Source organism: Heterodontus francisci, chromosome 4 (genome assembly GCF_036365525.1).
Source record: "Heterodontus francisci isolate sHetFra1 chromosome 4, sHetFra1.hap1, whole genome shotgun sequence".
Lineage (NCBI taxonomy): Eukaryota > Metazoa > Chordata > Chondrichthyes > Heterodontiformes > Heterodontidae > Heterodontus > Heterodontus francisci.
The window spans coordinates 155,167,514-155,239,602 of NC_090374.1; positions in this window are offsets into that span (position 1 = coordinate 155,167,514).

Sequence of the window (72,089 nt, forward strand, 5' to 3'; positions counted from 1 at the left end):
TGGTGGTGGTTCCCTTTAAAAATTTAAGTTAGCTGGCAGACGTTGGCTCCCCTTTAAAAATGGCGCCAGCGTCTGCACACAGGCAGCTGACACCATTGCCGGTGTCGGAAAGCCCGCCCCCTCCATGTGATTGGTGGGGGTGGGGGGGGTGGGGTCAGGCTGACCAGGGTATTTAAATGAGCACCGACTGGAGATCACAGCGGCATGGCGGCTCACGCGTGCGGGTCGCCAATTTAACGCCCGCCGCCACTCTCGGCGGTGGACGCTTAAAATCCAGCCCAAAGTGAAAATGCACATTTAGTAAATGAGCTATTCTGTTAGGTAGATGGATTCGGCTTTTAATTGAACATTGCCTGATACCTATGTTTTACATTTAAAGCAATAAATTGCAAAGAAAATGATGCAAAGTTCCAGCGTGAGAATTTTTCTTAAAATTTATTCTCGGGATGTGGGCATCATTGGTGAGGCTGCCATTTATTGCCCACACCTAGTTGCCCCTAGAAGGTGGTGGTGAACCTTGTTCTTGAACTGATGCAGTCCAAGAGATTTAGAACAACTGAGTGACCTGTTAGACCATTTCAGAGGGCAGTTGAGAGGCAGCTATATTGTGTGTGAATTGGAGTCATATATAGATCAGACTGATAAGGGCACTAGGTTTTCTTCCCTAAAGAATATTAGTGGGCTGGATTTTTGCAACAATCCACAAAAACGTCATGGCCACTTTTACTGATACCAGCTTTTTATTTCCAGCTTTTTTGAAGCCGAATTCAAATTCTCGCACTCAGATTCTCTGGATTATTAGTCCTGTAAGATAACCATTATGCTACCAGCTAATGATTGTCAGTCAAATAGGTAACATCCAAAACATTAACATAATTTCCAGATAGTCCAAACCCACGACCTCAACCACCTAGAAGGACAAGGGCAGTAGTTACATGTGAACTGCATCACCTCCACATTTTTCTCCATATATTGGATATATTTTGCTGTTTTTTCATTGTCGCTGGGTCACAATCCTGGAACTCCATACCCAACAGTATAGTGGAGTACCTTCACCACATGCACTGCAGCAATTCAAGAGGAAGGTGCCCCATAACCTTTTCAAGGGTAATCAGGAAGGGCAATAAATAACAGTCTTGCTAGCAACATTCATAATCCTGAGAATGAATAATAAAATAAGAGGCTGAAAGACCACAGTGCACTTCCAAAAAACTTTCTGTTTTTATTGTTATGTCTATTTTAACCCCTTTCTAATGACAGGGCCCCATTGTTGTGCAGTTAACGGGAGGCAGCCAGGGGGGGTGAGGGGATTTTAATTGCTGCTAACTGTAATTTCCAGTGAATTTGTGGTGTCTTCATTAGCTAGGTGGGAAACTGTGCTGCAGAGCTAAACAGACCAGATGATCCCACATTCTATTCCCCATTTGACCTCAGCCAGGATAACAGTGTTAGCATTGCTTTCCCTGGGCAAGGAAGGACAAAATAAACAGCCACAAAACTCTGCCAGGATCAAACCACCCTGTTGGAATGTGCATGCATGTGGATCTTTGATGACAACAGGATTGGACTCAGTTGTGATACCTTCTGTAATTGAATTGCTGGGTGGCACCCACTAACTAGGTTCACTTATTAAGAGCAACCAGTTATGTGAGGTACATGAAGGCGATGGGTACCTGTTCCTGTTCTTTCTGAGTGCCTCTAATGACGATGCATCTAGATCTGCGGGATTGCTTTGTGAAGCGCGGTGAAAGCAGGGCCGGACTTTGGAAGGATAGCAGTCCAATTGTTCTCGAAATTTTCTTGGGAAATCTACTGACACAGGTGATGCTAACTGAAGAACATGGTTTTGTTTAGTTGGTAGTTGACAGTCTCCGCAAAGCAGTTGAGGTGTGTGAGTGACGGACAGCGCTGCATGGCTGTCAATGAGGGTTGAAATGTACAATTTTAGCAAGCTGGGGCAGTGCAACAACATCCAAATATGTTGAGCCTTGATCTTAATAGATCTGTTGAAATGAGTGATTGAAAGAAATAGGGTGCTATTGGAGTAAAAAGGAGCGATTACAGGTGATTGACCATGAGTCAAAGGTCTATTAAATGTCAGGATGCTGTGTTCAGAAATGGTAGATGTGAGAGTGTAAACAAGGCACGAGTCACAGTGCAGAAGCCAATATGTAGAGATTTATCTATTCTTTTCCATCCCAAAGCCTCCTAACATATCAATTCTGATAAAATAGAGACAAATAGTCGTTTGGTAGTACAGAACTTGAGTATTGCGAAAGCAGGAGCATTTTGTCAAAGCTTTTCATCTTGCACTCATCAGGACAATTCACAAGAATATGAATGTAAGGGAAAGCAACAAATTTAGACTGTATGAGAAGAGAGTGCTGATTGGTTGGCAAGTGGACTCTGATTAGAGGCGTTGCGATAGGGAATGCACCAGTTTATGGTGACTGACAGCTAACTGCCAATCTTTGTTTGAAATTTAAACCAGGCATGTTGACTCTGATTGGCCCTGAGGAATGAACCAGCAGATGGCTGTCACTTAATTTGTTTAGCTGAAAAAAGCGCAATGTGGGAAGTCAGGGACAATTCCAGTGTCCAGTGCGAACACATGTGTGGGAGGTGTCTCCAGCTGCAGCTACTCGAAATCCGTTTCGGAGGCTCGAGACACTGTGGAGCATCCACAAGGCTGAGATCATCGTGGATAGCAAGTACAGGGAGGTGGTCACACTGCAGGTAAAGACAGCTCAGACAGAAAGGGAATGGGTGACCGCCAGGCAGGGTAGAAGAACTAGACAGGTAGTGCAGGAGTCCCCTGGGTCCATCTCCCTCTCTAACAGATGTTCTGCTTTAGATACTGTTGGGGGAGGTAGCTTCTCAGGGGAATACAGTCTGTGGTACCATGGGGGCTCAGCTGCACAGAAGGGGAGAAAAAAGAGTGGGAGAGCTATAGTGAAAGGGGATTCTATCGTAAGGGGTACAGATAGGCATTTCTGTGGCTGCAAACGTGACTCCAGGATGGTATGTTGCCTCCCTGGTGCTAGGATCAAGGATGTTGTGGAGCGGCTGCAGGACATTCAGAAGGGGGAGGGTGAACAGTCAGAGGTCGTGGTACACATTGGTACCAACAACATAGGCAGAAAGAGGGATGAGGTCCTGCATCAGTAATTTAGGGAGCTAGGTAGCAGATTAAAAAGCAGGACCTTAAAGGTTGTAATCTCTGGATTACTCCCTGTGCTACGTGCTCGTAAGTCTAGGAATAGAAGGATAGAGCAGATGAATGCATGGCTGAAGAGATGGTGCAGGAGGGAGGGCTTTAGTTTCCTGGATCACTGGGTCTGTTTCTGGCAAAGGTGGGACCTGTACAAGTTGGATGGGTTGCACCTGAACCAGAACAGAACCAACATCCTTGCTGGGAGGTTTGCTAGTGCTGTTGGGGTGGGGGGGTTTAAACTAATTTGGCAGGGGGATGGGATACAGAGTGGAGGTACAGTAGGGGGTGATGCACAGTCTAATGTAGAAGAGAAACTGAGTCAGTCTGGAAGACAGAGCAAATATAGACCTATTAAGGCACAAGCGAATAATGCAAGGCTGGATTGCATCTATTTTAACACAAGGAGTCTTACTAGTGAGGCAGATGAATTGAGGGCATTGATTAACACATGGGAATATGATATTATTGCTATCACAGAGACATGGTTGAGGGAAGGGCAGGGCTGGCAGCTCAATATTCCAGGGTATAGAATCTTCAGGCATGACAGGGGAGGGTGTAAAAGAGGAGGTGGCATTGCACTGTTGATCAAGGAGTCAATTACTGTAGTAAGGAGGGATGATATCTTAGATGGTTCCTCAAATGAGGCCATTTGGGTAGAAATTAAAAACAAAAAGGGGGCAATCACTTGGCTGGCAGTGTACTACAAGCTTCCAAACAGTCAGGAAGAGATAGAGGAGCAGATATGTAGGAAAATCTCAGAGAGGTGTAAAAATAATAGGATAATGATAGTAGGGGATTTCAACTTCCCCAATATCAACTGGGCTAGTCTTAGTGCAAAAGGCTTAAAGGGGGCGGAATTCTTAAAATGCATACAGGAGAGCTTTTTGAGCCAGCACTTAGAAAATCCTAGAAGAGAAGGGGCAGTACTGGATCTAATCCTGGGGAATGAAGCCGGACAAGTGGTAGAAGTGTCAGTGGGGGAACATTTCGGGGATAGTGACCATAACTCTGTAAGATTTAAGGTAGTTATGGAAAAGGACAAAGATAGACCAGAAATAAAGGTACTGAATTGGGGGAAGGCCGATTTCACTACGATAAAACTTGATCTGGCCAAAGTGGACTGGGAGCAGCTACTTGTAGGAAAGTCTACATCAGACCAGTGGGAGTCATTCAAAAAGGAAATTGTGAGAATTCAGGGCCAACATGTTCCCGTAAAGATGCAGGGTAGGACCAACAAGTTCAGGGAACCCTGGAATTCGAGGGATATAGAAGATATATAAGGAAAAAAAATAGGCTTATGGCAGATTCAAAGCACTGAAAACAGCGGAGGCCCTAGAGGTGTATAGAAAGTGTAGGGGGGTACTTAAAAAAGTAATTAGGAGAGCGACGAGGGGACATGAAAAAACACTGGCGGACAAGATAAAGGAACATTCCAAGGCATTTTATTAGTATATTAAGGGCAAGAGGATAATCAGGGAAAGAGTAGGGCCCATTAGGGACCAAAGTGGCAATCTGTGAGTGGAGCCAAAGGACATAGGTGAAGTTTTAAATGATTACTTTTCATCTGTGTTCACTATGGAGATGGATGATGCAGAATGTAGAGATCAGGGAGGGGGATTGTGATATACTTAAACAAATTAGCAATGAAAGGGAGGAAGTATTAGCTGTTTTAGCAGGCTTAAAAGTGGATAAATCCCCAGGTGCAGATGAGATGTACTCCAGGCTGTTTTGTGAGGCAAGGGAGGAGATAGCAGGGGCTCTGACACAAATTTTCAAATCCTCTCTGGCCACAGGAGAGGTACCAGAGGACTGGAGGACAATGAATGTGGTACCATTATTCAAGAAGGGTTAATTACCAGGTAATTACAGGCCAGTGAGTCTAACATCAATGGTAGGGAAATTATTGGAAAAAATTCTGAGGGACAGGATTAATCTCCACTTACAGAGGCAGGGATTAATCAAGGATAGTCAGCATGGCTTTGTCAGGGGGTGACTAGATGTGTAGATGTGGGTAAAGCAGTTGATGTAGTCTACATGGACTTCAGTAAGACTTTTGATATGGCCCCGCATGGGAGATTGGTCAAGAAGGTAAGAGCCCATGGGATCCAGGGCAATTTGGCAAATTGGATCCAAAATTGACTTAGTGGCAGGAGGCAGAAGGTGATGGTTGAGGGCTGTTTTTGCAAGTGGAAGACTGTGACCAGTGGTGTACCACAGGGACTGGTGCTGGGACCCTTGCTGTTTGTAATGTACATGAATGATTTAGATGTGAATATAGGAGGTATGATCAGTAAGTTTGCAGATGACATGAAAATTGGTGTGCCATAAATAGTGAGGAGGAAAGCCTTAGATTACAGGACAATATAGATGGGCTGGTAAGGCGGGCAGAGCAGTGGCAAATGGAATTTAATCCTGAGAAGTGTGAGGTGATGCATTTTGGGAAGACTAACAAGGCAAGGGAATATGCAATGGATGGTAGGACCCTGGGAAGTACAGAAGGTCAAAGGGATCTTGGTGTACTTGTCCATAGATCACTGAAGGTAGATAAGGTGGTTAGGAAGGCATATGGGATACTTGCTTTTATTAGCCGATAAACAGAATATAAGAGCAGGGAGGTTATCTTGGAGCTGTATAAAATGCTTGTTAGGCCACAGCTGGAGTACTGTGTACAGTTCCAGTCACTACACTATAGGAAGGATGTGATTGTACTGGAGAGGGCGTAGAGGAGATTCACCAGGATGTTGCCTGGGCTGGAGCATTTCAGCTATGAAGAGAGACTGGATAGGCTAGAGTTGTTTTCCTTAGAGCAGAGAAGGCTGAGGGGGGACCTGATTGAGGTATACAAAATTATGAAGGGAATTGATAGGATAGATAGGAAAAAACTTTTTCTCTTAGCGGAGGGACCAATAACCAGGGGGCATAGATTTAAGGTAAGGGGCAGGAAGTTTAGATGGGATTTGAGGGAATTTTCTTTCACCCAGAGGGTGGTTGGAATCTGGAACACACTGCCTGAAAGGGTGGTAGAGGCAGGAACCCTCACAACATTTAAGAAGTATTTAGATGAGCACTTGAAATGCCATAGCATACAAGGCTACGGGCCAAGTGCTGGAAAATTGGATTAGAATAGATAGGTGTTTTAGGTGCTTGATGGCTGGCACAGACGCGATGGGCCACAGGGCCTGTTTCTGTGCTGTATAACTCTATGACTCTATCACTGTATGACAATGTGTGTACATGTTTTTTCTGTCCGCAAAGAACAGGGCCCTGTGTCTTAATATATGTAGCTTCCAGTACATGCAAATGCACTACACAGCGAGCCCGACTGACAATCTTAAATTGGTTGTCAGCATAATTTTTAGCACACTAAGGCTTATTTAGCAAATCTTGTCCAATTGCGGAATCATATCTAATGTTGGACATTGTTTTGGATTTTGCAAGCACGGACTCGTTGGATACCGTCTGTGAACAGCGGGGAGGGGGACATGCTGTTTGGAAGGGTGGTGTGTGACAAATTAGGAGGGAGGGCAGTGGGTGGCATGCCCATCTCCTTCCCACCGCCATGACTTTTTGCCATGCTGCCAGTCTTTGGGACGTACAGCCTATATACCTAGCATCACACTAGCATTGAAACTCATATACCACATTACTCATTTGGCTGATTGGCAGAGTCCACTTGAAACCAATCAACACTCTCTTCTCATCTTCTCATACAGTATAAATTTGTTGCTTTCTCTTACAAAGGTATTCTTGTGAGTTATCCTGATGAGTGCAAGATGAAAAACTTCGACAAAATGTCTCTGATTTCAGCAATTCTCAAAATAGAGACTGTTTGCTTTCGAAAAATGTGTTTTTTTGCAATAAATTGAAGAACACTATCAGAAACAGAACACTTCAATTAACAGATTGTCACCACCCTTTGAGAGTGTATACAGCCAGCTTGCTTTGTGGAATAGGTGGATTGCAAAACCCTTTTGAATCTGTTCTCCTGGCTCTGGCAATGGATGTATCAGTCTTGATTGCTGACAAGTTTAAAACGTCAAACCTATTTTCAAAGGATTTTTTAAAATTAATATTGTCTATAATTTGTATCATGTGTTGAATATACTGACTGCCACAAGCTTGGCGAGCATCGAAATCCTATTGGACAACACGAACCTAGTAACTCTTTGCACATGAGTTTGAGGGCTCCAATCAAAATTAAGGAACACAAGTCAACACTCCTCTGAGTTCTTTTGCTACATTAGGGTTGCTAATTGTCCAGTCCCCTCCTGAATTGTCCAGTAATTCCTACCTGACCTCCTCAGTTCCAGGAACCCTTTTGGGTTGTTAAGGTAATTGATAAATGCTTCCTGATAATGGCTGAAATTTTACAGGACTACTGGCCAAGTGCTGGAAAATGGGATGAGTGTAGATAGGTGCTTGATGGCCGGCATGGACACGATGGGCCGAAAGCCCTGTTTCTGTGCTGTACAACTCTATGACTCTATGACTCTATGAGGGCCCAAGGAGTAGGCTGGGACATGGAGGGGTGGGATGTGAAAAATCAGGAGGGAGGGCAGGGTGTGCCCATCTTCTTCCCAACGCCATGGCATTTGGCTAGCAGTGGGGAAGGTGGCAGATGGGCCTCCTGCCTAGAGGCCAATTGAGGCCCCTAAATGGCCAATTAAAGGCCTCTTTTTTCTGCCAGTTGCATTTTACCTGTGGTGGGCGGGCCATCTGCCACATGGGGAGACCGCCAGGTAAACCCTGGTGGCCTCTCTGCGGGCTTGGGGGTGGGGGCCCTCCTCACCAGGCACTCTGTGGCCAACGGTGACCGCACCCCCCTCCCCGTCCCCCGTCTGCAACATGACTCCACCCTCACCAATCACTCCTCACCAACCTCTTGTCGGGGACTGCCTGACTCGTACCGGTGACCCCGACCCCACTTACCTTGGTCCATGAGTGGCATCCATGCTGCTTTTCTGAGCTGGATGCAGTCTCAACAGCGACACCACAAGTGGAAACTATCAGCTCTCCGATTGGCTGGCAACTCTTGGAGGCGGGATCTCATCCCTTAAAGGGGCGGGAGCCTTGACGGCAGTTTATTAGTTGCCTGATGGACATAAATTTGGGTCGGGACTCCAGAATCGGCTGAGGCTGGGTTTCTCCTGGCTTTCCAGTCCATGGACATGGCCATCCCCGCCATGACAAAATCCCAGTCAATATATTCCAGATTGCCACAAACTCCAGAACCACAAACATGGAGAATGCAGAGACAGCTTGGAATTAACTATTTTGTGCCGAGGGTGGTGAATATGTGGCATATCCTGTCCAGTGGAGGCTTTTATTATGGAAAAACCGAAGGTAGAATTGGATAGATATTTGAAAGCGTAGGTAATTGAAAGGAATTAGTTTTTGGGAACAGACTGCACTTCTTTAAATTCCTATGAAAATAATGTACAATTTTCAAGGAGGCTTTAAAATAACAATAGTAGTTTGAAAGTAGAAATAACTCATGAGGACAAATTCATCAAACCGTCACTCAGAAACAGTGAAAGTAACAGCAGTTCTGAATTTCTGCACATTACAATAATTGTAAGTAAAATCTGATTGGAGTCATGCGCTATTCCACATAAGAACATCAAAATTGCTAAATGAAGAAAGACAAAGTCCATCTAGTTTGCCTTCTACCAGCCTGGTCATCACATGATACAATAATGGAGTTGTTGACAAATCATCGCATCCAATCTCTATCAATTAACATTCACGCCACACAAGTGCCAGGCAATGACCATCAAACAAGAGAGAATCTAATCATCTCTCCCTGATGTTCAATGGCATTACCATTGCTGAATCCCCCACCTTCAACATCCTGGGGGGTACCATTGACCAAAAACTGAACTGGACCAGCAACATAATTACTGTGGCTACAAGAGCAGGTCAGAGGCTGGGAATTTGATGGGGAGTAACTCACCTCCTGACTCCAAAATGCCTGTCCACCATCTACAAGGCACAAGTCAGAAGTGTGATGGAATACTCGCCACTTGCCTGGATGGGTGCAGCTCCAACAACACTCAAGAAGCTCGACACCATCCAGGCCAAAGCAGCCTGCTTGATTGGCACCCATCCACCACCTGAAACATTCACTCCCTCCACCACCGGTGCACAGTGGCAGCAGTGTGTACCATCTACAAAATGCACTGCAGCAATGCACCAAGACTCCTTCGACAGCACCTTCCAAACACCCGACCTCTACCACCTAGAAGGACAAGGGCAGCAGACGCATGGAAACACCACTACCTGCAAGTTCCCGTCCAAGCCACACACCATCCTGACTTGGAACTACATCGCCGTTCCTTCACTGTTGCTGGGTTAATATCCTGGAACTCCCTCCCTAATAGCACTGTTGGTGTACCTATACCAAAGGACTGCAGCAGTTGAAGAAGGCAGCTCACCATCACCTTCTCAAAGGCAATTGGGGATGGGCAATAAATGCTGGCCTAGCCAGCGATGCCCACATCCCATGAACGAATAATAAAAAAAAAAAATTTACAACAGACCTAGACATGAGGCGAGGGAAACTCGAGCGGTGGGGAGCTTTGGGAGCCATTGCCGCAAAAGTTGGCTCCATAGTGCTGCTGGAGCAGGCACTACGGAAATTGAAGGCCCTCAAAATGATGCGTACAGTGTTTTTTGCCACTTCTAGTGCGATCCACGTGTAGCTTCCCTGCTACTTGCAGGATTCAATTTAATCCGACAAGGGTGAGTTATCCGTGACTACAACAACCAACTATGGGTACTGTCATGGGACTGTTTTTTTCTCTGTTTAAAAACTAAGGGCCGTCTATGTGCCTTTAAGACTGAGAGTTGTTTTTTCTCTCTAGGGAACAGAGTCTGTGAGCTGCAGTTGTTCCTAGGCAACAGCAAGAAAGATGGGGTCACATGCTGTATTGTATCAGTTTGGCTATGTGTAAAAAAAACTGGTTAGAACTGGTTTGATCTGGCAGACCAGCGAAGCGTGCTCTCCATGAAGGAAGGATTTGTCTTTCTCAGCAGAAAATCTACACTGGCCTTCAGGCTGTGTTTTGCCTAAAGAGGAAAAGAACCCTGGAAAAGACTCTTTGCATTGTTGGAGGTAGCAAATTCCTTTTTACTGAGAAGTCCTAGCCTCAGGAGTGACGTCTGTTGTCTTTTGTGTTTCTGGAATTCTCAGGAAAGTTTCCACTATTAGACTGCTAATTCAAAATCTAAATAGACTTGTTGCTATATTCCTTGCTGAAAGATCTGTGTGACACCTGCTGTAGTTGAGGTGCCTTGAACAGTTATGCATTACAGACTGTTCATCAAACTCACCTGGAGACTTTGAGTGGCATCTGACTATTCAACTCTGGGATACCTCACCACTCTGGGAAAGTAACCAACCAGGATTTGCAACCCAGTTATTTTATTATTCCTAAGAAACAGGTCTAATTTAAAACATCATTTTAAAACTAGTTAACTGTTGGTTTTTGAATGTGTGTGTGTGTGTGTGCATGAGGGTTCGGAGGAATAAGAAGTTATAAAGTCTTTTCAGACATAGATTTATCTCAGTATTGTTTAAGATTTAGTTTATTAATAAATAGTTAATTTGTTCTTGTTGAAATATACCTGGTTTGGTGTGTTTTATTCTGGGGGTTACTAAAGTGACTAATTTGGCTAGTTTGCCGCTAGGTGGGAAACTTTACTGATAAGCTGCGACCTGTGGAATAGTGGGACTGAATTGACAGTGCATTACTCCCGCCATGGTCAGAACATATTAATTGGGGCTTTCGTTTGGGATCGTATTAATTGGGGGCTCGTCCGGCATCCAAATCCAATGCCAATTACGTGAATTATACAGGGAGTAATAATTTGAAAGAGAAGAAAAAAGGAACCAGGTTTCTTGTATAATAGGGTAAAGATTATCAGAATGGCATTACCAATTGCAGCAGAGTTTCTGGGAAAGGAGAATGTATCCCTAAATGACTTGAAAACTTTAACTAAGATGAAACTAAAAGATCTGGCAGCTCAATTGGCCTTTGAGTTGAAATTTGGTGCTACAAAGCAGAGATATTTGATATAATAGTCCAACATTTAAACATGGAGGAAGAAGAAGATAATAAGTCAGAGAGTGATGCAATGGAATTAGCTAAAATTCAGTTACAGTTGAGGCAACTGGAGCTTCAGCAGGAAACAGAAAAAGCAATAGCAATAAGAAAACTTAAATTGGAAACAGAGAAAAGGGAGAAAGAGAGAGCATGAGGCAAAGTGAAAGAGAATAGAGGGAATTTAGGTTAAAAGAGATGGAACTAAGACAATGGGGTAGTCTTGACTCCAAGGAAAAGTTTGGTCAGGAAGAATCTGAATCTGGCCCAGGACCCAGCAAAAAGCTGTTTAAATTTATATAAGCTGTTCCTAAGTTTGAAAAAAATAGCCAAACAAATGAAGTGGCCAAAGGAAAGCTGGACACTGCTTATGCAAAGCAGTTTGATTGGCAGAGCTCATGAAGTTTATGCCATGCTTTCTGAAGTGGCTTCTGCAGATTATGAGATAGCAAAAAAGGCTATTCTCTCTGTGTATGAGTTAGTCCCTGAAGCTTACCGACAGAAGTTTCAGAACATCCAGAGATTGGTTGGGCCAACATATATAAAATTTGAGAGGGTAAAGCAAATTAATTTTGATCGTTGCCTATGGGCATTAAAGATGGAAACCACATATGAGAACCTTAGAGAATTAATTCTCTTTGAAGAGTTTAAAAATTCAATCCCTTCAGTAGTGAGAACTGGTGTAGAGAACCTGAAAGTTTTAAAAGCTAGGCAAGCAGCAAAAATGGCTGACGATTTTGAGCTTGTGAATAAGCCAAAACCTTTTGTCCATCACCACCATAAACCTGAGAAAATGGGAGAGTGAAAGGAATGCAACTAACCGAGGACAAGGAGGAACAGCTAGGAATGTCCAAGATCACCTCCTCAGGCCAGAAAGGAAGGTGCTGAGGCTAGATGTGAGGCCCTCAAGCCGAAGTGTTATCAATGCCACAAGATAGGATATCTCCGTTCAGAATGCTGGAAGTTGCGAGGTAAACACATAGGATTTGTTGGGGTACACAAGGCTAATGCAGAGAAAAGAGCTCTGACTGAGTGTATAGCAGACCAGGCTGTAGCTTTAACGGCAGCTGTAAAACCAGATACAGAACTAAAGTGAATGCAGAGGTTAAGAATAAGATACCCGAAAGTTAGAATGAATTCTTATCAAAGGGAAAAGTAACTCCATATCCTTTAAGTGAGACAGGAAAACCTATCATTATACTTAGGGATACAGGAGCAACCTTAACACTTTTGTTGGGGAAAGGTATAACGTTTCCACCAGAGAATGCCCTGATGCTAAGGTTTTAGTTAATGGAATTGGGGGGGAGTATATCCCTGTTCCTTTATATAATGTACACCTAGAGTGTGAGCTAATATCTGGGATGGTAACTGAAGGGGTTAAGCAGAATTAAGCAATGTATGCAGAATTAAGAAATGGGAATTAGAAAGGCAGTCCAGCAGAATAAGTCAGGAGGGGAGAAAGACAGACAAGCTGTTACAGGATTAGGGAGTAAAGGTTGATAGCCAGGATCTGTGCAGACTTTACAATAAAAGAATTAAACTATGGAATGTTTGGACTAACGTGAAACAAAGAATAATAGACCCAGGCTAGAGACATCTGGAGTGGGCACTGATAAAGACTAATAATGGTGTATTTATAAGTAGAAACAAGCTGAGAATTAGAAATACATCTCAGTTGAATTTAATGATCTGGTTTAGAATGCAATAGAACAAACAAACTGCTAGGGTGAAGGTGAGGATAAGGGAGCGAAGGATGGAGCCAAGACCTTGAGGCCACTATTTACGTGGAAGGTTGGTATAGTGGGAAACAGAGAGATAAAGACAAACAGTTGGCAACAGTTTGGAACCATCTGGTATGTGTATTGATAAGGCTGAGAAAATGTGCTCATCGGAATGTGTAATCAATCACCATTGTTTTAATTAAAGTTTATGATCGATCATCCGTTGGTTGAACACACTGTATGATAAGAACAGTATATATGTCTATGTTCCTGTATGTAAAGTTAGAGTATTACCTTGGAATACCCGAGGTAGTATCTCTCCCTTTGTACGCTTGAATAAATCGATTGAACCTGTACCTAAGTCTCCAAGTGTGGTGATTGAGTTTGTCCCACAACAGTAACTGTAGGAGTTGTCCATAGTTTGCCAGTAGAGCGAATTGATTTACTCCTAGGAAGTGATTTGGCCAGATCAAAAGTATCAGTGTCACCTATAATTACAGAGAAACCAAGTGAAGTTAAATAAATGGAACAATTACAGGAACAGGTCCCGGGAATATTTCCTGCTTGTGCAGTAACCTGAGCAATAGCTAAACAGGTTCCACTGTCAGAGGTAAAATTGGCACCACAAACAGATTGTCAAGTATCTGAAACCTTATTTGGGAATTTAGATAATCCAAATGAGACGTTTAACAAATCTTCTATAATTGCAGCACAACAAGCTGATCCAGAGTTATACAGAATAGCACAGTCGGCTCCGACAGAAACTGAGGTGAAAGGAGTTCCAGATGGCTCTTATATTGAAGATGGGGTTTTGAGGAGGAAATGGAGACCGCCTCATAGACTAGTGGACAAAGACTGGACAGTTGTTGAACAGATAGTGATACCACCTAAATATCGCCAGAAATTATTAAGGTTGGCGCACATGACATTCCTTTTGCAGGACATGGGGGATTCAGAAGACTAAATCACGTATAAGTCAACATTATTACTGGCCAGGCCTTACAAAGGATGTGAAGCAATTTTGTAGGACATGCCATACATGCCAAATGGTGGAAAACCGCAACCTACCATAAAACTGGCACCACTAATTCCCATACCGGTGATTGAGTAGGGTATCGGTAGACTGTGTAGGACCCTTGCCAAAAACAAAAGTAGACAGATTCTTAGGACAAAGGAATGAATCTTTGATACTAGACTATGTATCTGTGTTCTGGGAAAGGCTCACGAAAGCTTGCGGTGTTGCTCAGGAACACCTCAAAGCATCCCAAGCCAATATGAAAAAGATGGGCAGACAAGAATGGAAAGATCACAATTTTCAACCAGGGGATTAAGTATTAGTATTGTTATTTGTACAGGGTGAACCATTAAAAGCATGGTTCAGTAGCCCATATAACGTGATCAAAAGAGTGAGTAAGGTAGATTACTTAATTGACACTCCTGATCGCTGGAAGAAGAATCGGTTGTGTCATATCAATATGTTAAAGCAACATTATCGCAGGGAGGAGGATAAGCCAGTACAGTTATGTTAGGTAATGGGGACTGTTGAGAAGGAAAAGGATAGTGAGGATGAGGCAGAAGGAGGCCTAGACAATTCTCAGATTGAACCTCCAACTATCTGGTTAGTGACTACAGAATGGCTCGGAAAATTGGACAACATGCTTTTATACTTAGATGCAAAACAACATGAAGTCTTTTCACAACATGTAAAAGAGTCTGTAGGGATAAGCCAGGATGTACAACCTTAGCCACACATGATGTGGATATAGGGGAATCTATTCCTATAAAAGAACATCCTTACCGTTTAAGTCCAGACAAACAGGCCCAGTAAAAGCAGAAATCCAATACATGCCGGAAAACAACTTATTTGAACCTAGTCAAAGCATCTGGAGTTCACCAGCAGTCTTTGTGCCTAAACCTGATGGGTCAACCTGACTTTGCATAGCCTACAGACATGTCAATGCAGTAATGAAGGCAGATTCCTACTCAATTCCTCCTGACTTGCCAAAGCCTGTCCACCATCTACAAGGCACAAGTCAGGAGTGTGATGGAATACTCTCCACTTGCCTGGATGGGTGCAGCTCCAACAACACTCAAGAAGTTCGACACCATCCAGGCCAAAGCAGCCTGCTTGATTGGCACCCATCCACCACCTGAAACATTCACTCCCTCCACCACTGACGCACAGTGGCAGCAGTGTGTACCATCTACAAGATGCACTGCAGCAATGCACCAAGGCTCCTTAAACAGCACCTTCCAAACCTGCGACCTCTACCAACTAGAAGGACAAGGGCAGCAAACGCATTGGGACATCACCACCTGCAAGTTCCCCTCCAAGTCTCACATCATCCTGACTTGGAACTATATCGCCGTTCTTTCACTGTCGCTGGGTCAAAATCCTGGAACTCCCTTCCTAACAAGACTGTGGGTGTACCTACCTCCCATGGACTGCAGCGGTTCAAGAAGGCAGCTTACCACCACCTTCTCAAGGGCAATTAGGGATGGGCAATAAATGCTGGCCTGGCCAGCGATGCCCACATCCCATGAATGAATTAAAAAAAAGTCTGTATTGATCGAGAGGGCTTATAAAAATAGACTTGTTAATGGGATACTGGCAAGTTCCTTTGACTCCTCGAGCTAAAGAAATATCAGCTTTTGTCACACCAGACAGTCTTTATCAGTGCTGGGGATGTCATTCAGGCTAAAAAATGGCCCAGCCACTTTTCAAGATTAATGAATCAGGTAGTAACCAGTGTTCCCAACTGTGTAGTGCATCTTAACGATGTACTAATATACAGTAACACTTGGAAAGAACACTTAAAACAGCTAGAAACTCTTTAAAAAACTGCAAGCAGCGGACCTAGTGGTAAATCTGGCAAAAAGCGAATTCAGAAAAGCAAGAGTAACTTACCTCAGACATATCATTTGGCATGGACAAGTATTGCCAAGAACGGCAAAAGTATAAGTGTCAGTGGAGCTCCCTATCCCTAAAACTAAGCGTGAAATCATGAGGTTTTTTGGAATGTGCAGTTGCTACATGAAGTTTGTACAGAAGTTTTATGCTGTAGCTGCTCCATTAACTGATTTGCACAAAAAAAAACAAAGTAGTATGGTCAGATGAATGCCAGGCAACTTTTAAAAAGCTAAAGACAACCTTAACTAACAAACCAGTGTTGGCTGTTCCAAATTTTACTGAACCCTTCAAGATAGCGATTGATGCTAGTGACCTGGGGGTTGGTGCAGAATTGCAGGATGACGAATCAGGCATAGAAAAAACAGTAGGGTACTTTTCAAGACAACTAAATCTCCACCAAAAAAGTATTCCACTGTGGAAAAAGAAACTTTAGGACTATTCCTGGCTCTTAAACATTTCGAAGTATATGTCCGCCAAGACTACAAAGAAACATGAATAAATACTGGCCATAGCCCACTAACATTTGTGGAAAAATTTTAAAGCCAAAATGGCAGAATATTCAGATGGAGTTTATTGTTACAGTCTTATCATTTGAAGATTTTACATATTTCAGGGAAAGACAATGTTAGCTGTGCTTTGTCATGAATTTAACCTTGTTAAGCTACGTGAATAACGATGGTACAAAGAAAAATTCTGTTGAACACCAGTGGACAGAATGGGGGTATGAATATGAAAATATGTTCAGAGTATTTTTCTCAGTTTCTGTTTTGCATTTTATTGAAATGCATTCAAGAATGACGTTTCATTTCACCAAGGGTGGAGGTGTCATGGGAGTGTTTTATCTTCTCTGTTTATAAACGAAGGGGTCTGTAAGCCTTTAAGACTGAGAGTTATTTTTTCTCTTTGGGGGACAGAGTGTGCAAGCTGCAGCTGTACCTAGGCAACAACAAGAAAGATGGGGTCACATGCTGTATTGTATCAGTTTGACAGTGTGTAAAAAAAAACTGGCTAGAACTGGTTTGATCTGGATGACCAGAGAAGTGTGCTCTCCATGAAGGAAGGATTTGTCTCTCTCAGCAGAAAATCTACATTGGCCTACAGGCTGTGTTTCGCCTAAACAGGAAAAGACACCTGGAAAGGAATCTTTGCATTGTTGGAGGTAGCATATTCCTTTTTACTTCCAGTCTCTGAGAAGTCTCTGCCTCAGGAGTGACTTTCTGTTGCCTTTTGTGTTTCTGGAATTCTCAGGAAAGTTTCCACTATTAGACTACTAATTCAAAATCCAAATAGACTTGTTGCTATACTCCTTATTGAAAGATCTGTATGACACCTGCTGCAGTCGAAGTGCCTTGAAGACCTATGCATTATAGACTGTTCATCAAACTCGCCTGGAGACTTCAAATGGCATCTGACTATTCAACTCTGGGACACCTCACCACTCTGGGAAAGTAACCAACCAGGACTTACAACCCAGTTATTTTATTATCCCAAAGAAACAGCTCTAATTTAAAACATTATTTTAAAACCGGTTAACCATTGGTTTTTGAATGTGTGTGTGCATGAGGGTTAGGAGGAATAAGAGTTATAAAGTCTTTTCAGACATAGATTTATCTCAAAATTGTTTAAGATTTAGTTTATTAATAAATCGTTAATTTGTTGTTATTTAAAGATACCTGGTTTGGTGTGTTTTATTATGGGGGTTAATAAAGTGATTAATTTGGCTAATTTTCCAGTAGGTGGAGTAGTGGGATTGAATTGGCCATGTATTACTCCTGCTTCAGTCATAACAGTGCGGGTTTATAGTGATTATAAATATAGCAGATTTATTAAGAAGTTTACATCCATTAAAAAGAAGTAATACTTAACAATAGTCACAGTCTGTCTCTTGGGACCTTGATGGTAGCCCTCCAAGTGACTGTGGCAGTCTGTCTTTTATTTGCTGTATTCTGTTGACTGAAGATACTCTTCTTTCTTCCTCTGGGTTTTTGTGCTGCTTCTCATGTTCAATAGTTGTTCTTTTATATCCGTTTTCTCCTTTGAGCCTACGTGGCAACTGACAATCGCTTGGATTATCTCACTTATTCTATTTAATCATCATTTTTTTGCCTTTTAACACTAAATTCTATGCTTAATCTTTTGTTTCATTTTGTTCCATTTTCTTACAACTTAGTTGTTCCTTATCTAGGAATTTCATACACACAATAGTTTACTTGAGTTACAGCAATGTCTTTTACTCCAGTGATAACAAATCTCAGAAACTTTAAATGTTCTGTTTTAATTATAACTTAATTAATGTTCTGTCTTTCATTATCTGTTAGTTTCAAACATACCACCACATTCTTTGCAGACTTGTTCAATGTTCTGTTCTTGCTCATTTTGAACATAATACTGCTTCAGCAGATTCTTGGCAGACTTGCTTTTTCTAAACATCAAATTAGTTTAATTTCACCATCATGCTTTGCTTCTTGGTCTAGTATAATGTCTAACTGAGCTTACACATATTATAATTACTTTAACGATATTTAAAGCATTATTACTTATCATAATCACTTCTAATTAAGATTATACATTTTAAGACATTACACCAAGCAGTGAACTCTATTTTACAATCCCTACCTGGAGGGCAAGGAATTTATGCTGTCCCCTCAAATTAAATTCTTGTATACTTTGAACTTCCATATTTACTCATTTCCAAGAGATTTTGTGTTGTGATCATGTTTAATTGTGATCTTGTCTGGTACACCAGGTGCTTCAAGTAACAAGTGTATGGCAGCAAGTATATTAGCACCAATAAGTGAGTTATAATGAATATGTGTTAAATTATTCTAATCCAGGGGGGAATTTCCATGTTTAACCCTATTTTCCACCAATGTGTTGAATCTCCTACCCCTGGAATTTGCTTAGCTATAACTTTATTTCCTTGCTCTAGTGTGTAATAATAGCATTGGGAGGTGTTCACTTGGCTTATTAATGTTGTTAAGGCTATAGGTAGTTCAGGGATGTCATACCCAAATTTTGTGACATAATCCTCTAGGTTTATGTTCAAGCCATCTTTTACTTGTAAGACCTGTTAGTCAGGCGTGGCAATGGTGAGGAGGGTTTCTCCCCCATCACTGTGTTTTTGGTAGGTATAATACAGTAGGTCCCAGGTTTGATTGAACATCTAAGTGACCCGTGATGATAATAGTCTTCTAAGGTGGTAAAACAATACTTCCCTTCTCATACATAGGCCCTTCTAGTTCTCATGTCTGATGGACCTCTAACTTCTATAATACAGTTCAGCCTCTTTTCATTCCAATTGAAACCACATGTGTGTCTTGACTGATCCTATAAATCATATGGGCAAATGAGAGCATCCTTACTTGTTCTGCATCCCTGTAGGTTTGGTTCTATCCAAGTTTTTCTAGCTGGATCAACCATTGGGGTGTTGTCAGGAATCGATTAATGACACTTTCCCTCACAACTCCTCTGTTTTCTACTCTAAACAGAGAACTAGGCATGGTTCGATTCATAAGATTGGGGATCTGTACTACTCATCCCAATAGCTTCTGGTTCCCCACCTTGTGGCATTCGTGCTTGACCAGGTGAACCTCAATCAAACTCCTAATTTTACATAATTCTGCATCATCCTGATAATGGGATGGTCCTGACAAATGTCTACTTGTTACCCAAGTGGGAAGACATCCTCCATTGATAACTTCTAGGTTGTCTCTGAACTGTTCTACCCAGCCAATTCCCATGCATGACACATACATCGTTATGAGCCGGCTGGTCAGAGGCCTTTCTGTCCTCTTGGATCAGGTCATTAATCTTTTTCACACCTCATAGGTGCACGAACATTATCTGATCCTCTCCCAGCTCTTCATGTTCTTTGCTATTCCCTTTACTGAGTATATTTTGCAATTTCTCCTGCACTGTTCATAACTGTATTTGTGAAGCTGCCAAATCCATAGAGTTAATCATTGGGGCAGCCATATTAAAAATAGTGAATCCATCATTTATCAAGCCTCTCTTTCACCTATTTCTTGTTAGATTTGTTTCATTTCTAGTTTTGTTCTCATGGAGGAATGCATTCTGTATGTCCTCTACACTTATGGACAAGGCAGCCTTTCCCCAATACTGGTCGAAAGCCTGCTGTATCATCCCTTGAGTTAACTGTATTATTTTGTTGGGACACCATTTGGGCAATTTAAGTTAAGTTTAAAATGACAGGGACCAATTCTGGTATTACCTGGTAATACTGTGCTTTGTGGGTTATGATAATTACAAGGCCATTTGCAAGTCCTGCCTCTAATTGAGGACATTGCTGTTCTTGTCCCCGATCCCAAGCATCTGAGCTATCCTCTTTCTCATACGGTATGAACATAACACTGTAGAGAAGGGTTGTCCAATGTTTTCACGTGGGGGGCCACATCACAATTTTTATCTTACATGGGGGGGCCGGTAAGACAATTTCGGAAAGATAAATGCATTAAAAATTTATCTTGCTATTAATCAAAACTGCAACAAATGTACATTTTTGTGAAGAAGTTTTAAATGAGAAGACTATTGACTATATTGGACACTGATTTAATGAGAAACCTGGCATTTCTTTGCTGGCACAAAAAGTAGTCAATGTTTGCCCGCTCACTTGTTAGAACTATAGAGCTATAGAAAAGTTATGGCACAGAAAGAGGCCATTCAGCCCACCATGTCTGCGCTGGCTGAAAAAACTAACCGCCCAATCTAATCTCACCTTCCAGCACCTGGTCCATATCCTTGCAGGTTACAGCACTTCAGGTACATGTCCAGATACCTTTTAAATGATTTGAAGGTTTCTGCCTCCACCATTGATCTGGGCAGTGAATTCCAGACACCCACCACCCTCTGGGTGAAAATGTTTTTCCTCATGTCCCCTCTAATCCTTCTACCAATCACCTTAAATCTGTGTCCCCTGGTAATTGACCTCTCTGCTAGAGGAAACAGGTCCTTCCTGTCTACTCTATAAGTTGTAGTGATGTGGAGTATTCTGGATAGATGTCACTCTGTCAGGAGTGACCTTGATCACACTCTCTCCCTCTCTCTTTGCTCCCTCTCTCTCTCTGCCCCTCTCTTTCTGCTCACTCTCTCTCTCTCTCTGTCCTCCTCTCTCTCTGACAGTTGCAGAGGGTGGGAACACTCAGCACATAGTTGATCAGTTTTTTAAAAATATTGCGCTGTCAGCTTCACAGCTGACAGTTGCTGAGATCAGGAACAGCCATTTTCCAACTTCAGGGGTTTTCCGGCGGCCTTTTAAAGAACCCCCGCGTCTATCTGAAGTTGGGAAATGGCTGTTTCCGATGTCAGCAGCTGTCAGCTGTGAAACTGACAGTGCAATGTTTTTAAAAGCCGGTCTGACAATGGGAATTTGTCATCTCCAGTCATGGACCCCTGACGGGGATGAGGAACGGCCCGGGTACAGTTTACACCTGCGGGCTGGATGGAAACCTTTGGCGGGCCAGATCCTGGGCCGTATGTCGGACAACCATGCTGTAGAGGTACCCATTGGTTTTTGTGCATCCGGTTATTGCATCCTCGAACCTTATCTTGACTCTACCTATCACCCCCACCCCCGTCAATTTTAGGGTAATTATATCCTCTCCATCACTTAAAAGTTACTAAAAGTGGCTCGTCATCCCAATTTCTGTTATTGCACCTTACTTTAGTACCAATACAAGAGTACTGCCCTTTGTCTCTCTTCCACCATCGAGGCCAACACAATTGGATGTACCCTTTACTCTCTGATACCACTGGGTCTTGATTTGATTCTTTCACTTGTGCCCAAGTCCCATTCTTTATTAGAAATCTCACACGTTTAGGCCTCCCCTGTCTTTTACCTTGCACCTAATACACACTCCATATCCTTCTTTTAATTCCCACATGGAAACTCTTCCCAGGAGAATACCGCAACCTGTTATGTATGCTGTTGTTACACTATTTCTTTTATTATTTCACATCCAAACTGGGAGATTCCCCCTCTTATGTTTCGGATGAGTCATTGTGGCTCATTGACCTTTTGTGCCCACCAAGAATCTGAGGTTCTGATCCATAAATTGCAAATGGGGCGCATTCACGTCCTTTGTCCAGAGTACAGCGAATAATGGTAGTCCTGAAAGCTATCGTTGTGTTTATTGCATTTACCATCTTTCCAAGTATCAATACCGACATGCGGGTCCACATTTTCACCTGTAGGTAGAGCAAATGTAACATCTTAATCCTTAACACTTTTCATCTGATTAATATGGAACCAGCACAATTTTGGTTCTTTTTTTGGACTGATTAGCACATATAAGTATACAGCTGGGTTTAATTTGGCAGTTATGGTGTGGGGGCCGACCCATTTCACGTCAAAAGAGTGTTTTTAGGGGAGTTGTAATATTACTTTGTCTCCAACAGCCATGAGTGCTTTATTGTTCCTGGTTGGGAAGGCCTCGATCCATTTTGTAAATTGATCCACCACCACAAGAGCATACTCATAGTTTCCCTGAGACTTTGCAAAGGGACCAATAAAATCACCGAATCACAGAATTGTTACAGTGCAGAAGGAGGCCATTCGGCCCATCGTGGCTGCACTGGCTCTCCGAAAGAGCAATTCACTCAGTGCCATTCCCCCATCTTCTCCCCAGAACCCTGCACATTCTTCCTTTTCATATAATAGTTTAATTCCCTTTTGAATGCTTCAATTGAACCTCCCTCCACCATAATCTCCGGCAGCGCATTCCACACCTTAACCACTCACTGCGTGAGAAACCTTTTCCTCATGCTCCTTGTTATGACCAGGTGAGAAAGAGGTCTAGGGGTCCCATTGAGCCTTCACCTGGTCTTACTGTAACAGGGTTTAATTTTAAACACACTGTTTTTAGCTACCCCTTGATGAATCCTTGTTCACTGTTTTCCAACTATAAGGCAAAGAAACCAGCACAAACGGGCTTTCTTAGGTTGAAAGAAGAAAAGCAGGATAGTCATGTGACTAACTGGTCTGACAACGTCTTGGCTCTGTGTATTGTATCATCTTAGCAGAGAATGGAATGCGCTTCCCTGCCTTCAATGTCTGTTAGTATGTACATGTGTTTTTTCCAGCCAAGGTCTGGCAGTCCTTGTATCAGTCCTTCTCTTCTTCCCAGCAACAATTTAATGTCCATGTAGCAAAAGATCTCGATCATTAATATATATCAGGAAAAGCAAGGGTCCCAACACTGATCCCTGCGGAACTCCACTACAAACCTTCCCCTGTCCGAAAAACATCCATTAACCACTGTGCTTTGTTTCCTGTCACTCAGCCAATTTCATATCCATGTTGCTATTGTCCATTTTATTCCATGAGCTATAACTTTGCTCACAAGTCTGTTGTGTGGCACTGTATTAAACACCTTTTGAAAGTCCATGTACACCACATCAACAGCATTGCCATCATCAACCCTCTCTGTTACCTCCTAAAAAACTCCAGCAAGTTAGTCAAACATGATTTTCCCTTAAGAAATTCATGCTGGCATTCTTTAATTAAACCTCATTTGTACATGTGACTAGTAATTTTGTCTCGAATTGTTCTTTCTACCAGTTTCCCCACCACTGAGGTTAAACTGACTGGCCTGTAGTTGCTGCACTTCTCTTTACACCCTTTTTTGAACAAGGGTGTAAAGCTTACAATTCTCCAGTCCTCTGGCACCACCCCTGAGTCTAAGGAAGACAGAAAAATTATGACCAGTGCCTCCATGATTTCCACCCTCACTTCTCTCAGTATCCTTGGATGCATCTCATTCAGTCCTGTGCTTTATCCACTTTAAGTGCAGACAGCCTATCTAATACAGCCTGTCCTTATCAATTTTAAACCCTTCTAGTGTCTGACTTTCCTCCTTTTTCACCATTGCCTGGGTTGCACCTTCTTCCTTGGTAAAGACAAATGCAAGGTATTCATCTAATACCTCAGCTATGCCCTCTGCCTCCATGCATAAATCCCCTTTATGGTCACTAATCAGCCCAACTCCTCCTTTTACCACCCTTTTACTATTTATATGTCTATAGAAAACTTTGCAATTCCTTTTAATGTTAGCTGCCAGTCTCTTTTCATGCTCTCTCTGTGCTTCCCTTATTTGCCTTTTCACCTCCCCTCTGGACCATCTATATTCAACCTGGTTCTCAATAGTATTTTCTACCTGGCATCTGTTATAAGCACATTTTTTCTTCTTCATCTTAATCTCTATCTCTTTTGTCATCCACAAAGCTCTGGATATTTTAATCCTATCTTTCCCCTTTGAGGAACATACCTTGAGAGTGCCCGAACTATCTCCTCTTTAACGGTTTCCTGTCAACCTTTGACTCCAGTTTATTCACCCCCATTGCAGTTGGCTTTGCCCCAGTTAATTATTCTTACTCTGCATTATTCTTTGTCCTTTTCCATAGTCAGCTTAAACCTTATGATACAATGATCACTGTCCCCTAAATGCTCTCCTATTTATACTTGATCCACTTGGCCCACCTCGTTCCCAAAAACCAGGTCCAGCAGTGCCTCCTTTCTCATTGGACTAGAAACATACTGCTGTCGAAAATTTTCCTGAACACAAGCTCGGAATTCTTGCCCCTCACTGCGTTTTACACTACTACTATTCCAATCTATGTTTGGATAATTAAAATCTTCCATTGTAATTACCCTATCATTTTTGCACCTCTCTCTAATTTCCTTTCAAATTTGTTCCTCCACATCCTTCCCACTAGCTGGTGGCCTAAAGATAACATCGAGCAGTGTAACTGCACCTTTTTTTGATCCTTAGCTCTAGCCAAATAGATTCTGTCCTTGATGCCTCTGGGACATCCTTTTTCTCCAGGACTGCAATGCCCTCCTTAATGAATACTGCCACCCATCACCCTTTTTACCCTTTCCTATCTTTCCTGAATGCCTTGTATCCAGGAATATTTAGCACCCAGTCCTGCCCTTCTTTGTGCCAGGTCTCTGTTATAGCCATGACATCATATTTCCACATGTCAATCTGTGCCTGTACCTCACCAGTCTTATTAACAACACTCTGTGCATTCACATACATGCGCATTAACCCTGATTTAGACTTTATTACTTTCTCCCTTACTCTGACCCGACCTAATAACTTACTATTCCCTACTCTAGTGCTATCTGTCTCTCCCAGTATTCTGTGCAGCTTGGTATTCCCCTCTGATATTTCCTCCTGATTCCCACACCCCTGCCAAGTTAGTTTATACCCTCTCCAATAGCACTAGCAAATCACCCTGCAAGGAAATTTGTCCCAGCTCTTTTCAGATGCAACCCGTCTAGCCAGTACAGGTCCCACCTTCTCCAGAACTGGTCCTAGTCTCCCAGGAATCAAAAGCCCTTCCTCCTGCACCATCTTTCCAGCCATGCATTCATCTACATTATCTTTCTATTTCTATACTTACTTGTGCATGGTACTGAGAATAATCCGGAGATTACTACTTTTGAGGTCCTACTTGCTAATGTCCTACCTAGCTCACTAAACTGTTTCTACAGGACCACATCTCTCTTCCTACCTATGTCGTTGGTACCAATCTGGACCATGACTGCTGGCTGTTCACCCTCACCCCTCAGAGTGCTCTGCAGCCGTTCAGTGACATCCTTTACTCTGGCACCAGGGAGGCAACATGCCACCCTGGATTCATGTTTGCGGCCACAGAAATGTCTGTCTGTTCTGCTGACTATTGAATCTCCTATCACTATTGTTCTTCTAGTCTTCCTTATACACCCATGTGCAGCTGAACCACTCATGGTGCCATGGCCTTGGCTCTGGCTGAACTCCCCAGATGAACCATCACATTCCTCAGTATTCAGAACTGAATACCTGTTGGAGAGTGAGATGCGCTCAGGGTCTCCTGCACTACCTGCCTGTTTTTTCTTGACTGTCTGGTGGTCACCCATTCCTTCTCTGCCTGTGTACCCTTAAGCTGTAGGGTGACCCCCATCTATAAACATGATATCCACAAAGCTCTCATCCTTGTGGATGTGCCGCAGTGATGCCAGCTGATGCTCAAATTCTGCAACCCGGAGCTCAAGCTGCTGCAACTGATGGCACTTCCTGCACATATCGTTATCCAGGACCTGAGAAATGTCCTGGAGTTCCCCTATAGCACAGGATGAGCACTCCTGAGGTTGAAGCAGTCCTGCCATTCCTCTATCTATTGGATAATAAACCTTGATATGACAAATAAACCCTGCTATTACTAATACTAATAACCCTACCAATAGTAATAATAACCTTACTACTGCCCATACTAAACTTTACCAATACTAATCTATCTTATCACTATTCATGTACCCTACTGTTACAACCAGGTGAGAAATGTGTCTCGGCATCTTTTGCTGTCTTTACCTGGTCTTATTGTAACAGGGTTTTATTTTAAACACACTGTGTTTTGAGCTCCCTTTTTGTGAATCCTTGTTCACAGCTTTCCAATTATAAGGCAAAGAAATGAGCACAAACAGGCTTTCTTTGGTTTAAAGAAGAAAGATGAAATTTATTAAACCTTAAACTTAAACTCTAATGCAGTTAACGCCTATGGATATACAATGTACCCACACTAGCGTGCACACACACATGATACACACAGGCAAATAGGGACAGAAAAGAGCAGAAGAAAAGATAAGTAGAACAGTTTGAGGCAATACCTTGTTACTCAAACTCGTTGTACCTTGATTAAAGATATGGTCTTTCGTTTCATTGGGGACCAGTATTTGTCTTAAACCTTTTTCACGTAGGAGACTGTTCTGTCTTTGAATTTCCTGTCAACACAAGATTCAGTTCCTTGGGAAAGAGATGGAGGCAGGCAGACGGGAGAGGAGATGTTCTCAGTCCATGAGCACATGGCGTTCTGAGTTCAAATCCTTTGTTGGAAGTTCAAATTCAAAAACTCCAGCCAGATAGTCATGTGACTAAAACTGGTTTGACCACTTCTGTGTATTGGGGAAGCAACTACTGGCTCCCCATTGTTTCAACATTGTCTGGTACTATGCAAATGTCCTTCCAGTCAGGGCTTGCAATTTTATGTTTTTGTTCATGTTGTGAAATAATGTGTGCCTCAGTCTTGGCAGGTGGGGGTGTGCCTGACCCCTACCAATACGAAAATGTGAACAATAGGAGTAATAATCTTACCAATAGTAATAAACATTTTTTTAAATTAAAGGATAAGACTAACCAGCTACCCACTTGTTACTTGTGATGAATACTTAATATTTTTAACGTTTTTAAACTCCTAGTTGTTTAGACTGAGTACCTAAGCAGCAAATACTCATCAGCCAATCAACTCCCCACTTTCCTGTGATGTCACGGTTTGATTTTTTTCCCCTCTCTTTTTGAACTCCAGTGCATTGGGGAAGTAGATTCCTCGCAGTCCGCCACTGCTGCCATCTCTCCACTCTTTCCAGGTAAGTGGAAGTCCCTGATCCTGGGTCTAGATTTAATAATTTATTCCTCAAAAATATACTTTGTTCATAAAATTCTGTAAAGAAATACATTACAAACAGTTCAAAACAGCACCAAGTTGACATTCCAAAAAGTGCAAAGGAAATCAGTTTTCTTCAATACAGGAGTGAGTTGCCTCACAACCCTTCCATTCCATTTTACATACAATGTTCATTTTACAGCAAAACTATATTTAGTGTATACAGCTCGAGGGGTTTCCCATTGGTCCAGCTACTCGGTTCACTATGGCGGGAGGACATTACACAGTGGTCTTCCCCATTGAGCCTTTGCGACGGCTGTCCCAAGCTTTAGTGTGTCCCTCAGCATGTAGTCCTGGACCTTGGAATGTGCCAGTCTTTCACTTGGTTGTGGACAATTCCCAGATAAAGCGGAAAATGGCTCGGGTGACCGCCACGGCACAGCAGTGGGGTATGGGCCGGACCTGCATTGCATACAGCAACACGTGATCTCCTCTGACCAGATGACCAGGTTCTTGGTCTGGATTTATTCTCTCCCTGGTAGGTTCCTCGCAGGTCTGCCACTGTCACCACTGCCCCTGTTTCTCTACAGGTAAGTCAATGGAGAATGTCTCCAAGTTCATGGTGTCAGCTGCTTCTTCCACAATCTCGCTATTATGAGGAGGATCATTACCACCAAGCATCCGGAGTCCATGTTGGGAGGAGGAGGAGGAGGCAGGGAGTAGGCACCTTGCACCCCTTTGCTCTGGATGGTATGTTTGTCAGCCTCTATTGAGACTCTGCTTCCATTAAGATGTCATCCCTTCATCACCAAAGCTCCACAATGCTACACCTTTCCATCCACTGCAACGTCATATCCCAGCATCCTCTTGGTCAAACTCCTGCAATAAAAGGCCTCAACAAAAACTTTTCCATAACAAATTTATCCAACAAAATTATGACTAATACAAAACAAAACTGAACTATTCACCCTTTGTGCCTGTCTTGCAAGTACCTTTTCCAGTCCTAGTGCTCCTATGCAGTGCTACCCCAGTGGCTGCAGCATGGCTCGTGGAAGGATGCAGACTTTCACTGGGGAGACTGCAGATGGCCTCACAGGATGCCCTGAAGCAGCTTTGGGCCTTGAGGGCCTGGTTATGGAATTTGCCACCTCAGCATGGGCAGCAGCAGTCTGAGCTGGCTGGCTGAGAGTCAACAGCAGAGGTACTGGTGAAATGGCAGTGGTGGTGCAACACAAACGCTGCCATCTTGAGATAGGACAACAGATTTGTTCTCCACGGAAGCACTGCCATTCATCTGGGGCAGCACCACAACAATCATAGTAATATGTTGGATGCTGTGAAAGCCTGAAAACCCCTTTGAACACTAAGATCCACAGCCATGATAGTAGTAGGCTGAGCCTGCATGGCCACAAGCCTGGACCTCATGATCGCCATCTGAACTTCCAATGCAGCACTGTGACATTGGGTGTCTTCCGTCTGTGCTGCAATGGAAGTTGAGACACCGGCCACCAGACGCTACACCATGGCTGGGTCCGAAAGTGCTCTCATGGGACTGGCCAGCACTACCACAGTGGAAATAATGGGCTCAAAGTTCTGCTCAAAGCCCTGAGCCACAGTGGAGCAGGATTCCTGAGATCCAAGTAGCAGAACTCTTCTGCGACCTTGTCCTCCCTGGAACTGGTATATGAACTGTCCTTTTCCTCTAGCCTGGCTGCAGCCCACTTGAGCCTGATGATTCTTCACGTGCTAATCCCAACTCTATACTACTCTCTAAGTTACCCGTCGTGCCAGTATCTGAACTGGTGGCTGTGAGTGTCAGATTAGGTGAAAATGCTTCTTCATCAGAGGTCTGAAGCAGCTCTCACCCTTCCTCAAGAGGCTGCACTGCTTGGCCAGGTGACTGTTCTTGGGTGTCTGAAAGCAGCAACTCAGAATCGAGGGTTGGTGTGAGGGAAGAGGGTTGGGGCGCAAAGCAAGAGGTCCATGGTTACACCACCTGCAGTTTGCATTTCATGCCGGATAGCGGGATGAGGGTGTGGTGAGATGTAGGCGTGAGACTGGCCATAAGGTAGGAACATACTGTCATCCTTAATGTTCTCGGCAGCGCCAAATGCAAAGGCCTCTGTGACAGCTCACTCCATGATGCTGAATACATTCTCGACCAGCAGGCTAGAGTGGTGTCTCACAAGGATCTGGGTTGAGGCCTCAACTATTCTCCACATTTATTAACAACGTAGATGGTGGAATGGAAAGCCACATATCTAGATTTGCCTATGGCACAAAGACAGATGGCATTGAAAGTAGTACATATAGAAGTGTAACATTACAAAGCAATGTTGCTTAGATTAAGTAAATGGGCAAAATTATGGCAAATGGATTTCAATGTGTCCACCTTGGGCCTAAAAAGACAGAACAGTGTACTTTCTAAATGCTGAAAAGCTAGAAACACTGGAGGTGAAAAGACACGTGTGGGTGTAGGTACAGAGATCATTAAAATGTCATGAACAGGTACAGAAAATAATCAAAAAGACTAATGGAATGCTGGCCTTTTTATCTAGAGAACTAGAATGCAAACGGGTAGAAGTTATGCTTCAGCTATACAAAGCCCTGGATATACTGCACCTGAGTACGGCAAGTAGTTCTGGGCTCCACACCCTTAGGAGGGTGGCCTAGGAGGGATTGCAGCGTACATTTTCCAGAATGATACTTGGGCTCCAAGGGTTAAATTATGAGGAGAGATTCAACAACTAGGCTTTTATTCCCTGGAATTTAGAAGGTTCAGGGATGAATTGATTGAAGTTTTGAAGCTATTGAGGGGAACATATAGGGTAGATAGAGAGAAACAATTTCTGCTGGTTGGGGAGTCTAAGAATTAGGAGGCATAACCTAAAAATTCAATCCAGCTCTTTCAAAGTGAAGTTATGAAACACTTCTACACACAAAGGGCTGGATTTTGTCGTTCCGCCCCTGGGAGCGGTGGGCGTGGAAATTGGCAACAGTCCCACATGTGATCCACTTACCATAACGATGGTGGCCGCCCCCCGCCCCCCAATCACATGGCGGGGGCGGTATTGGCGACGCCGTGAATGGCGTCACTTGATGCAGCAGAAGGTGCTGGTGCCATCCAAATGCAGAGCTGACCCCTTCCCCTCGGTGGCGCCAGCTTCTCATGGACAGGAAAGTTATGGTGCGTGAGTGTCATACGTCGAGCTCAAAATTGGGGACAGATGGTAAGATCGCCATAAGTTACATGCATAGAGGTACTTAGTATATTTAAAAGTAGGGTCCTGTTGCAGAGGGGCGGAGGTGCCGCCACGGAGCTTCAATGCCCCCAGGAAGATCAGAATAGGCAATCCTGCTGTCGGTTCCATGGCGACCACTGCAGCTCTGATTCTCCAGCATCCCCCCCCACACCCCCACCACAAAATCCAACGACGGGAAGAGAACAAGATCCAGCCCAAAGGGTGGTCAAAGTTTGGAACTCTCTCCTGCAGCAGCAATTGATGCCAGATCAATTGTAATTTTTAAAACTGAGATTGATAAAGTTTTGTTAGCCCAAAGTAATGAGGGATATGCGGCAAAGACACATCTCTGGAGTTCAGTCTCAGATTTTGATCGACAAGGGAGTCAAGGGTAAAGGAGGAAGACAGGAAAGTGGAGTGAGGTCACAATCAGATCAGCCATGATCTTATCGAATGGCAGAGCAGGCTCGAGAGGCCAAATACTTGTGTCCATGTATCCACCATGATCTCATTGAATGGAGGAACAGGATCAAGGGGCTAAAAGGTTGACTCCTATTCCTATGTTCCTATATTCCAGGGGAGCTTCTATGAATTTGCCATCTTCCCCAAAGTGTAGGGAGTTCATTAAATGCACCATTGAGATCCATTTGAGATCCTTCAGCCCAAATCATGCCTCATTTGAACCATAAGATATTTCGTTTTTTAAATTTACAGCTGTCCCTCAGATCTAGTCCATTCTTCTTGTATGTTGGTGCCCGGTTTTCCAGCAACAGCCATGACTTCTATAGTTAGGACACCTAAAAAACTTAGGGATGTGGAGGAAAGCTTGTCTTCTCCATATAGGGTAGGCGGTGGCGTAGTGTTATTATCACTCGACTAGTAACCCAGAGACCCAGGGTATTCCTCTGGGGACATGGGTTCGAATCCCACCACAGCAGAAGGTGGAATTTGAATTTAATTAATCAATCTGGAATTAAAACTAGTCTAATGATGGCCATTAAACGATTGTTGATTGTTGTAAAAACCCATCTGGTTCACTAATGTCCTTGAGGGAAGGAAATCTGCTGTCCTTACCTGGTCTGGCCGACATGTGACTCCAGACCCACAGCAATGTGGTTAACTTTTACATGCCCTCTGAAATGGCCTAGCAAGCCACTCAGTTGTACCTAACCGCTACAAAGTCTATAAAAAGGAATGAAACTGGACGGACCACCCGGCATCGACCTAGGCACTGGAAACGACACCAGCAAACTCAGCCCTGACAACCCTGCAAAATCCTCCTTACTAACATCTGGGGGCTTGTGCCAAAGTTGGGAGAGCTGTCCCACAGACTAGTCAAGCAACAGCCTGACATAGTTATACTCACGGAATCATACCTTACAGAAAATGTCCCAGACATTGCCATCACCATCCCCGGGTACGTCCTGTCCCAACGGCAGGACAGACCCACCAGAGGTGGTGGCACAGTGGTATACAGTAGGGAGGGAGTTGCCTTGGGAGTCCTCAACATCGAATCCGGACCCCATGAAGTCTCATGGCATCAGGTCAAACATGTGCAAGGTAACCTCCTACTGATTACCACCTACCGCCCTCCCTCAGCTGATGACGCAGTACTCCTCCATGTTGAACACCACTTGGAGGAAGCACTGAGGGTGGCAAGGGCACAAACTGTACTCTGGGTGGGGGACTTCAATGTCCATCACCAAGAGTGGCTCAGTAGCACCACTAATGACCGAGCTGGCCGAGTCCTAAAGGACATAGCTGCTAGACTGGGTCTGCGGCAGGTGGTGGGGGAACCAACACGAGGGAAGAACATACTCAACCTCGTCCTCACCAATCTGCCTGCCGCAGATGCATCTGTCCATGACAGTATTGGTAGGAGTGATCACCGCACAGTCCTTGTGGAGACGAAGTCCCGCCTTCACATTGAGGATACCGTCCATTGTGTTGTGTGGCACTACCACCGTGCCAAATGGGGGGATAGATTTTGAACAGATCTAGCAATGCAAAACTGGGCATTCATGAGGCGCTGTGGGCCATCAGCAGCAGCAGAATTGTACTCAACCACAATCTGTAACCTCATGGCCTGGCATATCCCCCACTCTACCATTACCATCAAGCCAGGAGACCAACCCTGGTTCAATGAAGAGTGCAGGAGGGCATGCCAGGAGCAGCACCAGGCATACCTCAAAATGAGGTGTCAACCTGGTGAAGCTACAACCCAGGACTACTTGCATGCCAAACTGCGTAAGCAGCATGCGACAGACAGAGCTAAGCGATCCCATAACCAACGGATCAGATCTAAGCTCTGCAGTCCTGCCACATCCAGCTGAGAATGGTGGTGGACAATTAAACAACTAACTGGAGGAGGTGGCTCCACAAATATCCCCATCCTCAATGATGGGGGAACCCAGCACATCAGTGCGAAAGATAAGGCTGAAGCATTTGCAACAATCTTCAGCCAGAAGTGCCATGTTGATGATCCAGCTCGGCCTCCTCCTGAAGTCCCTAGCATCACAGATGCCAGACTTCAGCCAATTCGATTCACTCCACGTGATATCAAGAAACGACTGAAGGCACTGGATACTGCAAAAGCTATGGGCCCTGACAATATTCCGGCAAAAGTACTGAAAACCTGCGCTCCAGAATTTGCTGCGCTCCTAGCCAAGCTGTTCCAGTACAGCTACAACACTGGCATCTGCCCTGCAATGTGGAAAATTGCCCAGGTATGTCGTGTACACAAAAAGCAGGACAAGTCCAACCCGGCCAATTACCGTCCCATCAGCCTACTCTCAATCATCAGTAAAGTGATGGAAGGTGTCATCAACAGTGCCATCAAGTGGCACTTGCTTAGCAACAACCTGCTCAGTGACGCTCAGTTTGGGTTCCGCCAGGGCCACTCAGCTCCTGACCTCATTACAGCCTTGGTTCAAACATGGATAAAAGAGCTGAACTCCAGAGGTGAGGTGAGAGTGACTGCCTTTGACATCAAGGCAGCATTTGACCGAGTATGACATCAAGGAGCCCTAGCAAAACTAAGGTCAATGGGAATCAGGGGGAAAACCCTCCGCTGGTTGGAGTCATACCTAGCGCAATGGAAGATGGTTGTGGTTGTTGGAGGTCAATCATCTGAGCTCCAGGACATCACCGCAGGAGTTCCTTAGGGTAGTGTCCTGGGCCCAACCATCTTCAGTTGCTTCATCAATGACATTCCTTCAATCATAAGGTCAGAAGTGGGGATGTTCGCTGATGATTGCACAATATTCAGCACCATTCGTGACTCCTCAGATACTGAAGCAGTCCGTGTAGAAATGCAGCAAGACCTGGACAATATCCAGGCTTAGGCTGATAAGTGGCAAGTAACATTCGTGCCTTACAAGTGCCAAGCAATGACCATCTCCAACAAGAGAGAATCTAACCATCTCCCCTTGACATTCAATGGCATTACCATTGCTGAATCCCCCACTATCAACATCCTAGGGGCTACCATTGACCAGAAACTGAACTGGAATAGCCATATAAATACCGTGGCTACAAGAGCAGGTCAGAGGCTAGGAATCCTGAGGCGAGTAACTCACTTCCTGACTCCCCAAAGCCTGTCCACCATCTACAAGGCACAAGTCAGGAGTGTGATGGAATACTCTCCACTTGCCTGGATGGGTGCAGCTCCAACAACACTCAAGAAAATCGACACCATCCAGGACAAAGCAGCCTGCTTGATTGGCACCCCATCTACAAACATTCACTCCCTCCACCACCGACGCACAGTGGCAGCAGTGTGTACCATCTACAAGATGCACTGCAGCAATGCACCAAGGCCATCTTAGACAGCACCTTCCAAACCCGCGACCACTACCAACTAGAAGGACAAGGGCAGCACATACATGGGAACACCACCACCTGCAAGTTCCCCTCCAAATCACACACCATCCTGACTTGGAACTATATCGCCGTTCCTTCACTGTCGCTGGGTCAAAATCCTGGATCTCCCTTCCTAACAGCACTGTGGGTATACCTACCCCATATGGACTGCAGCGATTCAAGAAGGCAGCTCACCACCACCTTGTCAAGGGCAATAAATGCTGGCCTGGCCAGCGACGCTCACATCCCATGAATGAATTAAAAAAAAAATGCCCCAACATCAGAAGGCTTTGTACCGGTCAAAGTACATCCCCAGGAATTGTTTTCAATTCTATCAGAAGATTGTGTCTCTGGCAGTGTGTTGGTAGGAGTTCAATTGGAACTAGCTGTTTGCTACACAGCTCTCTGAATTAGTGGTGGGATTACAGGTGTCAGGCAATAGTTCCGGATCCTTCCAAAGAGTTGCACAGCTAGGCCCTTCATTCAAAGGGAAAACAGAGTCTGCCCAAACCACCTTGTGCTACACCTTTGACCTCATTTCTTCCCATCGCATCCGTTGCCATCTTGTGTTGAGCCCCTGTTATGCTGTACTCAGCACAAAGTTCAAATCGAGGCCTTTTATTTTCATGTTTTATAATGCATGAATGTGGCAGCTTGGGTTGCCATGGTAATGTCCCTAGGTGCTTGAGCCTGGCTTCACATGTGTGACTTTCCCCCACACCACCACCCCCATCACCCACTTTTAACTAACCATTCTGGCTGGCTGCAGGTTGTCACTGAAAGCTTGTTGAGTGTGTTGTGAACTGATATCTCCTTCAATTGCCATGATAATGTCCATTGTGCTTGGCTTCAGGTGTGTGACCTCCTCCCACCACCCACTTTTAACCAGGGATCGGCACCGACATGTGGCACCACAGACAGTTGACAAAATTATTGACAGCCACAGAAGTGGGAGCAATTAATCTGTATATAAAGTGTATAGCCATTCTAATTCCATCAATACACTGTCCAATTTAAAACATATTTCTTCCTATAAATAAAGTAGCTAAGCATACAAACATCAATGGAGAGCAGTGCAACTGTATTAGCTAGCTAGCAAGCAAATTAATATGCACTGCCAATGCAAATTACTTTTATTGACAGAATAGAGCTAGCTACACCATGGCCGGAATTTTATGCCACCCTGACAAGCGGGATGGTGGTGGTGAGGTGGTGTAAAATGGAGCAGGAGGCACCGGGAGAACTTTCCGACCCGCTCCTGCCTCCACCACCACTTTATACAGCCCGCCAGCCCCAGGCCAATCAAGGCCCCTAACGGTCACTTAACGACCTTCGCCTCGACGCGGGTTTTACGTGCGGCAATCAGGCATCCTAGAGCCGGGAGAAGCTGCTTAACAAAACCAGGCAGCTTCTCAGTGTCCCAGGGTGGCCTTCATGATTGGGCACCCTGTGCCCGATGGAGGGCCGCCCCCACTACCCCAACCACCCCAAGACCCAACACACACCTCTTCCCCCCAAACAATTACCCTTGCCTCGCCGGGGCCCAACCGATTACCCCCGGCCAGGCAACCAAAACTTACCTTCCTTCCATGCTGCCAGGCATCCTCTCTTCGTGCTGGGCTGCAGTCCCAGCAGTGGCCACCACTCGTGGTGGCACTGCTGGGACTAAGAGCTGCTGGCCCACTGATTGACCGGCAGCTCTATTAGGCAGGACTTCCTACCTCAAGTGGGTGCAAGTCCCGCCTCACACCAATTGAAGCCCGGAGACTTGCAAAATACGGGTTGGATCCCCAGGCGAGGCGGAAGCGGGTTCGCCATCAGTTGGTGGCCGGCTACCGTCCGCCTAGGGTAAAATTCTGGCCCATGTCACAGGTGATAGATGTAACTTATCAGATGAGCTCCATGGATTCACACTATGTCAGGAGTGCAAATTCATCCAATAAACAATGAAACTCAAGGAGACAATTGTTATTGTGGTTATTCAGGTGAGGCAGTAGAAAAATCAGTAATTGGGAGATGGACCAATTCTCACACTGCTGTTGTCACAAGACAATTTAACCTGTGGTCAATGTTTGTGCAACCTCTCCACCTGCTCGTAATATGTGTCTGAAGACAGGGCAGCCAACAAAAGGGCAGTGATCTCCAAATTAGGAGAATTTTATAGGATGGAGCAGATAGTACTTCAGAAAAGTCATATGAAACAGAAAAGCAGAGTGGGACAGGAAGGGACAAAGAAATTAATGGTAGGTAGCCAAGACTAGTTTATTCATCTTGACAGGCTGTTAAACTAGGTCCTGGGTTTTAAAATACAGAAACAACAGCATCTCTCATGGACAAAATGTCATTTACCCTCCAAAACTAGTGACAAAATTAGATAAACACAATTACAAATAAAGAGCGCCCCTCAGTTCCTCCAATAAAGCGATTTTCTTAAATTCACTTATGTCTATATCTCAGTCTATCACTGTCGATTCCGATTCAGCTCTGACAAGATAATTATGGGCCTGTTTCAGTGCTGTATCTGTCTATGACTCTATTAGAAGCTTTTCTGCAAAAGGTTGAGTGGTTTTTGCTGCATGTATTATTCAGTTACAAAATATTTAGTCACTATCTTTTAGATTGTACTCTAGACTAACCAATTTATGTCCAATCCAAATCTCCTACCTGTTAGCAAAGGTGCACTTTTAATGGAATGTAATTATATGATACTGACAACTTTCAAATGACATTGGCCACTCACGTTATATGCTCTCAAACTGGATAGTAAATGATGAACATTGCAGTGACTGATCATTGACATACTTATATAACTTGTCCTTTAATCAGATTCACAGCAAAGAAAAAAAACAGTTAACGACTGTTTCTAACATGGTCATTGAAACATAATAAATGTTTACTATGTCTTCCCCAACAGCTTTTAAAACTGCAAAAGCAGCATAGATTTTGTTAAGGAATCGTAGACAGTTCATTATAGATTAAGGTTTATTAAAGCTATCTGTTACATTGTGTTTACTAACTCTTGTATATGAGTCAGCAGCATCCTGTTTTTGCCAATATCATTCAGCCCCATTCCAACATACTATTGTGTTCATGAGGAACTTATAGTGCTAACTTCTGGAGATTCCTTCCATTTTCTTGCCTCTTTCCCCCTCAATACAAATTCTTGAACAATGTGACCCCAAATGGATAGCAGCAGAATTGTGACATTTATATAGAAGTAAATGTCCAGCAACTTTCAACATGTCACTGAACTTGCATCCCAAGTGAAAGTATTGCATGTCAGAGCATCGAAATCGAGACATTCTCTAAGTGATTTTTGCCTTTTTAAAATGAGTTGACACAACACAAGCCATTAAACTTGTGTTTTAAAATAACCTAGCTACTGGGTTATTTTAAAACACAAGGCTAAAGGCTTGGAGCAGGGTTGTCCAACCTTTTTGTGTGGGGGGCTACGTTACAATTTTTGTCATACATAGGGGCCCAGTGAGACAATTTAGGAAAGATAAAGGCATTAAAAATTTATCTTACTATTAATCAAAACAAAAACAAATGTGCATTTTTGTGAAGAAGCTTTAAATGAGAAGACTAATTTATTGACTTACAATCTCATCACTGTGTTGGATTTTTTCCTTGCTCAAGTAGTCATTGTCTGCCTGCACACTCCCTGTAGCAATACGATGTATTCCGGATAGATGTCATCTGTCTGGAGTGATCTTGATCGCTCTCTCTTCTTCCTCTCTCTCTCTCTGTCTCTCCCTCTCTGTGTCCCCCGTCTCTGTGTTCCCCCTGTGTGTTGTACCCCCTCTCTGTGTTCTCCCCTTCTCTGTGTCGTTTCCCCCCTCTTTGTACTATTATCTCCCCTCTCTGTGTCAGTCCACCTCTTGGAGTCATCCCTGCTCTGTCTGTCACCCCTCTCTCTCTGTTCTCCCTTCCTTTCTGCCCTCCCTCTCTCTATCCCCTGTCTCTGTCCCCCCCACCTCTCTCTCCCCTCTCTCTCTGTCCCTGCTTCTCTCGCTCTCTCTCCCCCTCTCTCTCTGTCCCCCCTCTCTCCCTGCCCTCTTTCTCTGCCCCCTCTCTCTCTGTACCCTCTATCTCTGTCCTCTCTCTCTCTCTGCCGCCCTCTCTCTCTGCCCCTCTCTCTCCTGCCCCCCTCTCTCTCTGTCCCTCCTCTCTGCCTCCTCTCTCTCCTGCCCCTCTCTCTCTCTGTTCCCCCTCTCTCTCTCTCTCTGTTCCCCCTCTCTCTCTGACCCCTCTCTCTCCGTCCCCTCTCTCTGACCCTCTCTCTCTCTCTTTTCCCCCTCTCTCTCTCTGCCCCCCCCTCTCTCTCTGTGACTGTTGCTGAGAGTGGGAATATTGGTTTCCAAACTTTGGACAGCTTTGTGGTTTTCCGGTAGGCTTTTAAAAACAATTGGAACCTGCTGGAAATCCCTAAATCTGTCTGAAGTTTGGAAACTGCTGTTCTGCTCTCAGTACCTGTCAGCTGTGAAACTATCAGTTGCGACTTCTTTGCAAGCCATAAAGAAGAAGCCAATGGGAAATTTCTCGTCCTTGAAATTGCCAGTTATGAACCTCAAAATTTTTACCACGGACAGCATGGACACATTGCCGACCCCTGCTTTTAACTAACTACTTTGGCTGACTTTAAGTTGTCTCTCTCTCTGTCTCTGTGTCTGTCTCTCTGTCTCTGTCTCTGTGTCTGTCTCTGTCTCTTTCTCCAGGGCAACACTATAAATTCAAACCCTGTCTGCTGGCTGCAAAACATCCAAGTCTGTCATTGCTGCAGACAGAGACTCCGAGGAGAAAACCATCTACATCACTGTCTCCAAGAAAACCCTGAACCAGGTGGCCACCTCTACCAGCCAGAAACTTCAGGACCACGAGCTCAGCTGGAAGATCAGTGAATTACTAGACTCTACAGACTGTATGTTCTTTATTTGTTCTGGACTTTGGTCCAACCAATCTATTTTTCTTCACTTTATAACCAATTTGTGTGTGTGTGATTCTTGTGTGTGTTGTGTTTAGGAGGAAGTTGGAGGGTAGTTTATTATTTTTATTTAGGTTGGGTTTTGACTTTAAATAGTAGAAACTAACGTCTTTCTTGTTTAAATGCAAGAAAAGCTGTCCGATTTGTTCTTTTATGATCATAGCATATGAAGGGTTAAACACTCACTGAAGTAGTAGCACGTCCACTGACTGTTTAACGGAAATTAACCCTGTTGTGGTCAAACAAGATGGCGGACAAGAGGGGAGCCTTTCGACCCCTCCTCACCTGATTGTAACAAAGTTGAATCTAGTAGGGTGCCGCAAGGATCATTGTTTAGGCCTCAGCTTTTTACAATCAATTTCAATGACATAGATGAGGGGATCTAGTTTGATGTCAAAACTAGGTGGAAAAGTAAGTTGTGAGGAGGATGCAAAGAGACTGCAAAGGGATATAGATAGGTTAAGTGATGGGGCAGATGGAGTATAATATGGGGAAATGTGCAATTATCCACTTTGAATAGAAAAACAGATTTTTTTAAAGGTTAAATGTAGCAATGCAAAGGGATTTGGGTGTCCTTGCTTGAGTCACAGAAAGCTAACATGCAGGTACAGCAAGCAATTAGAAAGTCAAATAGTATTTAGTGCAAGGAGCTTGGAGTAAAGAGGTAAAGAAGTCTTGCTGCAATTATATAGAACTTTGGTGAGACCACAGCTGGAGTACTTAGTACAGTTTTGGTCTCTTTACTGAAGGAAGCCTAAGATGGGGTACAACAAGGGTTCACTATATTAATTAGTGGGATGAGAGGGCTGTCCTACGAGGAGAGATTGAATAGAATGGACTGATATTCTCTGGACTTCAGAAGAATTAGAGGTGATCTCATTGAAGCGCATAAAATTCTTCAAGAGCTTGACAGGGTAGATGCTGAGAGGCTGTTTCCCCTGGCTAGAGACTAGAATTAGGGATCACAGTCACAGGGTAAGGGGTAGGCCATTAGGACTGAGATGAGGAGAAATTTCATCATACAGGCTTGTGAATCTTTGGAATTCTCTACCTCAGAGGGCCGTGGATGCTTAATTGTTGAGCACATTCAAGACTGAGATCGATGGCTATGCGATTGGGTGGAAAAGTGGAGTTGAGCTAGATCAGCCTTGATCTTATTGAATGGAGGAGCACGCTTGAGGAGTCATATGGTCTACTCCTGCTCCTATTTCTTATGATCCATAAACTTGGCTTGTATTCCTTTCAGTTTAGAAGATTATGGGTGATTTAATTGATTTGTTTAAAATGATTAGTGGATTTGCTAGGGTAGATGCAAAGAAACTATTTCCCCTCGTGGGGAAATCTAAAACAAAGAAACATTAAGTTAGAGCAAGGCCATTTAGGACTGAAATCAGGAAGCACTTTTCACACAATTAGTATTGGAAATATGGAACTGTCTCCTCAAAAGACTGTGGGTGCTGAGTCAATTGGAACTTTGAAGATTGAATACAATAGATTTCTGTTAAGTAAGGATATGAATCATAAGTGACTAAATGGAGTTGAGTTACAGAGCAACAATGAGCTAACTGAATGGTGGCACTGGCTCAATGGGCTGAATGGCCTACTCCTATTCCTATATACCCCAAGAAGAGTCAGGAGAGAAGGGAAAAACTGGAGAAAAAAGTCTGGATGGGGAAGAATGAATGAGGTAAAAAGGTCAGTGTTTGCCAAATGTTTAATTATATCCACCGGTAATGCTTCATTTGTGTAGTTAATCAATTTGATAGTCTGACATAACACTGTGAGCAAAACATAGCATAGCATAGAAAACATGTAATAATTACAGCTAAGCAAGCGATTGGGAGGGGCAATTAGGAGATGGGTGAGATTGGGTGAGGGGAGCAACCGGAGAGGTGGCATATTTGGGAGAAGCGACAATCAGGAGAGCGGGACGATCGGGAGATTGGGAGAGGGGGATATTGGGAGTTGGGGTGATTGGGAGAGGGGATGATTAGGAGATAGGACAGTCAGGAGAGGGGGGCCATTGGAAGGGGTGAGGAGATTGGGGAGATTAGGAGATGGGACGATCAGGAAATGGTGCCATGGCAGGGTGCGATCAGAGAGGGTGCCATTGGGAGAAGGGAGAGATCGGGAGAAGGGGGAAATTGCAATGGGGAAGATGGGAGAGGGGACGATCAACAGAGGGGGTGATTGGGAGGGGGACAATAAGGAGAGGGGGAAATTGGCAGAGGGGACAATCGAGAGTTGGGGCAATTGGGAGTTGGAAAGATCGAGTGTCAGGGAGATCAGGAAGGGGGGTTGGGTTTGGGAGGGGGAGGTCGGGAAAGGGGATGATAGGGAAAGGGGAGTAATGGGAGTGGGGACGATCGGGACAGGGGACGATTGGGAGAGTGGGATGATTTGGGGGGGCGATCGGGAGAGGCGGCGAACAGCAGATGGGGCAATTGGGAGAAGTGAATTAACGATTGGAAGTTGAGGTGATTGGAAGAGTGGGATGATTGGGAGAGTAGGATGATGGGGAGAGCTGTGGAGATTGGATGAGGGGGTGATTGGGAGAGGGGACAATCAGAAGAGGGGTAGCTTGGGAGAGGGGGAGACCGGGAGAGCGGATGATCGGCAGAGGGGCTAACAGCAGATGGGGCGATTGGGAGAAGGGGCGATTGAGAGAGGCAGCAATCGGAGAGGGTGGAGACTGGGAGAGGGGATAATTGGGACAGGGAATGATTGGGAAAGAGGAAGATGGGAAAGGGGGCATTTGTGAGAGTGGGATAATCAGGAGAGTTGGATGATCGGGAGAGGGGGTGATCAGGAGAAGGGGTGATCGAGAGAGGTGTGCGATTGGGAGTGGGGATGTTTGGGAGATGGGGTGATTGGGAGAGGGGGTTGATTTACACATCTGGATCTTTCCAGGGATCCACCGGGGACATGCGTGAAGTCTCGCAGGCAGCAGGCAACAGCTGCAATAAAGAGGTGACCAATGCCCTGTTCACGGGGACCGGCAACGATGTGCACTACCGGACCAACTCTGACAGTAAGGCTGAGAAGGCCATTGGATTCGGAGCCATTGTTGGATTTCCCCTGGTGCAAGGTGTAATAGATTGCAAGCATGTGGCCATCATATCTCTAACAGACCAGCCAGCTGCCTTCATCAACAGGAAGGGCTTCCATTCAATCAAAAGTGATGGAAGGTGTCATCAACAGTGTTATCAAGCAGCACTTGCTTAGCAATAACCTGCACAGTGACGCTCAGTTTTGGTTCTGCCAGGTCCACTCAGCTCCTGACCTCATTACAGCCTTGGTTCAAACATGGACAAAAGAGCTGAACTCCAGAGGTGAGGTGAGAGTGACTGCCCTTGACATCAAGGCAGCATTTGACCGAGTATGGCATCAAGGAGCCCTAGCAAAACTGGAGTCAATGGGAATTGGGAGAAAACTCTCCACTGGTTGGAGTCATACCTAGCACAAAGGAAGATGGTTGTGGTTGTTGGAGGTCAATCATCTCAGCTCCAGGATATCACTGCAGGGTAGTGTCCTAGGCCCAACTATCTTCAGCTGCTTCATCAATGACCTTCCTTCAATAATACGGTCAGAAGTGGGTATGTTCGCTGATGATTGCACAATGTTCAGCACCATTCGCAACTCCTCAGATACCGAAGCAGTCCATGTAGAAATGCAGCAAGACCTGGACAATATCCAGGCTTGGGCTGATAAGAGGCAAGTAGCACACGTGCCAGGCAATGACTATCTGAAACAAGAGAGAATCTAACCATCTCCTCTTGGCATTCAATGGCATTACGATCACTGAATACCCCACTATCAAAATCCTGGGGTTACCATTGACCAGAAACTGACCTGGAGTAGCCATATAATTACCATGGCTATAAGAGGAGGTCAGATGCTAGGAATCCTGCAGTGAGTAACTCATCTCCTGTTCACCATCTATAAGGTACAAGTCAGGAGTGTGATGGAACACTCTCCACTTGCCTGGATGGGTGCAGCTCCAACAACACTCATGAAGCTTGACACCATCCAGGACAAAGCAGCCCGCTTGATTGTCACCCCATCCACAACCTTCAATATTCACTCCCTCCACCACCGATGCATCGTGGCAGCAGTGTGTACTATCTCCAAGATGCACTGCAGCAACGCACCAAGGCTTCTTAGACAGCACCTGCCAAACCCATGACCTCTACCACCTTAGGAGGACAGGGCAGCAGATGGATGGGAACACCACCACCAACTGCAAGTTCCCCTCCAAGCCACACACCATCCTTGGAACTATATCGCAGTTTCTTCACTGTCGCTGGGTCAAAATCCTGGAACTCCCTTCCTAATAGCACAGTGGGTGTACCTATCCCACACAGACTGCAGCGGTTCAAGAAGGCGGCTCACCACCCCCTTCTCAAGGGCAATTAGGGTTGGACAATAAATTCTAGCCTTGCCAGCAATGCCCACATCCCATGAATGAATAAAAGAAACATTCAACTGGTCTGTGACCCCAAAAGCATTTCCTGCAGGTATGTGCCCGCTTCCCAGGAAGTAGCCATGACACCTACATACTTCGACAGTCCCAGGTGCCACAGCTTCTCAGACCCCCTGCTAGCCTTCAGGGAATGGATTCTTGGGGACAAGGGCTACCTATTGAAGACTTGGCTACTCAGCCTGTGAGGAAGCCTTGCACTGCAGCAGAACAGAAGTACAACACTTGCCACAGTTGCACTTGAGCAACCATCGAGCAGGCCATGGGCTGCTGAAGATGAGATTCCGGTGTCTCGATCGATCTAGTGGAGCCCTGCAGTATGCCCCAGTGAGGGTCTTACATATCCTGGTGGTCGACTGTGCTGTGCACAATCTAGCACTGCAGAGGGTGGAGGCTTTGCATGACAAAGACATGGTTGATTGCCACTCCTCAACGGATGAGGAGGACGCGGATGAGGGTGATGAGCAGGCAGAACTGGATGTTGAACCCCTTGAATGTTGAGCGACAAGCCAAGGAGCCAAGAGACAGTCTCATACTTAGCTGCTACCAGCCACGATGATGACCTCTGAGTGAAAGCCATAAAGACTCTCTCTTGAAAATAAACAGTTGCTTTCCCATTGTTTAAACAAAGGTCAGTTCTTATGGTATTCAATGACCCTTAAACTACAAGGCAGGACAATGGATAATCTTGCACATGGGGTGGTCCACTATGGTGTAAAGTCAGAAGATGGAGTTTAATTAATGGGCAGTGTAACCTAATTGATGGCAGGTGAGAGACACCATCAAAGGATGTGTAAACAGCCTGAATGACCTCGTAGTGGCTGCGAGAATAATTTGAAAAGGACTCTTGGTTGTCAGACTCTAGTTTTGAGAAAGTCTGATGGAAGCCTCAGAAAGTTGGAATGGAGCCAGAAATTGGACTTAAAGGGGCACAGCAACCAACATTCGGGGCTGCACCCGGAGTAGATCAGTCAATCACTAAAGACTACGGAGGAAGGGACGTCGACGGAGTGACTGACCAGAGAGTCCACCACTGTGCAAGGTTCTCCAGAGACTTTGTGATGTATGTATCAACGGTACCATTTTAGGGAGCTGTGTGAACAGACTAATTTGGGGTTATAGTAGTTGTGCTATAAGTTTTTTTGTCTTTCTATACTCTTTTCCTTCCCTTCTTTTAAATAAAGTTATTGTTTTCCTTTTTGTTATTAATAATTGTTTAATAATTACTTAATAATTACTCAATAAAATTACTTCATTAACACATTATTTGGTGCTGAGTCACTCATTCTTGTTACATCTAGAGTACAGCTCCGAATCTAAGTGAGATGTCGCAGAGGACTCTCACACCCTACGCATTCAGTCTGTCACTTCCTTTCTATTTGGGTTCCATACCTAGCCCCCAGCTTAACCATGCACTCTGGCACATCTGAAATGCTTACCAAAGGAGGGCTGTGCCTAGACTGACAGTCCACTAAGGGAGAAGGGTGAAGTCAGCATCTCACAATTAAGGCAAGAAAGAATGAGCATTTTCCACAATGAATGTTAGCTTCAATAACAATCAATCTTTATAAGAGACAACAAGTGGCAAATGTCAAACACCTGTAAAACCTCAAGTGCATCCAGATGGGTTTCTTTTTATGTTTCTGAGTGGTTATACGAGGTGTGACCCCTGTGCTCGCAGCTGGGCTGGAGGCAGGTTGCTGATCAGGCTGCCCCTTGGCCTGGGATGACTTTGGTGACTGTGCTGTGGCTGCCTGAGGCCTGGAAGGCCCTCACTGCCTGAACGTTTCCTGCACTGGTGCAGAACTCTCCTCAGGCATCATGGTTGCTGGAGCTGGGCTCACTGGCGGAGGGGCTGAGGAGCTACTGTCCACACTCAGAGCGCCCTGAGTGGGGGGGGGCCCAGCTGTAGAGGTCAGCCTCTTCTTCTCCCTTTCAAGGCTCGCTTGAACCTTCCTGCTGACCAGAGAAGGACAAGGAGCTGAAGAAGACTGAAGGGGCCTTGTCCTTCTCTCACTTGCCACTGCTGCATTGAGCTTGTGGTCAAGGCGATGGTGTACAGGTCTGTGTGCATCGGTGGGATCTGGCTCTCCATGAGAGTCGCCAACCTCTCGATGGAGGAAGCTATGCACTCACACGCCTGAAACATGACAGCACTCATGGCATGGATGGACTCCTCCATTGTCTGCTCATCACTGTGCATGGCCACTGGCATCTCTGCCAGATGTTCCCTTACCTCTCTCTGCAACTCCAGCCCCAGCCCAGCTGCGAGCACAGGGATCACACTTCGTAGAAGCACTCAGAAACATAAAAAGAAAACCACCTAGAGACACTTGAGATTTTGCAGGTGTTTGAAATTTGCCATTTGTTGTCTGTTGTAGAGTTTTTTGGTTATTGAAGCTAAAATTCATTGTGGAAAATGCTTACTTTTTCTTGCCTTAATTTTCTTGCCTTAACTGCCAGCCTTCCTTTGGTAAGCATTTCAGATGTGACAGAGTGCATGGTTAAGCTGGGGGCTAGGTATGGAACCCAAATAGAAAGGAGGTGACAGACTGATTGCGTAGGGTGTGAGAGTCCCCTGCAGAGTCTCACTTAGATTCAGAGCCATACTCTAGGTGAAACCATAGGCTCATCATCAGCCTAGGGTTCAGCATAGGCATGGCCACCAACAGTCCTCTGACTATCAGAGCCCTCAGCTGTCTCAGCCTCAGCCAGCTGCTCAGACGTGTGTGTGGTACTCTCACCAGCTTGTGACCTTGATTCTAAAGCCGTGTAAATCCACCGAGGTGAAAGTATCTTAGCTGGTGGAAGGTGCTGGAGAGACATGTGATGGTGCTTCCTCTGACTGCTCCTCCTCAGAGGTTGACTGCTGTCCCCCTTTTGATGGAGTCTCCTGCGGTCACTGACCAGCATGAGAGAACACAAACATATGGGTTAGACTGTGCAGATCTCGTCATGATATCCATGCATGATGTGGATCTCCAGAAGTGTGCTGGATGTCGATTGAAGACAATCCTCCCTCTCTTGTGCAGAATCTCCAGTCCCACCATCTGCTATTGAGTGGCTGCCCTGGGTCACTACTAACTCCAGTGCTTAATTCTCAGCTGCTGAGAGAGGTTGTATGTCAGCAATTCCTCCGCCAGTCCGTGAAATCTCCCTGCTGTTATGGGCCCTCTTGTTCTGCAAGTGGGAAGAGGGAGACAGTCATATTTCACAGGAAGAGCTACAGGACAGGTGTGCTAGTGGCTGCACCTCATCCCCGTGGGGATTTCCAAATGGCTCATCCGCATGTCAGCTCTCAGGGAGGTAATGAGGGTGAGCTGTGAAAGAAGGTGGCCTATCGCCGAGATGCACCCATACATCTGGCAGAATGTGTTGATGCCCAATCCTATTTGCCAGCGCCTTTGTGGTGCTTCCCTCCCCATGTAATACACCCTCTGTGTAGCCATATACAATCCCCAAAAAGGAGAGTGGTATGTAGCACTAAAGTTGGTCGAGCGAAGGAGGTCGTTGACTCTCTTCCTGCACTGGACCCATGTTCGGGGAGCTGCTGACCTCCTCTGCAATCTCCATCCAGGTTTGTTTGGTCAGGTGGGAGGACCTCTTCTTGCCTGCTGGGGAAGAGGACCTCCCGCCTTTCCCTTGCAGCCTGGAGGAGAATTTCAAGGGAGGCATCGCTAAACTGTGGGGCCACCTGGTGTCTTACCTCTGCCATCCTGCGGTTTCCTTGTCAGAGGGGTGGGGCGGGGATCCAGGAGTCACTCCAGCACCAGGCTCAGCAGCAAACAATGACTGACTCAGAGGCAGCAACGAAAGCAGGGCTGGCAGGGCTTTATGGAGCCAACACTTGCTCTGGGATCATCCGATGCCACATTTGGTGTCTAAAATCCCACTACTGCCGTGTAATTGACTTGGCCCTGGGCCTCCATTATTATGATTGACCGCCTGCTGTGTGATCGTGGTGGGCCAGCCTTGCACGTGACAAGCGGTGACAGCGCACACTTCCAGGTCCGCCGCCGGAAGCTGCGATGGGAACACTAAATCCAAGCCGATGTTTGTCCCCTTTCCATTTTCTGATCACTATCCCTCCTTTCACTGCTCCAGCCCCACTCTCTTTCCTGATCGCTGCCCCCATAGCATTATCCTATACCACTTCACTGACTTTGATAGATTGTGACAGTTTATAATTGAATTTAGAATCTGCTGCTCTCTGTATTAAACATGCATAAATACAAAATAAGATAAGTCAGCATAATTATACTTTCAATCTAAATCTAATTTACACTGATGATTGTATTATCATATGAAACTTGATCTTTGAACAGCTGTCGGCTGTGACTCAGTGTTGCCTCTGAGTGAGAAGGTTGTGTGCTCAAGTCCCACTCTTGAGACTTGAACATAAAAGTCTTGGCTGATGCACCACTGCAGTGCTGAAGGAGCGCTGCATTGTCAGAGGTGCCATCTTTCAGGTGGGATTTTAAAGCAACACTCCATCGACCCTTTCAGCTGGATGTAAAAGATCCCATGGCACAGTCTGAATGAAGAGCAGCACAGCTCGCCCTGGAGTCCTGTCCAACATTTATCCCTCAGTCAAGATTGAATCTCAAAACAGATGATCTGGTCGTTATCTCCTTGCTGTTTTGTAGGACCTTCATTGGCTTTATAAATGAAATTTCTTCCCTTTTACTCTTCTCAGGAGTTAAATCAGGGCAACAGGGGAGTGAAGACAATCAAGCCTTCCTTCCATTAATAAGTTCTCAGGAAAATGGGTCTGATAACTAAGGTGTTATCAGGCATTCACAATGAGCACACAATAAGTTGATTCAAATTACAGAAAAGCTCTGCTATTTATATTGATGGATTTATTAGCAATTTAAATCAGTGAATCAATCTAATCAATGATACCACCTGATTCTATAACTAAAACTGAATTTGCAAAGTCAATATCCAGGTCAGGAAGACAAAGCAGCACAGAGTCTCAAGGTTAATAGTGAAACAGTAGAACAATTAGATTCAGTTGAAGGCGAGTAAATTCTAAATCAATCTGTGGAAAAATACGACTGGATTTTAATTTACCTCATCTGCTGGGGGCGGGTGTTGTCCTCAAGTTTTATGTCAACAGTGTGTCTATGACATCACAGACCAGTTTCCCACCCAAAGGCCAGCCTGATTGACAGGCTTGGTTTCCGTCAGGGTGGGGAGGGGAGCCAGTCAGTGGAGGCGGCAGAACCAGGTATGTTTGAGCCCGGGGTGGGGTTAAGGTGGGTTCATCCTGGTGGGGGGCTGTCAGTCTTTGGGGGGGGTGGGTGGATGGCAACCGAAGCAAGAGCAACCTTGGTGGAGAGGAGGAGGGTTGACGAGGGTCGATCGGAGGGTGTTTGATGGGGAAGTGTGTTTGATGGGGTAAACAAGGTTGGCGGGAATAGGGGTGATCCAAGTGAGATGGGGTGGGTGGGTGCTGCTGATCACAGGCCTTAGAATAGGATCAGAGACATGGAAAGGGAATCAGAGGCTTGGGGGACTTGGTGTTTGGAGGGTTGGGGATGGATTGAAGGCCTAGGGAGTGCAATTGGAGACCTGCGAAGGGGATCAGAGGCATGGGGAAGGTATCAAAGGTTTGGGAGGGAGACACGAGGCCTCAGGAGGGCAGAGATTAGAGCCTGAGGGGGAATGTCGGAGTCTTCGTGGGAAAGATTGGGAGGTGGGGGTGTGTCTGATTAAAGGCTGGGGGTTGCCAGGGAAGCATGCTGGGTCCAGCAGATGGGTGTAAAGGCACTTACCTCCTGAATCTGGCAGTCCTGGCTTGGAAGAAGCTGCCAGGTTTCCCCAAGCTCAGAAAACCTGCCCATCCACAATTACATTCAAAAATATGAATAACAATGTGGCTGGCAGCCTCATTATAATATTTAAAGTGCCAACCTGCCTCCTTGGACTGGATTGGTCCCCCGCCCAGCATTGTAGGCAGCTTGCTGTCGGGATTCTAATTTTTAAGACCTTAACCCACCACTCGACCAAACATGGCTATTTTTGCTGGTTAAAATTGCCCCAATATTTCATTGAGCGGGTGGTCAATATATGAGACCAAGATCATGGAAACAATTAATAGGATTCATTGAAATGCAAATGCAAATGTTTTCAGGAAATAACATTTTGGGACATATGACATATAAGTACATATGAGTAATTTGAGACCTGGTAAGTGTAGCATTCTTCAGATGTACAGGTTCCCAAAGCAATGGTCATTTTTGTACATAATGAGAGGGTTGTCCTATGAAGAGAGGCTAAGTAAATTGGGCCTATATTCTCTGGAGTTTAGAAGAATGAGAGGTGATCTTATTGAAACATTTAAGATTCTAAAGGGGCTGGATAGGGTAGACACTGAGAGATTATTTCCACTGGTTGGAGAATCTAAAACACAGGGCACAGTCTCAGGTTAGGAGGCCGATCATTTAGGACTGAAGATTCAAAGGATAGTAAATCTTTGGAATTCTCTACCCCAGAGAATTGTGGATGCTTTATTGCTGAATACATTTAAGGCTGGGACAGACAGATTTATGGCTTCTCAGGGAATCAACGGATATAGAGTCATAGAGTTATACAGCACAGAAACAAACCCTTCGGCACATCGTGTCCGTGCCAGCCATCAAGCACCTATCTATTCTAATCCCATTTTCCAGCACTTGGCTCGCAGCTTTGTATGCTATGGTGTTTCAAGTGCTCATCTAAATATTTCTTAAATTTTGGGAGGATTCCTGCCTCTACCACCCCTTCAGGCAGTGTGTTTCAGATTCCAACCACCCTCTGGTTGAAAAAACCTTTCCTCAAATCCCCTCTAAACCTCTTGCCCCTTACCTTAAATCTATGCCCCCTGGTTATTGACACCTCCGCGAAGGGAAAACGTTTCTTCCTATCTACCCTATCTATGCCCCTCATAATTTTGTATACCTCAATCAGGTCTCCCCTCAGCCTTCTCTGTTTTAAGGAAAACAACCCTAGTCTATCCAGTCTCTCTTCATAGCTGAACTGCCCCAGCCCAGGCAACATGCTGGTGAATTTCCTCTGCACCCTCTCCAGTGCAATCACATCCCTCCTATAGTGTGGCGACCAGAACTGTACACAGTACTCCAGCTGTGGCCTAACTAGCGTTTTATACAGCTCCATCATAACTTCCCTGCTCTTATATTCTATGCCTCGGCTAATAAAGGCAAGTATCCCATATGCCTTCCTAATCACCATATCTACCCGTGCTGCTGCCTTCAGCGATCTATGGACAGGTACACCAAGGTCCCTCTGAACCTCTGTACTTAATAGGGTCCTACCACCCATTGTATATTCCCTTGCCTAGTTAGTCCTCCCAAAATGCATCACTCACACTTCTCAGGATTAAATTCCATTTGCCACTGCTCTGCCCATCTTACCAGCCCATCTATATCGTCCTGTAATTTAAGCTTTCCGTCTCACTATTCACGACACCACCAATATTCATGCCATCTGCGAAAATACTGATCATACCTCCTATATTCACATCTAAATCATGAATGTACATTACAAACAGCAAGGGTCCCAGCACCGTTCCCTGTGGCACATCACTGGCCACAGGCTTCCAATCGCAAAAACAACCCTCGACCATCATCCTCTGCCTCCTGCCACTAAGCCAATTTTGGATCCAATTTGCCAAATTGCCCTGGATCTTATCTTCTTGACCAATCTCCCATGCAGGACCTTATCAAAAGCCTTACTGAAGTCCATGTAGATGACATCAACTGCTTTACCCTCCTCTACACACTTAGTCACCTCCTCAAAAAATTCAATCAAATTTGTTAGACATGATCTCCCCCTGACAAAGCCGTGTTGACTATCCTTGATTAATCCCTGCCTCTCCAAGTGGAGATTAATCCTGTCCCTCAGAAATATTTCCAATAGTTTCCCAAGCACTGATGTTAGACTCACTAGTCTGTAATTACCTGGTTTATCCCTGAATAAGAATAATTCTTGAATAATGGTACCACATTCGCTGTCCTCCAGTCCTCTGGTACCTCTCCTGTGGCCAGAAAGGATTTGAAAATTTGTGTCAGAGCCACTGCAAGCTCCTCCCTTGCCTCACATAGCAGCCTGGGATACATCTCATCTGCACCTGGGGGTTTATCCATTTTTAAGCCTGCTAAAACCGCTAATACCTCCTGCCTTTCAATGCTAATTTGTTCAAATATATCACAATCCCCCTCCCTGATCTCTACACCTACATCGTCCTTCTCCATAGTGAACACAGATGAAAAGTAATCATTTGAAACCTCACCCACATCCTCCGGCTGCTCACACAGATTGCCACTTTGGACCCTAATGGGCCCTACTCTTTCCCTGGTTATCCTCTTGCCCTTTATATACTTATAAAATGCCTTGGAATTTTCCTTTATCTTGCCCGCCAGTGTTTTATCGTGCCCCCTCTTCGCTCTTCTAATTACTTTTTTAAGTACCTCCCACACTTTCTATACTCCTCAAGGGCCTCCGCTGTTTTCAGCACTCTGAATCTGCCATAAGCCTCCATTTTTTCCCTTATCCAATCCTCTATATCCCTTGACATTTAGGGTTCCCTGGACTTGTTGGTCCTACCCTTCACCTTTATGGGAACATGTTGGCCCTGAACTCTCACTATTTCCTTTTTGAATGACTCCCACTGGTCTGATGCAGACTTTCCTACAAGTAGCTGCTCCCAGTCCACTTTGGCCGGATCCTGTTTTATCATATTGAAATCAACCTTCCCCCAATTCAGGACCTTTATTTCTGGTCTATCTTTGTCCTTTTCCATAACTACCTTAAATCTTAGACTTATGGTCACTATCCCCGAAATTTTCCCCAACTGACACTTCTACCACTTATCCAGTTTCATTCCCTAAGATTAGGTCCAGTACCACCCCTTCTCTTGTAGGGCTTTCTACGTGCTGGCTCAAAAAGCTTTCCTGGATGCACTTTAAGAATTCCACCACCTTTAAGCCTTTTGCTCTAAGCCATGGAGAGGTCACTCCATAGTCGCCTCACAGCGTCCAAAACAACATGGAAGGCAGCAGTTACGGGTTATAAGTCCAGCTCAATTGGCGTAGAGATTGGCCCCACGGGTTGCTTTTGTCAGTGGGCGAGGTCATCGCATCTCACTGGACAGCTACCACCCACCTCAAACCGGGCAGCCCCCAGTCAGTAGGGTTCTGTCCCGCCACAGTCCACCTGCTTCAATGGGTGCTTGGAGCTCAGGGTCATTGCCCGACAAGTGGACTGTAACACCGCACCAAACAGCATGACAAAAAAAGGAAAGAAGGTACCAGCCCTTCGTGTTGCAAAGTGGAACATCACAACTATGTGTCCTGGTCTGTCGGAAGACCTTACACAAATCAATGATTCTCGGAAGACCGCCATAATTAACAACGAGCTCAGTAGACTCAATGTGGACATTGCAGCACTTCAGGAGACACGCCTCTCTGTGAGCAGATCTCTAAGAGAGCAAGACTACAACTTCTTCTGGCAGGGTAGGGATCCTGAAGAACCAAGACAGCATGGAGTGAGCTTCGCCATCAGAAACTCTTTGCTCAGCATGATAGAGCCACCTTCAAATGGCTGGGAAAGCATTCTGTCTATCCGACTGCTCACCGCCTCTGGTCCAGTACACCTACTCAGCATCTATGCTCCAACACTCTGCTCCCCACCTGAAGTTAAAGACCAGTTCTACGAGGAACTCCATAATATCATTAGTAGCATTTCCAATATCGAACGTTTGTTCCTGCTGGGGGACTTTAAAGCCAGGGTTGGGGCCGACCATGACTCATGGCCCTCCTGCCTTGGGCGCTATGGCATTGGAAGGATGAATGAGAATGGACAGAGACTGCTGGAGTTGTGTACCTATCACAACCTCTGCATCACCAACTCATTCTTTCGTACTAAACCCTGTCCACCAGGTTTCATGGAGGCACCCAAGATCACATCGTTGGCACCAGCTGGACCTCATCATCACAAAGCGAGCCTCTTTAAACAGTGTTCAAATCACACGCAGCTTCCACAGTGCGGACAGCAACACCGACCACTCCCTGGTGTGCAGCAAGGTTAGACTCAAACCAAACAAGCTGCATCACTCCAAGCAGAAGGACCGCCCGTGCATCAACACGAACAAAATTTCCTATCCACAGCTGTTACATAAGTTTGTAAATTCACTTGAAAAAGCCCTTCAAAACACTCCTACAGGGGATGCAGAGACCAAGTGGGCCCACATCAGAGAAGCCATCTTTGACTCAGCAATGACCACCTGTGGCAAACGTGTGAAGCAGAATGCAGACTGATTCAATCTCACTTTGAAGAGTTGGAACCTGTCATAGCTGCGAAGCGCATTGCACTGTTGAACTACAAGAAACCCCCCAGCGAGTTAACATCCGTAGCACTTAAAGTAGTCAGAAGCGTTGCACAAAGAGCAGCCAGGCGCTGTGCAAATGACTGCTGGCAACTCCTATGCAGTCATATTCAGCTGGCCTCCAACACTGGAAACATCAGACGTACGTATGATCGCATTAAGAGAGCTTTTTGGCCAACCATCAAGAAGATCGCCCCCCTCAAGTCTAAATCAGGGGACATGATCACTGACCAACGCAAGCAAATGGGTGGAGCACTACCTAGAACTGTACACCAGGGAAAATGTTGTCACTGAGACCGCCCTCAATGCAGCCGAGTATCTGCCAGTCATGGATGAGCTGGACGAACAGCCAACAAAATCAGAACTCAGTGATGCCATTGATTCTCTAGCCAGTGGAAAAGCCCCTGGGAAGGACGGCATTACCCCTGAAATAATCAAGAGTGCCAAGCCTGCCATACTTTCAGCACGCCATGAACTGCTTTGCCTGTGCTGGGATGAGGGAGCAGTACCACAGGACATGCACGATGCCAATATCATCACCCTCGAAAAGAACAAGGGTGACCGCGGTGACTGCAACAACTACCGTGGAATCTCACTGCTCAGCATAGTGGGGAAAGTCTTCACTCAAGTCGTTTTAAACAGGCTCCAGAAGCTGGCTGAGCGTGTCGACCCTGAGGCACATTGTGGCTTTCGAGCAGAGAGATCCACCATTGACATGCTGTTCTCCCTTCGCCAGCTACAGGAGAAATGCCGCGAACAACAGATGCCCCTCTACGTTCCTTTCATTGATCTCACCAAAGCCTTTGACCTCGTCAGCAGACGTGGTCTCTTCAGACTACTAGAAAAGATTGGATGTCTACCAAAGCTACTAAGTATCATCACCTCATTCCATGACAATATGAAAGGCACAATTCAGCATAGTGGCACCTCATCAGACCCCTTTCCTATCCTGAGTGGTGTGTTCTCGCACCTACACTGTTTGGGATCTTCTTCTCACTGCTGCTCTCACATGCGTTCAAGTCTTGAGAAGAAGGAATTTTCCTCCACACACGATCAGGTGGCAGGTTGTTCAACCTTGCCCGTCTAAGAGCGAAGACCAAAGTACGGAAGGTCCTCATCAGGGAACTCCTCTTTGCTGACGATGTTGCATTAACATCCCACACAGAAGAGTGTCTGCAGAGACTCATCGACAGGATTGCGGCTGCCTGCAATGAATTTGGCCTAACCATCAGCCTCAAGAAAACAGGACATCAGAAATGCTCCATCCATCAATATTAGCGACCACGCTCTGGAAGTGGTTCAAGAGTTCATCTCCCTCGGCTCAACTATCACCAGCAACCTGTCTCTCGATGCAGAAATCAACAAGCACATGGGAAGGCGTCCGTTGCTATGTCCAGACTGGCCAAGAGAATGTGGGAAAATGGCGCACTGACATGGAACACAAAAGTCCGAGTTAATCAAGCCTGTGTCCTCAGTACCTTGCTTTATGGCAGCGAGGCCTGGACAACGTATGTCAGTCAAGAGCGGCGTCTCAATTCGTTCCTTCTTCGCTGCCTCCGGAGGATCCTTGGCATCAGGTGGCAGGACCGTATCTCTAACGCAGAAGTCCTCGAGGCGGCCAACATCCCCAGCATATACACCCTACTGAGCCAGTGGCGCTTGAGATGGCTTGGCCATGTGAGCCGCATGGAAGATGGCAGGATCCCCAAGGACACATTGTACAGCGAGCTCGTCACTGGTATCAGACCCACCGGCCATCCATGTCTCCGTTTTAAAGACGTCTGCCAACGCAACATGAAGTCCTGTGACATTGATCACAAGTCGTGGGAGTCAGTTGCCAGTGATTGCCAGAGCTGGCAGACAGCCATAAAGGCGGGGCTAAAGAGTGGTGAGTCGAAGAGACTTAGCAGTTGGCAGGAAAAAGAACAGAAGCGCAAGGGGAGGGCCAACTGTGTAACAGCCCCAACAACTAATTTTATCTGCAGCATCTGTGGAAGAGTCTGTCACTCTAGAATTGGCCTTTATAGCCACTCCAGGCGGTGCTTCACAAACCACTCCAGGCGCTTACCCATTGTCTCTCGAGCAAGCAGGCCAAAGAAGAAGAATATTTCTGGTCTATCATTGTCCTTTTCCATAACTACCTTAAATCTTAGATTTATGGTCACTATCTCCAAAATTTTCCCCCAGTGACGCTTCTACCACTTGTCCAGTTTCATTCCCTAAGATTAGATCCAGTACCACCCCTTCTCTTGTTGGGCTTTCTACCTGCTGGCTCAAAAAGCTTTCCTGGGTGCACTGTAAGAATTCCACCCCTTTAAGCCTTTTGCTCAAAGACTATCCCAGTTAATATTGGGGAAGTTGAAATCCCCTACTATTATTACCCCATTATTTTTACACCTCTCTGAGATTTGCATGCATACTTGCTCCTCTGTCTCTCCCTGACTGTTTGGAGGCCTGTAGTACACTCCCAGCAAAGTGATCTAACAAATATGCAGGAAAGTGGAGTTGAATCCTAAGATCAGCCATGAACATTTTGAATGGCGGAGCAGGCTCAATGGGCCATATGGTCTACTCCTGCTCCTATTTCTTGTTTTCTTGTGTTCTTTTCCTCACCTCACATCTGGGTCTGTTGTAGAGAATTTGATAGATTTTGAATGCTATAATTAGTGGACAGTTCCATTATTGCTGAAAATAGAAACATTTTGTAGAAGTTTTTCTGATTGGTAGAGGCGTTGCCAAGGAGAATGCACCAGTTTATGGTGATTAACAGCTCACTGCCAAGCTTTGTTTGAAATTTAAACCAGGCAGCTTGACTTTGATTGGTCAATGCATTGTCCTGAGGAATGAACCAGTGAATGGCTGTCACTTATTTTGTTTAGCTGAAACAGGCACAACGTGTGTACATATTCTTTCTGTCTGCAAAAAGCAGGGCCCTGTGTATTAATATATGTCGCTTCCAGTACATGCAAATGCACCACACTGCAAGCCCTACCGACAATCTTAAATTGGTTGTCAACGTAATTCTTAGCACACTGAGGGTTACTTAGAAAATGTTGTCCAATTGCAGAAACACATCGAATGTTGGACACAGTGTTTTGAGTTTTGCAAGCACGGGCTGGTTGGGTACGGCCTATACCTTGCCCGTTGCAAATAGTAGAAGTGATATGACCAATCAATGTCAAGATGCCTGGTTTAACTTTCAAACAAAGCTTAGCAGTTAACTGTCAGTCACCATAAACTGGTGCATTCTCTATGACAATGCCTCTACCAATTAGAGTCCACTTGCCAACCTCTTCAGCACTCTCTTCTCATACAGTATAAATTTGTTACTTCCCTTACATTGGTATTCTTGCGAATTGTCTTGATGAGTACAAGACGAAAAGCTTCGACTAAATGTCTCTATTTTCAGCAATACTCAAGTTCACTCAATACTCAAATGACCAGTTCCATTATCATTGTATAATGCGATTTACAGGATGGTAGAAGGCAAACTAGATGGACTTTGGTCATTTTTCATCTGGCAATTCCCATATTCCTATGTTCCTAAATCATTTGGATCCAGCAACACAGCATAAATTTCTGACATACAATGCTTTTTAGCAAGACTCTATCCAGGAGCAAGACAGGAAGCCAAGCCTAGTTTATCTACCCTAAAGGGCATTAGAGAGGAAGCACCAGCAAATAAGAGTATCAGGTCCTTGGACATCTCAGAAGAAGACATAACCCTAATGCCACTAGATTGTCCCATCCTCAAGACATTTAGATCTGGGAGAAGATGGCCAAATCATGCTATTACCATTTCCATTCCTGTATGCTGATCCTTTTCATTTGAAGAAGTATAAGTATATTTGAAGAAAAAAGGCAACAGCTCAAATAAATCTTTCTGTGAAGACACTGACTCTCACTCAGTGAGAGAGATTTCTGTTAGATTTCTAAAAATAAATGCATTAACATGGCAGACATTTACCTAGCTTTGGGTTCCTGTATGTCTTATTGATCATGGATTTATGCACTGTACTGTTCTTTATTATCCTTCTCATTTGTTGGTTTAATGGTTGATTTGAAACTTGATGACACTTAACACATTTGATTTCTTAATCGCACTTACACACAGTAATAACAAAAACCTGAAAAGCTAAATGAATGCGAGCAACACCAAGAATGCATCACTTATCATCGTACTTTCAGTTATACTATGGAAATTAGTATTCCACTGCTCAGCTGGAGATATAGAGTACTGACAGTTCCTTATCAATAGGATAAGAACGTATGCAATGAGTAAAAATGATGCACAGGTAATTGAATAAAACTCCAGAATATCTATTAGATCTTTCAACTGACATTATTCAGCCTGCTTTGGATACTTTTCATGGTTTACATTTATGTGGTCTGGAGAGTGCAAAATTCTAATGCACTAGAGGGATAGTCTTTGATAGGAGGATTAGTGTACTGGAAGGATGGGCTTTAACAGACAGAAAACAGAGAGTAGGAAGAAATGGGTCATTCTCAGGAGGGCAGGCTGTTACTCGTGGGGTAGCGCAAGGATCAGTGCTGGGGCCATAACTATTCACAATCGAGATCAATGATTTGGATGTGGGCACCAAATGTAATATATTTCTAAATTTGCTAATGACGCAAAACTAGGTGAGAATCTAAATTCTGAGGAGGATGCAAGGCGGCTTCAAGGGGACTTGGACAGTCTAAGTGAGTGGGCAAGAACATGGCAGATGAAATATAATGTGAATGAGTGTGGCTATCCACTTTGGTAGAAAAAAACAGAGAGACAAAATATTTCTTAAATGGCAAGAGGTTGGGAAGTGTCGATGCCCAAAGGGACCTGGGTGTCCTTGTTCATGAGTCACTAAAAGCTAGCATGCACATGCAGCAAGCAATTAGGAAGGCAAAAGGTATGTTGGCCTTCTTCACAAGGGGTTTTGAGTACAGGAGTAAAGAAGTCTTGCTGAAATTGTATAGAGCCTTGGTAAGACTGCACCTGGAGTATTGTGTACAGTTTTGGTCTCCTTATCTAAGGAAGTATATACTTGCCATAGAGGGAGTGCAGTGGAGGTTCACCAGACCAATTCCTGGGATGGCAGGATTATTTTATGAGGAGAGACTGAGGAAACTGGGCCGGAATTCTCTAGAGTTTAGAAGAATGAGAGATGATCTCATTAAAACTTACAAAGTTCTTGCAAGGTGTGACAGGGTTGATGTAGGTAGGATGTTTCCCTGGCTGGTGAGTCTAGAACCAGGTGGCATAGTCTCAGAATAAGTGGTAGGCCTTTAGAACATAGAACATAGAACAGTACAGCACAGTACAGGCCCTTCGGCCCACGATGTTGTGCCGAACCTTTAACCTACTCTAAGATCAAACTACCTACCCTTCATTCTACTATCATCCATGTACCTATCCAAGAGTCGCTTAAATGCCCCTAATGTATCTGCTTCTACTACCACCGCTGGCAGTGCATTCCACGCACCCACCACTCTCTGTTTAAAGAACCTACCTCTGACATCTCCACGAAACCTTCCTCCAATCACCTTAAAATTATGCCCCCTGGTGATAGCCCTTTCCGCCCTGGGAAAAAGTCTCTGGCTATCCACTCTATCTATGCCTCTCATCATCTTGTACCCCTCTATCAAGTCACCTCTCATCCTTCTTCGCTCCAATGAGAAAAGCCCTAGCTCCCTCAACCTTTCTTCGTAAGACATGCCCTCCAGTCCAGGCAGCATCCTGGTAAATCTCCTCTGCACCCTCTGTAAAGCTTCCACATCCTTCCTATAATGAGGCAACCAGAACTGAACACAATATTCCAAGTGTGGTCGAACCAGGGCTTTATAGAGCTGCAGCATAACCTCACGGCTCTTAAACTCAATCTCCCTGTTAATGAAAGCCAACACACCATACGCCTTCTTAACAACCCTATCAACTTGGGTGGCAACTTTGAGTGATCTATGGACATGGACCCCAAGATCTCTCTGTTCCACCACACTACCAAGAATCCTGTCTTGAAGTCTGTATTCTGCATTCAAATTTGACCTTCCAAAATGAATCACTTCACACTTTTCCAGGTTGAACTCCATCTGCCACTTCTCAGCCCAGCTCTGCATCCTGTCAATGTCCCGTTGCAACCTACAACAGCCTTCCACACTATCCACAACTCCAGCAATCTTCATGTCATCAGCAAACTTGCTAACCCAGCCTTCCACTTCCTCATCCAATTTAAGACTCAGATGAGGAGGAATTTCTTTACTCAAGGGGTGGTGAATCTTTGGAATTCTCTACCTCAGACGGCTGTGGAAGCTCAATCAGTGAGCATGTTCAAGACAGAAATTGATAGATTTTTGGAGACTAATGACATCAAGGGATATCCAGATAGCGCAGGAAAGTGGTTTTGAGGTAGATGATCAGCCATGATCTAATTGAATGGCGAAGTGGCTCGATGGGCTGAATGGCCTACTCCTGCTCCTATGATAGGAGAGTTGTACACTGGAACAACAGGCTTCCTAGTTAATTTACTGAAGGATGAGCACCGCATTTCTCCCTTGAAAAGGCACATGCTACGAGATTGCCCCTATAATCTGCTGTGGGCCTTCAAATCAGATCCTGCTCTGCAATGACTGAGTTCCCAATCATACTGTAACACTCAGAGCTCACTTACACTAAGTTTGATTCCAGACTTAAAAGCTGGATCATTGCACTAAGTTTTAAGGGAATGCTCTCCCTGCACTGCCTGACCTTGCATCGAGCTTACACCTGATTGACAAATTAATGCTATACTCTTCTTCTGGTGAAATATTTGGAAGGTGGCAAGTAACATTCGCACCACACAAGTGCCAGGCAATGACCATCTCCAACAAGGGGGAATCTAACCATCTGTCCTTGACATTCAATGGCATTACAATCGCTGAATCCCCCACCATCAATATCCTGGCGGTTACTGTTGACCAGAAACTGCACTGGACCCGCCATATAGATACTGTGGCTATTAGAGCAGGTCAGAGGCTGGGAATTCTGCAGCAAGTAACTCACCTCCTGACTCCCCAAAGCCTCTCCACAATCTACAAGGCACAAGTCAGGAGTGCGATGGAATACTCTCCACTTGCCTGAATGAGTGTGCCTCCAACAACAACAACAACACTTGACACCATACAAGACAAAGCACCCTGTTTGACCGGCACCCCATCCACCACCTTAAACCTTCCCTCCTTCCATCACTAGCGCCCACTGGCAGCAGTATGTACTATCTACAAGATACACTGCAGCAACTTGCCAAGGCTCCTGCAACAGCACCTTCTAAACTCACAACCTCTACTACCTAGAAGGACAAGGGCAGCATACGTATGGGAACACCACCAAGTTCCCCTCCAAGCCACACACCTTCCTGAATTGGAACTATATTGGCGCTCATTGGCGCTGGTTCAAAATCCTGGAATGCCCTCCTTAACAGCACTATTGGAGTACCTACCCCACATGAACTGCAGCAGTTCAAGAAGGTGAATCACCACCACCTTCTCAAGGGCAATTAGGAATGGGTAATAAATGTTGGCCTTGCCAGCAATGCACACATGAATGGATTAAAAAATGAAGAACTTGCATTTATGTAGCAACTTTCACAACCTCAGGACATTCCAAAGCATTTACAACCAATGAATTGCATTTTGAAGTGTAGTCACTGAGGTGATGTAGGAAATGTGGCAGCCAATTTTCACACAGCAAGGTGTCACAAACAGCAGTGAGATACATGACCAGTTAATCTGTTTTTATTGATGAGGTTTGAGGGATAAATATTAGCGAGAACATAAAATCAAGGCTGACACTCGCAGTGCAGTGCTGAAATAATACTGCATTCTCGGAGGTGCCATCTTTCAGATCAGACATTAAACCGAGGCCTCATCTGCCCACTCATTAAAAGATTCCATCACAATAAGATATATTACAGCATTCCTTTATTTTTTCAATTGCTTTGTCACATTATATGTACATTGAAAGTAGCAATGTTTACTGCTATTCACAGGTCTTTCTTTGAGTCTCCCTGTACAAATTACTTTCTATTTATTGCATATTTGTGATCCACATTATTTCAACCAGTTCTTTACGTTGACCAGCACAAGCACAGTGGGCCGAATGGTTTCCTTCTATTGTGTATTATTCTATGATACTATGATGATAATTCAATTTTACTTGTTATATGCATGACCATTTGCATAACTAACCTAAATCGATTTTTATAAATCTTTATCTGAGTCTTCTGTTTCCTCCCATCTCCCTATTTTAGTGTTGACAGTAAATGTAACTGGTTCATAGGCAATGTCTGTTTTCAGGTCATTAAATTAGATTAGTAACAACAGGGGCCCAACCTTATGTGGGCTTCTTCACAACACTTCTCTGCTTTCCTAACTGGACATTTCACCTTTAATGAGCACACACTGTTTCCTGTTTTTCACTTGTGTCTTTAGAGTCCTTACAGCCTGCAGCTCAGTGTTGTCCAACCTTTTTGCGTGGAGGGCCACATTACAATTTTTGTCTTACATGGGGGGGCCAGTGAAACAATTTTGGAAAGGTAATGGCATTAAAAATTAGCTTACTATCAATCAAAACAAGAACAAATGTATATTTTTGTGAAGGAGCTTTAAATGAGAAGTTAATTTATTGACTTACTTTCTCTTCGCTATATTGGACACTGATTTAGTGAGAAACCTGCCATGTTTTTGCTTGCACAAGTCGTCAATGTTTGCCAGCACACTTGTGGCTAAGCAGAACATTTGGATAGATGTCATTCTATCAGGAGTGATCTTGATCACACTCTCCCCCTCTCTCTCTGCCCTCCCCCTCTCTCTGCCCCCCCTCTCTCAATTCCCCTTTCTCTCTCTCTCTCTGCTCCCCACTCTCTCTCTCTGTCTGTCTGCCTTTCTCCCTCTCTCTCTGTCTCCCCACCTCTGTCTCTCTCTGACAGTTGCAGAGAGCGGAAACACTCAGCTTCTTTAAAAATCTCATGTCAATTTCATAGCTGACAGGTCCTGACATCGGGAACAGCCATGTCCCAACCTCGGACAGGTTCGGGGTTTTCCGACGGGCATTTAACAATAACCCTGAGTCTGTCTGAAATTGGAAAACGACTGTTCCTGATGTCAGCAGCTATCAGCTGTGAAATTGACAGCGATCTTTTTTAAAAGCCGGTCTGCAAGAAGAAGCCAGTGGAAAATTTCTCATCTCCAGTCAATGAGCCCTGATGAGGATGAGGAACGGCCTGGGTACAGTTTACACCTGCGGGCTGGATGGAAGCCTTTGGAGGGCTGGATACTGGCCCATGGGCTATATGTTGGACAACCCTGCTGTAGCTTTTGCTTTAGTTGTTTCTCTTATGAAACTTTGTTAAAAACTTTCTAAACATCTAATTAAGCTATGTTGTAGGCGATGTCATTAACAAAGTGACAATTCACTCTGTTGGCAGCACTCTCATCTCTGATTCAGAAGGTTGTTGGTTGAAGCCTCAAGACAGACATCAGCACAAATCCAGGCTGAAACTCCAGTGCAGTAATGAGGGAGTGCTGCACGTCTAGGATCTGTCTTTCAGATGAGATGGTTAAACTAAGATGGCCCTGTATGTCCTGTTAGGTAGATGTAAAAGGTCCCGGACCACTATTTGGGCCAAGAGCAGTGGAGTTATCCCATTCTTTATCTGTCAATCAACATCACATAAAACAGATTATCTGGTCATCACAATGATGTTTGTGGAAGTTTGCTGTGGGTAAATTAGCTGCTGCATTTCCTAAATTACAACCGTGACTGCACTTCAAAGGGACTTTGTTGAATGTAAGGTGCTTTGGGACATCCAATGGTTGTGAAGATGCTAAATAAATACAAGTCTTTCTTTATTCTTCTTCATTATAATGTTATTTGTGGGCTCCTGCTGTGCACAAAATGTCTTGTGTCCTTTGCCTACATAATTGCAGCAGAAAGCAATTCATTTTATGTAAATTGGTTTGAAATGTTTCTGAGAATGCAATAAGGTTTTATAAAAATACATGTCTGTCTGTGTTTGTTAGCTACTTTACATCAAAGAATCAACGGATGCTTTTCAGACAGGAACCTTCCCCATATAAATCCATGGTGACTGTTTTTTATGTTATGTTATTAATGTAAATGTGCTCCTCTAGCCTGCCCCTTGGAGTGAATACCTGTTACTGATGTTAAATTAATGGGATTTTAGTTTCCTGAGTCCATTTTATCCTTTTTTTGCAAATTTGGGTACTATCTGTGTCTGCTTCCAATCCTGTGGAGACTTGCCACTGCTCAGATGTTCCAGAACAATTGCTCTTGACCCACAAACTTCCTGTATGGTTTTATACATCAACCTACAATCATATACTATCTGACACTGGGCTTAGTCTATCTTCAATTCTAAATATTCATTGCTTGTGTCACTAATAGTGACCATGAAGCTGTCAGATTGTCCCAACTGGTTCACTAATATCCTTGAGGAACTTACTCGTCCTCACCTGTTCTGGCCAATATGTGACTCCAGGCTCACAACAACATGGTGGACTGTTAATTGCCCTCTGAAGTGGCCTAGCAAGCCATTCAGTTGGTATCCAGGGCAACTAGGGATGGGCAATATATGCTGGCCTAGCCAGCAATGCCCACATCCCAAGAATATATATTATGAAAAGAATTATAAAATCCCTCTAATTTATCAAAGGGTAAATATTCCACTTGTGCCAGCAAACTTCCAGGGAGTGCTTATTGTAACATTGTATTCAAATCAATAGATGAAAAGCCATGGGCAGGCAGTGCAGAATTTCACTGTGTTGAGTTTCCAGCATGCGCCAGCTGAGCAGAGTCATTATCCCCTCACTGGATTAGGGGATACTGAGAGAATGACTGGATTGTGGCAAGTTGCTGTTGTTCACTCAGAGAATATTTCTCAAAAATATTCACATGATATTTCAACTGTTCGACCTTCTTCAACTTTCTCAGCCACTGTGATCTTTTAGATTGCAAATACTTCAAACTGCTCACTTAGTTGCTGCAGTACAGGAAGCAGTTTCACATTTAGCTCAAAACTGGGCATTCATGAAGCGCTGTGGGCCATCAGCAGCAGCAGAATTATAATCCACCACAACCATAACCTCATTGTCTGGCATATCCTTCACTCCACCATTACCATCAAACCGGGTGGTGGGGGGGGGGGGTGGTGGGGGCAACCCTGGTTCAATGAGGAATGTAGGAAAGCATGCCAGGAGCAGCACCAGGCATACCTAAAAATGAGATGTCAATCTGGTGAAGCTATAACACAGGCTAAACAGTGGAAACAGTATGCTGTAAATAGAACTAATCGCTTCCCATAGCCAATGGATCAGATCAAAGGGCTGTAGTCCTGCCACATCCATTCGTGAATGATGATGGACAATTAAACTACTAATGGGAGCAGGAGTCTCCATGAACATCCCCATTCTCAATGATGGCGGAGCCCAGCATGTTAGTGCAGAAGACGAGGCTGAAAGGTATGCAATCATCTTTAGGCAAAAGTGCCAAGTGGATGATTCATCTCAGCTTCCTCCTGAGGTTCACACTGTCACAGATACCAGAATTCAGCTAACTAGATTCACTCTATGTGATGTCATGAAACAGCTGAGTGCACAGGATACAGCAAAGGCTATGGGCCTCGACAACATCCTGGCTTTAGTACTGAGAACTTATGCTCTGGAACTAGATGAAATTCTAGCCAAGTTGTTCCAGTACAGCTACAACACTGGCATCTACCCAACAATGTGGAAAAGTGCCCAGATATATCCTGCCCACAAAAAGCAGGACAAATCCAATTTTTCCAATTACCGCCCCATCAGTCTACTCTCAATCATCAGCAAAGTGATGCAAGGTGTCCGCGACAATGCAATCAAGTGGCACTTACTCACGAATAACCTTTTCACTAATGCAGTTTAGTTTCAGCCAGGGCCACTGACTCCAGATCTCATTACGGCCTTGGTCCAAACATGGACAAAGGAGCTGAATTCCAGAGGTGAGGTGAAAGTGTCTACCTTGACATCAAGGCAGCATTTGACCAAGTGTGGTAACAGGGAGCCCCAGTAAAACTGAAGTCAGTAGGAATCAGAAGAAAAACTGTCTGCAATGAGAAGCTTTTTTATGTGGTCGGATGCAACATAAATGAGATACATGGAGTTCAAGTAATCGAAGATCTCAAAACAGTTTTGTTAAACAGCTAACAACTATATACAGTACAGAGCTATCTATTTTCAGGTTTTGCCTCATGGTGTTACAGTACAGAGTGAGCCTGGCATGTAGTCACATGACTGCATCCTGGTACTCAGCTCATTAGCATACTAAGATCTTAAAGGTTCATTAATCTTAAAGGCAATCACACAACTTCCCCCTTCTTTCCAAGTATATGTCTCATATGCTAAAAGTAATAATACATAAAAACTCAGATAACATCAAAATTATTTACACATGGCTAGAGGTTATGAACTTTCAAAGAATAGAGGCTCAAATGTCCATAGGTCGTCTTGGTGATTTGACAGCTCTTGCTCAGGGACTTTGCGTCTCACCTGTTGCGGTTCTTTCTGAAGTTTCCCCCTCTCTGTATTCAGTCTCTGTTGCTCTGCGTCCAGCTTGCTAACATACTCTGTTGCTTTTCTCTAGATGACCACATTTGGCGTCTTGTTATTCTTGGAAAGTTCTGACACCTCATCTCGAAGAACCAATAGACAATGCTTCAACTCATTCCTTATTAAACAGCTAACAACTATACACAGTACAGAGTTATCTATTTGCAGGTCTTGCCTCTTGATGTTACAGTGCAGCGTGAGCCTGGCATGTAGTTACATGACTATGTCCTGGTACTCAGCTCATTAGCATACTAAGATCTTAAAGGTACATTACTCTTAAAGGCAATCACACAACACTCCTCACTGGCTGGAGTAATACCCAGCACAAAGGACGATTGCTGTGGTTGCTGGAGGCCAATTACCTGAGCCCAGGACATCACTGCAGCAGTTCCTCAGGGGAGTGTTCTAGGCCCAACCATCTTCAGCTGCTCCATCAATGGACTTTCCTCCATCAGAGGGTCAGAGTGAGGATGTCAGGTTGATAACTGCATGGTGTTCAGTTCCATTTGTAGCTCCTCAGATAATGAAGTAGTCCATGCTCACATTCCAGCAATACCTGGACAACATTTAGGCTTGAACTGATAAATAGCAAGCAATATTTGCACAACACAAGTGCCAGGCAATGAGCATCTCCAACAAGAGAGAATCTATGCACCTCTCTTTAATGGTAATTCAACAGCATTACCATCGTTGAGTCCCCCATCATCAACATCCTGAGGGCCACCATTGACCAGAAACTTAACTGGACCAGCTGCACAACTGCTGAGGCTATAAGAACAGCTCAGAGGTTGGGAATTGTTTTATTTATTTGATTCTTTCATGGAATCTGAACATCACTGGCAAGGCCAGCATTTGATGCCCATCCCTACTTGCCTGTGACAACTGAGTGACTTGCTATCCATTTCAGAAGACAGTTAAGAGTTACAGATAGGCCAGTCCAGGTAAGGACAGCAGATTTCCTTCCCTAAAGGACATTAGAGAACCAGCTGAGTTTTCATAACAATTAATGATAGCATCATTGCACCATGACTGAGAATAGCTTTAAATTCCAGATTTTTTAAATTAAATTTATTGAATTTAAATTCCACCAGCTGCCATGGTGGGATTTGAACCCATGTCCCCAAGACATTAGTCTGGGCCTCTGAATTACTTGTTCAGTGACAATATTATAACACCACCAGTTCCTCAGTAGTGAATAATTCAACTCCTGACTCTTGAAAGCCTGTCCACCATCTGAAAGGGAAAAATCAGGAGTGTGATGGAATGCTTTCCAGTTGCCTGGATCAGTGCAACTGCAATAACAATCAAGAAGCTCGACACCATCTGGGATAAGGTGGCACAGTGGCGCAGTGGTTAGCACCGCAGCCTCACAGCTCCAGGGACCCGGGTTCGATTCTGGGTACTGCCTGTGTGGAGTTTGCAAGTTCTCCCTGTGACCGCGTGGGTTTTCGCCGGGTGCTCCGGTTTCCTCCCACAGCCAAAGACTTGCAGGTGATAGGTAAATTGGCCATTGTAAATTGCCCCTAGTGTAGGTAGGTGGTAGGGAGTATGGGATTACTGTAGGGTTAGTATAAATGGGTGGTTGTTGGTCGGCACAGACTCAGTGGGCCGAAGGGCCTGTTTCAGTGCTGTATCTCTAAATAAAAAAATAAATAATGCAGCCTGTTTGACCGGCACCCCATTCACCACCTGAAACATTCCTGCCCTCTACCACTGGTGCACAATGGCAGCAGTGTGTACCATCTGCAAGATACACTGCAGCAACTTGCCAAGACTCCTTCGACTGTACTTTCCAAACCCACAACCTCTTCCACCTAGAAGGACAAAGGCATCACATATATATGGGAATACTGCCATCTGCAAGTTCCCCTCCAAGGATGTCATATGCATATTTAATCAGAGCAGTTTCAGTACTGTTGTGGGTCAGAAACCTGATTAGAGGCTTTTAAACATAGGGTTCCAGGAAAGATTGACACAGATTTGAAAGGTGACAGCATGTTCAAGGAGTTTGGAATGGAAAGGGAGGTTGGAGATGGGGGCAGTTGTTTCCAAGCACAGGGTTTGTTTTTTTGAGGTGAGGAGTGATGATGACAGATATGAAGGAAATTGGGACAATACCTGAGGAGCAAGAACCGTTAACAATATCAGCTAACTTGAGACCAGGAAGGGAAGTTGGGTGGTCAACAATTTCATAGGAATAGGGTCAAGGAAGCAGAAGGTGGGCGAACAAGGTGAACTTGTAGAGGGCATGAGGGGAGATAGGAGAAAAACTAGAGAAAATTCTGAGTTCAGTGCTGGTGCAGGGGGGTAACCTCAGAGGAACTTTGGCCTGTTGGGCTCTGGGAAAGGAGGGAAGTGGCAAAGGCAGCTGAACCAATGGCCTCAATCTTCCTGACAAAGAAATCCATGAGCTCTTTGCACTTATTGCTGAAGGTGAGAGTGGAGGAGAAGGGGAGAGGCATTGCAGTCAAGTCTGCGTCCCTTGGAAGAGAATGGAGATGAGAGCCATACCAGGGGAGTGACCAGGTTGAAAGAGAGTGATGGCTTACATGGGGAATGGGCAATCAAAGGTGGAGGTGAGGGTCTGGTTGAGCAGATCAGTAGCTGCAGAAATGTTGTGATGAATGGAGGGCCAAAGGCTAGATTGTTGGGAATTTGAAAGTGCAGTTGTAAGATAATTAGGATACAGCTTTTTCCAGGGGTGGACACAGAAGGGTTGCGAGGAGGATGGGGATGTGAGTGGAGAGCATTACAAGGAAGTGATCAGAGATGGCACTATCCATGATGGACACAATGGGAGTAGCAACGCCATATGAGATGGCAAAGTCAAGGTGTTGGCAGTGAATATGGATAGGGAAAATATTACTTTGCAAAAGAAATCTATCTAATTTGCATTTAAATGAATCAATACTATCTTTCTTGCATTGTCTCCTAAACGCCTTGTTCTACAGATTTAAAACTCGCTCGCTGAAATATCGGCCCCGATATTAACTCTGATGCAGTTTGGGGATGCGATATCAGGTGCAAAATCCAAAAGTTTCAGCACATCAGTTTGTGCAATTTCAGTGGGGCCACCTCATTCTAATTTTACTTCCGGATTTAACATCTATGTGCAGGAGCAGGTATGGTGCTGAACTGCATGATGTGATCTCAATTGCAGCATTTAAATTGTCAATCAAGGATGGAATTTGGAGCAGTTAAGAGTTGTGAAAGAGAAGTGCTGTATTGGATTCAGTACAGTCATAGGCTGTACCAAGATTTAATGACACAATCCTTGACACACTGCTGGATGTAGTGAGGCAGAGTGAGATACTCTTCCTCAACAATATGAGGAAGAAACCTGCTGCTGTACCAAAGAAGGTATGAATGGAAGTGGCCAAGGAGGTCAGCAGTGGGAGCATTGTGACACCCTCCTGGATTCAGTGCAGGAAGTGCTTTAATGACCTAACCAGGTCAGGAAAGGTGAGTGCAGTTGCACATCCCAACCCCGACTCTGCCTTGTCAAACCTACTCATCACATCACTCCTAACATCCACTTACCTTGCAAATGCAATTATCCTCTTTTTATGCACTTTCTCACATCCCATCTATCTATCCACCACTCTCACTTACCCTGATCCTTGTACAATTTGATGCCTCTCCCTATTAGTCACACTCACCAAATTCACTTCTTAAAATTGGATTAACTCATATCATTACAGTCACTCTTAGGTCTCTTCTTTCTCCCATCGCAAGAAAAGAGAGCACAGACATGAGCGGGGAGGAAGATGGTAGATTTCCCAGTTGACAGGTGCAAAGACAGAAGGGACATTTTGGCATTCCTGACCATCAGAGATTGAGAGATTGGGACTTCACAGCTACCTGGTAATAGTATCAGTGACCTATATGTCACACAACACTCATTCACATTGACTTGATTTCAACAGCCTGTGAAATGTGATCATCTTCATGATGATAACTTGCAACATTCTTTCTTTGCCAGTACTAATTCATTCCCTTTCTGCCAGGGCTTTCACATGTTCAGCAGCAGTCAGTGGAGATCCCGGATAACGATTTCTCAGAGTATCTGATTCCTTCTGATGGTACACTGTCACGGGAGTCTTGCTTACCACGTACCAGCTCAGATACTTGGACTTTGGTGGATTAGGCAGATATTGGGTTTTCACCTGGTGACTCATAGTTCAGAAGCGAGCACAGGCAGACAGCAGTGGCAGGGCCAGCTGTGGAGAATCTGTGTCAGAGACCACAGTCGTTTCTGAGCTCTGCGCAGCTCTACACAGATGTTGTACCATGTATCTGGTGCAAGATATCAGGATGCCATCAATGAAAAGGATGATCATGGAAATGCAGCAGAAAATCTATGACATACAGGCAGGTATTCCATGCACGTTGTCCATAAGTGTAGAGACGAAGGAGTAGTCCACCTCAAGCATGAGTGGGTTGATGTCACAGGACAGTACGAGGATGTCTTCTTCCATGGATACAGTGGCCAGTTCTGTGGAATAACAATTGCAATATGCAGGCCTTGACCATGGCCGTGCAGACTCTGGATGCCAACATGTCTGGCGCATTAAGTAGGATGACAGACACCTTAGCTGTGGCTTCACAGCACATCATTGATCTGCACCAAGCTGCTCTCCAGCACATTGCTAGCAGTGAAGCTTGGCTGGACAATTAGAGTGATGATGGTGAAAGGGGACATGGAAATAGGAATTCCACCCAAAGTGCCCCCACTTCTCACCTAATGCTCTCCCCAAGTTAGTGCCTGATTGCTGCCTCCTCTCCCAATGGCTGAGTATGGCCCTGCACAGGTGCAGGGGAGCAGCCTTTGGTGGGGCCCTCACAGGCTCCAACTTACAGAAGTCGTTGGTCAAGAGCATCTCAGCAGTCAGAGCAGGGATCTGAACGTCCACCTCTGCTGAAGAAACAGGGGTTGCACTACATAGTTGTAGTAGGGAAAGGAAGAATAAGGCTTTTTAGTTGTACAAGGGCATGAGCATGGGTGTTTGAAAAATGTTTTAGATTTTAGATTTAGAGATACAGCACTGAAACAGGCCCTTCGGCCCACCGAGTCTGTGCCGACCATTAACCACCCATTTATACTAATCCTATATT